The sequence below is a fragment of the Rousettus aegyptiacus genome, unplaced genomic scaffold (genome assembly GCF_014176215.1).
Source record: "Rousettus aegyptiacus isolate mRouAeg1 unplaced genomic scaffold, mRouAeg1.p scaffold_m13_p_10, whole genome shotgun sequence".
In the NCBI taxonomy this organism is placed as follows: domain Eukaryota; kingdom Metazoa; phylum Chordata; class Mammalia; order Chiroptera; family Pteropodidae; genus Rousettus; species Rousettus aegyptiacus.
In genome coordinates, this window is record NW_023416285.1 from 4,502,604 (window position 1) to 4,574,692 (window position 72,089).

The window sequence follows — 72,089 nt, forward strand, 5'->3', positions numbered from 1 at the left end:
GAATCGATAAACTTTCTTTGGGGAAGCAGTCCTTTTTAAAACCTTTTTTTTTTTTTTGATGAAAAGATACAACCTTTCAAAAACCTTAGAATTAGAGGGAATTATGAGTAAGAAATCTGAAAAATATTACGTTCATCAACCAACAGCGATCAATATTATGATTTTGTGTCTTAAAATCACGTAAGACCTCCCACTGCACTCTGGGTAAGATCTAAGTCAGTGGTCCCCAACCTTTGTGGCACCAGGGACCGGGGCTCCTATGAGAACCTCATGCCTGATGCCCCGAGGTGGAGCTGAGGCGGTGATGCTGGCGCTGGGGAGCGGCTGCAAATGCAGACGAAGCTTCACTTGCTCGCCCACCGCCCACCTCCTGCTGCGCGGCCCGGTTCCTCACACGTCACGGACTGGTATGGTCTGCAGCTTTGAGGCTGGGGACCTCTGATCTAAGTATCTGAAGGGACCCTGCAAGATCCATGAAGCTCTGGCTCAATCTACCTGGACAGCCTCTTTTCCGAGCCCTTAGGCACGTTGAGTTTCAGGAGCCCCGAGTAGCTTGAGCTTCCCCCCCTTGTAGGCCACTGCTCTCTTTCGCACTCAGCTAATGTTTTCCCCTGCATCTCTTCTTCCCCTCTCCTTCCTCCATCTCTTGCCTTACCTTTGCCCGCCTTTCAGATTCTTCTCTGAAGTGACCTGCTCGGAGATTTTCTAGACTCCCTCAGACCGGGTTAGCTGCCTTCTTCCTGGGCGCATGTCTATTATCACACTTAGCACATAGGGTGATAATTATCTGTTGATGATTTATGAAATTAGGGGAAAAATCATTCTGTTTTGTTTTTCTTGGTGACTTCAGTGTTTATCACATTTCTGGATGGCAAATAATTTGCTAACACAAGTGAACACATTTTCAAGAGGGGCTCTGCGCCTCTGGCCAGCCCACTGACCTGTCGCAACAATAATTATTGCTACCGTGACTCTGAGATGCTTCCTCTGAAGCCTACTGAAAGAACTGTGCGTCTGGAGTCTGTTTTCACGTATCTGAATGGCATTCGTTTTGGTCAGAGCGTATTTATTTTGGACTGGAAGTTGTCAAGAGCAAACCAAATCTAAATCAAACTGCTGATTACTGGCTAGACATAGTTGCTCTTTATGTGGAAGGTAAATTTTTGTTGCCAAAAAAAAAAAAAAAAAAAAGTATGGCTGCAGCCATTCTAGCTTCTCCATATTCCTGTGTCCTGGCTGTTAGGAGACCCTTGCCTATAGTCCTTCTTTCTATTCCTGCAGGATTTCTTGACTCTAAAATGAGTATGTAGGTGACATTTTCATTTGAGATAACTAATCAGGTTCCAAAGAATCTCAGTGACTCGTAGCTCTGCTCCCAAGGTTTGCCAAGAGGGAATCGTGAACGAGCTATTGAGAGCAGGGGGCAGCCAGGCACAGCATCCGAGTGCTTGTGAAATTTTGGGCGAATTAGGGCCACGATAAATACAACAAATTCCAGAAAACCTTGACGTTATGAACATACCACATGGGAAAAAGTGGGATAAAAGCCTGATAAGGAAGGGATGTCAAAGGGGCTTTTTTTTTTTTTTTCAATTGTGATATTTGTTCCAGAAAGTGGTCAGAGGCGTAGGCAGCTTTATTTCCTCTGCAGGGTTGGGGAAGGGGAGGGCCGGAGGGATTTCCGAGAAGGGCTGGCAGGAAGTAGAATCGGTGCTGTGGCCATAGGCGGAGGGTGGTGACGACATCTACGGAGCGTTCACTGTGTGGACACTCAGCGACGACACCGTCTGGAGGTTCTCTCATTTAACAGGCACACAGCCCCAGGAGGGGGAGAGCACACTAGTCTCTTCACTTCACGTAGGGGGAAACCGAGGCTCCAAGTATACTTCACTGGCTGGGTACTGGACGACACGTCGCAGAGCCCTGACCGGACACCAGTCCGTCTGATGCCAAGGCGTGTGCTCCAGACCACTAAGCACATGGACTTAGGTGCTTTTGGACATGCCGAGGGAGGGATAGCATGGTGTAAAAAGGTTTTGAAGAGGAAAAAAAAAGGGGCAGGAAAATTGTCCATAAAAATCTGCCTTGAACTGGACATATTACCGATGTGTCTGTTTAGCATTTCCTTTGAAAAATTCCAAAGAGAAACTTATTTCTGTTAAAATGACCCATGAAGTATCAGGAAAGAAAAGAACATGGATTTTTTTTTAAGCTATAAATCTATGTCAAGACAATGTACGTACGTGCGGTTATAGATTAGCATCTCTTAGATGCTAATTCACTTACTCTCTTGCAGGTCTTAAGAACAGGATTGTTCCATGTGACCCAGAAACGTGAGTAATTCTCTCCAAGGTGGTTTCCGGGCGCCCGGCAAGGCCGGCTCCGACCACGCAGGGTGAATGGGTGTCTCCCTGGTGAACAGCAGGGCGGGGAGTCATTCCCTCAGGGAGACGCCTTCTGCTCTCCTTTCATTTCTCCTTCTTCACTAGAATGGTAATGATGCAAAGAGGCCTGAAGTTTGGCCCTGGAGACGCGGAGACGGCCTGTAACTGTGTGCAAGACTGTGTGCCTTTTACCTGCTTGGAGCAGGCCTTCCCCAGTTTCTGCAGGAAGACTCACCAAGAGAAACACAAACCTCCATGGGAGAAGTTTGTAGAGCAACGTATGTCTTTACTAAAGTCCCGTGAAGACACAACTACCAGGTTATGGCAAATAAATTACAGCCAGACATCCTATAAAAGATCCCAGAGTGCTATGGCCCAAGTCTCTGAATCTCGATCAATCTCTCTCTCTCTCTCTCTCTCACACACACGCACACACACACGTCTCTCTTTCAAAACTCCTCCTGCAACCTCGATTTTTGCCTGGAGATTATCAACAGTGTAAAGAGTGCGGGGAGGATTTTAAATTCTAACCAGTTTTTAAAATTCATCTATGCTTTCACATGTATCAACAGACATTTTCCATTGCTATGGCTATAACACAATGTGTTTATTCTCTTTTTGATAGAAATTTGGATTGATCTTAGTTTTCAACTAACATAAATAAAGGTTTTACGAAAATTCTTGTATGTATATTTTGGTGGATGTTTCTGATTGGACTGTTTCAGGTTTGCTCAGAAGCAAATACTACAATAGTGATTAGCATACAGAAAGTTAGTTAGAAAAAGGAAAAAAAAACTGAAAAGATGGGGACTCTTGGTGTTATGTCTCCCGAAAGTGTCTGATGAAATCCACCAGCAAAATCATTCAGGCCTGGAATTCTTTTTGTGTGTGTGAGAAGGTTTTAACTAAAAACTCAATTTCTTAATAGATATAATGCTATTGATATTTTGTTTCTCCATTAATTTTTGGTGAATTATATTTTTCAATAAATTTGTTCTATTTCTCTAAATAGTCAAGTATATTACCAAATAATTCCTCATAATATCGTCATTATAATTTTAATATCCTGATATTGGTAATTTGTGTTTTCTCTTTTTTTCTTGATGAGTCTTGCTCAGCGTTTATCAATTTTATGCTTCTCTTCAAAGATGCATTTTGAAAGAATGTCTGAATTCTAATAAATAATATTTAAAGTTTAATTTACAAAAAAATCATATTATCGCATTATTTGGAAAAATGGGTGACTCATAAAAAAAATTGAGAAAATATTAAAAGGAATTGAGGTTGAAGGAGCAGGAGATTGCTTTTATTCTTAATATAATTTTATTCATAATGCTTTATCTTTTAAAAGCATATATTTGTATCAATTTGAAAAAAATTAAAATTCAATTGAAAAAATTATAACGGTACCATCCTTATAGGACGTTCTAAGAATTACATAAGATAAAGCATGTACAGTGCTGAGCATAATATAAGCATTTAATAAATGATAGACATTTTAAATGCTGTTTCTTACACAAACATCATTATAAAAGCATTAAGGCAAGTCTATATAATGAGAAAAATTCTGCCTTCCAAACATATCATATAGTGCTCATTTGTCTTTGTTCTCCTCCAATTTTTCTTTCTACACATGATTTTACATAGCAACAATAATAATGCACACACATGTTTGTATTTTAAACCATCATATTAAGTAAACTTTGCATGTTTCAATAGATATTTGATCACTGTTTTATATCCCATTTGGTCATTATGCTACAATGTACTTATAATTGGATTAACGTTGGATGCTTCCATATTTTTTTTTTCGTGGCTATTATGCTGCTGCAATAAACATCTTTAAATACACAGTACTTTTGGCTTGTGGATAATTTTCTTAACTTCTCAGATGTGGGATTTCTACTGCATATATTTCTCTGATAATGTACTTTTATATTATATTTTCTTTCCAAAATAGCTTTGACAATTTACATCATCAGCAATATCTGAGTATATTGATTTCAGCAGAACTTTAACACAATGCCTATCATCAGCATTTTAATTTTGTGCTAAATTTATAAATTTGATAACAAATAATATGCTACTTTTAATCCAGAAAATTTACCAATATTATAACCTTGCAAATCTTCACTTCTTTAAAGTGACTTTTTCTCTTCTCTTTCTCCTTGATTCAAACTGTCCACATGCTCATTTGCTTCTTTTCATTCCTTATCCTTCTACACACTGCAGGACCGGCCACTCCCTAAATCACTAAGCCCTCAGGCCAGCATCAAACAGCCTTAAGAACAAAGCATCAGGAGTGTTGACCACAGACACAGAGTTTGGGTGACACTAAAGATAACATCTTGCAGCTCCACACCCATGAAGAGCGAAGCATCCTGCCAGATCCCCTTGAAACGGGACAGAGGGACCCCATGACTGACAGCAGAGCTGATGCCTTGATCGACGCACCCGACCCCAGCCCTGACCCATCAGTAGAGGCCACGACCTCAACCCCCTCAGCTACTCATGAGTTTTCCCCTATATAACCCACTCCTTAGAGGCCCTCCCGGGGCCAGGTGTTTGAGGCTCGCTCACCTGTGTCTCTGGGCTTGGCGCCGTTTCCTTAAATAAACTTTTACTTTCTTTGCTGCAAACTCTCATCTGTGTATCTTTTGGTTTTAACGGGCGCAGGCGCAACCAACCCCTTGAGTTCAGTGACAATACTTTTTAATGAACATCACCATCATCACCATCATCACCATCATCATCATCACCATCACCATCATCATCATCATCATCATCACCATCATCATCACCATCATCATCATCATCATCATTATCATCATTCGTATCTGTCTTTCTCTTGGAATTTATTTTCTATAGAATACACGTACACATCCCATCTTGCTTAGGGGCTTCAGAAAAAAGACACAAATTCCCCTGCACCCCCAAAATTCTTGTCCTCCTCAATGGGAATCTTAGCTCAGACTGCTACGAAAGAAATACCATAAAAAGATGACTTAAACAACAAATAATTGTTTCTCACAGTTCTGAAGGCTGGAAACGCAAGGCTGGGGTGCAGGCACGGTGGGGTTCTTGGTGAGGGCCCTCCTTCTGACGTACTGATGGCCGGGCGTCTTGCTGCACCCCGTGTGTTGACATAACCGCAGAACTGGCCCAGAACGGCCCTGGCCTGTTTAACAGGACACCGAGCTGCTTTCCAGAGACGCAGGGACAACACGGCAAGTCACGCAGCCGAAGCATGCGCAGAGCGGAGGACCGCGACCTCCGGCCGCCCCGGAACCAAAGTCTCGCCCGGAGCCCGAGGACGGGGACGAAACCGGAACCTGCCGTCTGGACTCTTCCTGAAGAGGAGGGTCGTGTTTTCAGGAGGACGCGGTGCCGGCGCCCGTTTCCGTCGGTGGCCCAGCCCCGAGCGCCTCCGGCGACAGCCGGTCCTGCCAGCGCGTCCGCTTACCCGCTCCCTGTGCACCTCGAAAAGCCGCCCGAACCCCGGAGCTGGGGTTGGGGGGCTCCAGCACAGGCCGCGCATCCCCCGTCGGGTCGTGGACGGCGACCTACCGCGTTCAGCGATTTCGTTCACTGCGCCCGCCCCGGCGTCGGGGTGACGGGCTTTCCGCCGCTTCCCAACACGATCCTCCCACAGGAGCCCGGATACTGTCTCATCGGGGGGTGGGGTGGGGCCTCCACATATATATGTTGGGGGGACACAAACATTTGATCTTCGGCAGGGAGGTTCCAAGTTTCTCCAAAGAAAGATCACTCCATCTGCATTTTCCCCCTCTCCTTTCCCCCCGCCCCCAGCGGCTCTCCCCGGGGCGGACACAGGCCTTCTGCTCTATTTGGACATCTGCTAAGTCTTTGTCAATTTCCTGCTTCCGCCTGACCGTGTCGTTATTCCATGATTTCTTCTTTCTGTGATGCCCGTTCCCCGTCTCTCTACTCGTTTAATGTCATCCCCTCCATCACCTCTTCCCTTACTGGCATCCCCTAATCGGCTACAGCATGATCACTCTTCACTCCCGTGATATTTTTCCGGGGACTCTTTTTCTTCTCTACGTTGTGTTCTGATAGCTGTGTCCCTGTCTGTCTTGCTAGCGAGCCTCAGAGCTCCTTAAAGGCAGGAAACTGTGCCTTTTCAATCTCATCATACTATCCTAGTGGCTTACAATAAATACACATTGATTTATTGATTAAAAATAAATAACATCATTGTATTCATCTTGCTGATCTATTTTAAAAGAATGAATGTATATCGAGTGTATGCATGTGTGTGTGTGTGTGTCTTTTTCTTTTTTCTTTTTCTTTTTTTGTAAGTGAGGGAGCCAGAAAGAGAAGTTTCTAGGACATTTTATTTCAGTTCAGTCCATGGAGGATGACAAAAAGTCAATTTCAATCCAGCATGTTTCAGTGCTCTGCGGATCTAATTTTAGTCATTCCAGAGTATTACACCTTGCACCCGAAACCGCGAATTCCAGTTTTCTGACATTCGTGTTCTCTTAGCACCCTGCTCCCCCTGCTTCCATCAGCGCCCGCAAAGCTGGGTCTGATTCAGATTAGTTCGTGGCTCTGTTGCAGGAGGCGCTGTCTGTGCTCAGACCATTCTTTTTATCTTGGGCTGATTTTCCATGACTGGGAAGAATGAAGCCAATTCCTGAAGTGGGGACTTCAGCCTAACTTCATTGTCTGTCTTTTTCTGTTTCTAGTGTCTCAACAAATCCATTCTCCTCTCGCACCCACAGCATTTTCCCATTTCTGAGGGCGATCAATACTTCAGGCTTCCCCAAGAGAAGCAAGATGGGATAATGAGAAAAACCTGGACCAGGAACCAAGAAACCTGAGTGAGAGAGCTAGCCCCAAGGTAGTCTAAATTCAAATGCGAATAACCTTCATGGGAATCATCAGCCTCCTTGCATTCTAGGCTTTACATCTACAAACAGCGTGCTGTGCTGAGCACTCATCGGAACTTCCGAGGAAGCTCAGGTCCCTGATGAATAAAATAAGGGTGTTGTGCTCAGGCTCTTAGGTCTCTTTCAGGTTTGAAATCTTGCCACTTCAAGATTTGCATCTTAGATGCGTGTTTATATAACACGTTTAAATGCAAAGATTGGGGAGAAGGCAGCAAATGAGATAAAAAGAACACGGGATGGAGAACTCCAAAGATGTGGGTTGGACTTGTGACTCTGCCACCCGTAGGTTGTGGTACTCTCGTGTCCAAGCCAGATTACATCTTTCGTCCTATCATAAGGGGTGTACTTTGGACCAATGGGAGGAGAACGCACTTCTGCAAGCCACGCGGTGTTGCACACACCTACCATGAGGTGCTCGGACTCTCATCCTCCAAGCGCCAGGTCCTACCGATGGAGCCCTGAGCACGGGCTGCTCCTCTGTCTGGCTGTTTGCACGGCATCCGTGTACCAGCCAGGACAGCTGGGCCTTTAATAAACACTTGGGTTGCCTGTGCCAACAATCCAATCGGGCAACGCACGAGCTCAGCGCTTCCATAGTACTTGGCGCCGTTTGGAAAGCCTACCCCTTCCATGTTTGTAGCAGCTCCTGGCAGGATGGCAATGTTGAAAAAAAAAAAAAAAACAAAAATAGGCAGCATCTCACTTCGCAAAACGCCACTTTGCCATCACACCCTGCAGTTGGGCACCACGTGGGCTGGGCAGTCAGCTGTGATTCTCTGTTGCCGTGAAGCTGGAAGCTTATAGGGAGGCTTCCCGCCGTGGTCCTCTCTTCCCATTGCCCACCTGTGTGACGAGCAGATCAGGCTTAACACTGGCCAAGTCATATTTTTCGAATCACATAAATAAATAATTTCTAAGTAAGTTAAAGAGGTCTTGCCGCTGCCCGATGGAACTGGTCTCATTCTGAGATCTAGGCCGTCATCGCAGACTCCGGACTCAGCCCCCAGACCCCGCCACATAGCCAGTACTCCTGAGAACGTTGTGAGATGCAGAGAAACATTGACCCAGGTCATAAGGAAACATTCTGCTACGATTGCCCCGAATCTAACAGGGCTGAGCAATATTCATTTCATTCAGACTGTACAATAGTGGGAAAATACTTTGCACATTTTAAGATCAGCTGAGAGGTCAAATTCTGTTTACGGCACTCACTAACTGTGTCACTTTAGGTAAGGGATGACGTTAGAGAAATCTCTCTTCTAAAACTCCCAATGTCTAGAATATGTTCCATAATTATTGGTTTTCTTCTTTCCTTTGCGAAAAGAATTAACTTTGAACATGAGGCTGTTGAGTTCACGGTGGTGTAATGTGACAGCATCGAGGATGGGAAGTGGCTTAAGAAATGGAAAACAGCAAATAAATACCGCGTTAACAAAAGAAGAGTGTGTGTATGTGTGCAAGCACGCGTGCGTGTGTCGGGAACTGGGAATGAGCGGGAGAGAAAATAGACGAATTTCTGGAACTGCAGATGAACGTAGTGGAACTATAGGTTAAATAAATGAGAAATAACTCAATGAGACAGAAGATTTTGTAGGTCGAATAAATACAGAAATGGTCTGTGAACACATAGAGATGATCGTTTCCTGGGGATTCTTGAAAAATTAGTTATTTCTAATATAATTGTTCCTCTCTTTGGTGGAGCTGGTGGTGAGACAGATGAGGGATGTGTGCAGGGGAAAAGTATTTTTGAATTCAGCAAGGTGTTTGGAAAGTTTCACACGGAACGTACAAAAATTATATATAGTAAATAGAACAATAAATGGTCAATGATAGTAAAAGGGACAAAAAGCAAATTTCAGCATATATTTATTTAGTGCCAGACACTGTTTTAAGACCTTTACTTATATTATCTCTTTTAATCCTCACTATGGCTATGTAAGGTAGGTGGGTACTAATAAGATCCCACTTACATCAGAAGAAAATGAGACATGGAGAGGGTTAGTCGCTGGCCCAGACAGGCTGCCGGTAAGGGCTAGAGCCAGTATTTGTAATCAAGCCATCTGCCCGCACGATCTGTGTAGCTGCCCTCTGCGGCACCGCCTCTCCAACAGTCCCTGTGTGTGCTGCTCAATGGACCGCGTTCTACCAAGGAAGTTGCTATGGGTTTAATTGTGACCTCTGAAATGCAAATGTCGAAGCCTTCATCTCAAGGACCTCGGAATGTGACCTTATTTGGAGAGGCTGTCTTTACAGAGGTGATCGAGTCAAGACAAAATTATTAGGGTGAGCCCTACTCCAGTATGGCCGGCATGCTTACAGAAAAAGGAAACTTGGGGGGGGGGGTTCCACACGGAACAGGAGAATGCTGTGTTGGATGAAGGGAGAGTTTGAGTGACATTTTTTTTTTTAGCCCGAAGACTCCTAAGATTGTCAGCAACGATGCTATGAGAAGGCGCATGGAACAGACGCTCTGTCACGGCTTTGAAAGGAACCGGAGGAGGGCGAATGTATTTCCTTTGTATTCATTTACGACATAGGACTGTCCCTGTGAGGGTTCCTCCTGCAGGACGTTTTTATAAAAAGAGGCGAGAGGTGACAGGTGCAAACACACTAGCTTTCGAGCCGATGGGCGTGCATCTCACAGAACTAGTTCTTTGTTTTTGTCATTGCCGTTCATGAAATAATGTTGCCAGCGCTGTGATTTTATGCCAGAGTTAGAAGGAAAAGCAACACTACTCTCTGCAGGCTCCTGGTCACTGGAAACTGGCCTTCGAATAAACCCACGAGAACCTGAACCGAGAGCATTTACCTCTGTCACAGCGCTCATCGAAACACCTGCCAATCTCATCCGCTTATCTATAAATTGTACATATATTGTACCTGGGCGACATTGAATTTCTGCGGTTTAGCTCTCCTGGAAGCGCTTTTTTGACACTCGAACAAACTACTTTTGATCAGCTTGGAATATGTGGCTGGTAAGGAAAGAAACTGGGGGAAAAAAAAATGAAGAGATGCTTCTCTGATTATTCTAGACCCAGGGAAGAGAGGGGTCCTGTCTTCCCAAGCCTTAACAGAACAGGGCAGAGGGCTGATCACAAAAGAAGAGGAAGACAAGGTAGTGAATGTGGGCTTTTGGCAACTTCCGAAGGGAAAAAATTACTCAGCGCCTTTGTTGCAAACCAAGCTTTTCCCTCAGCAGAACGAAAAGTAAGAGAGAAGAAAGAGACAATTAACAGGGAGTGAAAAATGGTCTTCGGGGCATCGCAAAGCACCGTGCAATAATATGAACCACAACTGGTGAATTGCTATCGAAGTGGCAAAAATATTCCTGTGCCAAAAATATGCTTTTTGATTGATTTAGTGATATTTGGAAAGAGAGCACCTAGTGGGATGCGACCAGTTACTGTGTTGACTGTTCCACAGAAGAATAAGGAACATTTCGACAGCAATTCCGCGTCGAGCGATGGAGTGTGCCTCTCACGAAGATGCTAAACACAAAACTCTCAATTCAGGCGGTCCTGGATTCCAGTCCCAGCTCTGCTGGTAACTGCAGGCCGTTTGCCCGGCTTCTCATCCCTATAAACCTTGGTCGCTCGTTGGCGATGTGAGGATAATAATCTTCTTTTATGGATGTCAGTCCACGAGATAACATTTTAATGTGTAGGTATAATGTAGACGTTCGATAAATATTTATTCCTTCTTTTTCTTTCCTACTAGAAATTCTGTGAGTTGAGCATAATAATTATTAATAAGAGTTTATTGCAGATCATTTGGTGAACTCTACAAAGATGCCCATTTTTATCAACAGAATCTGTGACCCATAATTTTATCAGATGGCCTGGATTCGAATCTCAATTCTGACATTTGAGCAGATGATGCTGTGTGTCCTTGGGCAAAGCTACTTATCCTCTCTGTACCTCCATGTCCTCAACTGCCTGGCGGGGATGGTGAGTACCTACCTCATAGGAGTATTAGGGTTACTAAACGATCGTACATTTGTTAAATTCTTGGACCAGAGACTGGCACAGGGTAGGCTTCACATAGTGTTTGTTAAGTTATTGCCCTTTGCGGTTTAAGTAAGACGCATTTCTGTGTCACAGGCAAAGCAAATGTTTAAGCCCCAACTCGAATGTGATATTTCTTTGTTACCAGTGGGTTTTCTCCCTCTGGGAGCCGAGCACCGACCAGATGGGTGACCCCTTAGTTCTTCCGATGTGGTTTACGAATACACAGGATCTGTGCTCTAAACAGAAATGACACACCTGGTTCCCTCATAGAGAAGAAGATGCGATTTACGTATCATTATAATCCAACGCCCAACAGAGCGGCCTTTCCAGGGCTGTGTGAGAAGTTCCATGGACATCCCGAAGAAGAGAGAAAATGAAGGGTGTAGTCTCCCAGGAGAAGGGCAGGTGGGTAAAGAAATAGCCATTTTCAGAGCCAACCTACTTGGTGCAAACTGAAATTACTCTGGGTTGATAGGATGGTCATGGAAGGCTTCTCGGAGGAGGTGACACACACCTTGGATGATGAAAACTGAGGAGGATTCGGAGTGATAGAGATAAAGAAGGCTGTGACATTTGACATTTAAGAGATGCTCCTTATGTATCAGATGGCTCCCTTTGACATCCAGCCTCAGCCTTTTCAATGACCTTGGGCAAGTCACCTTTCACACTTGTGAACCTTCTTCTAACCTGTAAAGAGGGATAACACCACTCGCCCTCACCCGGTGGGTCTCAGTGAGATAAAAATACATGCAAACTCCGGGCGTGTCCAGCCTCTGCCTCCCGGCCCCCTTTCCCAGATCCTGGATGCGGCTCTCAGCCTCTGAGAAGGCATAGATCACAGCAAACTTTCTATGTGGCCAGTAAACAAGAAGAAATCGCTCACTCTCCTCCGTATCAGGAGAACAAAGAATGCTTTATTAGTTTACCTTGTCCTCTTCTCATTATGTTTTTCTTCTGCAGTAACCACTGAGCTGTGTAACTAACTACCGGGGGTTATTAGACAGACAATAAAGCTTTTTAGCATAATAATAGCAACAGGAGAAAAAGGTCCCCTCCTCAATGCTCTGACAGAATCCCTGGATTTTAACTTGAAAATTAGGCCATTGAAAGAGGGTGGTGGTGGGGTTTATTTTGTTTTGATTGGCACAGTCTTTTTAGCACTAAGCCAGGAGAAATTTGAGAAGAGAATGACTGATTTTAGTATGCGACAGGGTTGGATGAAGGATGCTTGGAGCTTAAGGGGGGGAAAAAACACCCCACCAAGGTGACATTCCTAAATGTCACTGTCCTGCGTGCGCCCAGGCTCGCCTGCTGGCGAAGCGGGAGGTGCACAGCTCGTGTGACATCCCGCCTGCCAGAAGTGAGACGCGGTGACTTCCAACGCGGCTGCTACGTGCCCGGAGTGCGCGTCGTCCCTGGGACTGAGGAGATAAAAACGGTTCCGACAGTTATGCATATCGCGATCGTGGTCCCAACAGCGGGAGCCGGAGGCGGGAAATACCTGCGCTGTGAGGTTTTAGCCCGCGGTTCTAGGCCGAAACTTCATCATCGGGAGGTCTACGGATGAGCTTCAAGTGCTGGACGTGTCAATAACGGGTGTGAGCATTTCTCCAAACTCGGGTTTGCAAAAATTGGCTATTACTGTTTTTTTGTTTTGTTTTGTTTTGTTTTAAGTCAAATAAAATATGATGCTAAGCTTCTTTCTTGCCAGGCTGATGGAAAAAATTCAATGGCAACGATTCTGGTCAACTTCTCACGGGGCAATGTGAAACGCTCTTCTAGTCTTACAGTAAGCTACACGCTGACAAAGTCTCTCTGCGCCCTTGGGTCTTTGGACTCTGCATGTCCCCATGGAGATGTGCGCTGCCCAAGGCTTGACCACTTCCTTACGATTCTCTCTCTGCAGCTTCTGTGCCAGGACTGGGCACTGGCGGTCATCCCGGGGCTGGGCACCCGCTGCTCTCCCGTGGGAGGCTGGGCACCCGGCGCCACAGAGGCACTTATCGTAGGCTTCGTTTTTGGCCTTCTGTTCTTATATGTAAATAAGAGTAATGGCTTGATAAATTCCATTAAAAACTCTGTTGTAATTGTATGGGATTCATAATTCATAATTAATGTGGAAGAATTGACATTTTTGTGATGTTGACTCTTATACCCAGGAACTTTTTATATCTCTCCACTTAGTAATGCATTTTTTAACGTTACTCGATAATGTGTTACAATTTTCTTTATAAAGGAATTGCATATTTTGGGGGACATTTGTTACTAAGGATCTTGTAATTTGTCATTAGAGTGAATGGGTTTGTTACAGTCTCTAATTACAGTCTCTAATTATTATGAGATATAGAAACGCCATTGATTTTCATATGCTAATCTTGCTTACAGGAACCTAGATACACCAACTTACTAGCTTTACTGGTTTATAGCTTGGCCTGCATTTTCTTTGTTTACAATCCTGTCGCTTCTGATTTTTTTTATTCATATTGCCTTTTTTTTTTCTTCTTTAGGTAAGAGGTCTGTTTCTAAATATAAACAATACTTTCCAAAATTCTTGTTCCATTAATTTAAATGCTTCTAAATGTATCATTATGTACAATCTTTGATAAAAGTTCTTAATAGATGCCAATTTAAAGAATCCCCTTATAGTCTTAATATTTAAAAAATTTTTATGTTTCAAAACTGAAAGTTAAAGTTTTAAAAAATATTTCTCCACATATATTCATATCATAGCTTTTCTCTTATAATCTATTGGTGTGCATTAACAACTGATTTTCTGACGCTGAACCATCTTTGAATTTCTGAGATAAACTCGACTTGGTCAGGATACATTCATCAGTATCTTGCTGGATTTGATGTGTAAACGATTTCAGATCATAATATATTAGGTAGATCAGTTGATACTTTTCCTATTTGAGATATCTTTGCGTGATTTAGAGATTAAAATTGCGCTCACCCAACAAAATGAGTTAGGAACTTCTGGTGAGACTCGTCTGTAACTCCTTGCCATCTTTTCTCTGGGCAGTGAGAGAGGTCGGGTGGGCAGGCTGGTTATAGGTTTGATTTATAGAATCTCAGTTGGATACCTCAGATTTTCTATTTCTCCTTCAATCTATTGCAGGGTCTCTGAACCTTGACACTGCTGACACTTGGGATCGGGTAATCCTTTGGTGCTTCAGAGTGTCCTATGCTTCCTAGAATATTTGTCAGCATCCCTGGGCTTTACACACTAGGCGCCAACACCTTCCGATCCCTACCCCCAGTCTGACAACTAAAAACATCTCCAGACGTTGTCAAATTTCCCCCATGGAGCAAAATTGTTCCTTTTGGAGGACCATGGTTATGACTTGTGCAATTATAATATTTATCTGATATAATTATTCAAAGAATTAAAACATGTAAATCACTTCAATTATTGTCTGACATAACCAAAATGTTCAATAAAATGTCGATATTGCCTATCGTCATTACTTTTTTCAAGACTGAGTTATCAAAGCTTGTTCTCTGGATGAGAAGAATGTTTGCCCCTCACCTCCCAACATGTTCTGAAAGTAACAAATTATTGACACTTTTTTGCCTGGCAGATGGTAGAAATGAGAACTCGGTCTGCGTTTTGTCAGTGTTTCTTCATATTTATATGCATGGAGTATATAAACGTCTTGATTCAAAATGATCAGGGCTATAAACACGTGGTATGTAGCTAATTAATCCTGGAAAAGATTCTTCTAGAGGGAGCCTCTTACCACGAGAAACCGTGAACCCTCTGAAATTTAGACTGTGCTGCGGAATCCCTAGAGTGTGACTTATTTTCCTGGAAGGACAAAGGCGAAAATTAAATGTCACATAAATCCTCAACTGCTAAGGCCATGCCAATTGCATCCTTACCCGTTTCCTCATTGCGCTCTCTTTCTGGAATTTCAGAGACCCCCCCATGATAAATAGTCTCTTTCTAAAATGAGGTTCGTCTGCAGATCCTGTGCCATGGACAGGACCTCACAGGAGGGGAACCTGCTGTTCTCGGGCAGACGTGTGATGGAGAAGGAGAAACCCGATCCGGGCTTCGATTTCCTGCCCCTCACTTGTCTCTGGGACTCCGGGGACGCGGTAAAACTTTGTAAGACTCCACGTGCTCAGAAATGGGGCCGGAACTAAAATGCATTTTTCTTCTGGAAAGTTTGCTCATCTCAACGGAGAAAGAACAACACGGCACGTCTGAGACGAGAGGATCAGGCTGCCGGGCGGGCGCTCCCCACCACTAGTCCTCCGGCATCATCTGGTGGCGATTAAGGACCTGGGTACCATCCGCCTTTGCTGCGTCCAGGCTGCGCGGCCTTGGCCAGCTTAACCCCTCTGTGCGCTAGCTTCAGCTCCGTCCAGTGGAGGCCGCCTCAGCGTCTAGCCTCCAGTTCTAGTGTGAAGATTCAGTAGTTTCCTGGGATCGGTTATATCTGGCCTTGGAACAGTGCCCAACAAACGTAACTGCCCAATAAATTAGCTTCTATCGTTACCGTCATCATTACTGTTATAAACAATGTTCCGTCTGCTTCCACCGCCACAACGCCGTGAGTCACACGGGGTGTCCGTGCTTAACAATTACAGATGGCTTTCACTCTTTGACAGCGTTTCACGCGTGTTAAGGGCCTTTACTGCCATTTCAGACCTGAGCGCCTTGCTTTCCCCAGGGCCAGTGGCCATTGTGTGGCCTCCCTCTAGAGAATGAAGAGCAGACATCTCCCGCCTCAGAGAGTCAAAGGGCAGAGGAGGACTTTGCATCCCGTTTCCATGAGATTCCACCGGCAAGACGGCCGTCGCCGGCTGTCTCCCATCCTGTCCTCTGTGTCCTTCCCCATCGGGGGTTGGGAAAGCTGCAGGACAAGGAGCCAGCAGAGCCGCGCCCTACCGCCCCAGAAAGACGGATGGGTTTCTTTTCATGTCCCCAAAGCTCAGGCTGTCTCCCTCCCAGATGGGCTAAGCCCCGCTGCCAGCTTCCAGGGGCAGAGAACAAAGCTCGCATATTGCCCCGCAGAGCCTCAGAGAGGGGCCGACGCGGAACCTGGAGAGGTAGAGCCCTCCATGAGGAATTCGGGGTAGGAGCCCCGCAGTGTCCTGGGGGAGGGGAACCAGCCCTGAGCTGAGCCCCTGCAGTGCGTGAGGAAGGCCGCCTCTCCCTCACCTCCACTGGTGGCCGGCAGAGCACACAGCTCAGGGCACGCAGCTGGGTCCTGGATGGGCTTCAGGTGAGGCGTCCACAGGGCACTGTGCTCTAGAGACTCTCTCTTGCTAAAGGACAGAGCATTAAATCAGAAGCATCGGTTTGCACAGTGGACATTTCTAAGCGGAAGCTGTCATGTAATGAAAATGGATCTGTATTCCCATAACAAGAAAACACGCAAAAAAAAAAAAAAAAAAAAAAAAAGCCTTTTTTCCTCCTTATCTTTATAGAGAATGATGACTAAATTCATCATAACAGTAATCATTAAATGCAAATTATTTAGCTATTTCCTAGGGATAATGAACACATTCATTATGCTGAAAACCAGTAAATAAACATAGGTATAGGGTGAACAGAGTATATAAACACTGAGTGGTGACGTAAGTCCGGGACATAACGTCGGAACACCTGGGTCCCATGCCTGTTCCACTGTATGTTTTCCTTACCCCACTGTCCCTTCTCTATAAAGCAGGATGATGTCTGTGAAATGTCTCTGCCGGTGGCCTTGAGCCCGGAGCCAGGGAATGGACGTGAGATTCTCAAAAGCATAGTAGCCCCTCACGCGTACGAATCACTGTGATCATTCCGGATGACTGCTGGTCGCTCCCTATTTACATTTGAAACTCGCAGTGAAGCAGGTAAGCCGCTTCCCACCTGCGGCCCTCTGTTTCGACATCCTTCCCCTGCCGTTTGCTTTTTGGTACTTAGCACTGTAAATGGCCACGTTGGCGTCATAGAATGGGTATATTTCCAGAAAGTATACAGCAGATTCAATACGTATGGGTTCACGTGGCTATCGCAGGGGGTTTATACACCCTGGGACTTTTCAACGGTTTTCTCCTTGGCAAATTCACCACACACCCCCTCCTCTCCTCACACCTTGGCTTGATTTCTCCACATTTATTTTTGTTGGTTCAGGTGATAGATGCAAATCTTTAATAGGCTTGGTAAACAACATTTTCCAGAATGAAAGTGCTTGCTCATCACGGGGAAAATGTCTGAAGAGACCTGAGGCAATTTACCCAACCAAATCCTCCCTAAGCCTAACACATTTCAGAACGTGGCTAAATCTAATTCGAGTCTTCCCATTTAGAGTATTGCCAAGCTCCTCATTTTGTGACTGGCCTCCTAAAATGCCCCTGAAGTGTCTGGCTCTTCTTTCTACATCGTTACCAGTGAAATATTTGGCACCAGGCTGTCATATGGTACCAGGAACTTCCTGTGCCCACATACCAATCAGGATGCCATCCTCTTAGCCAGACACACAGTGGAGTCTTCACCCAATAGTGCCCTCTGGAGGCACCCCACATTCCGCCAGTGTCCCCACTGTGCCCGGTCACTGGCCTCAGAGCCAACATGGCGACGGATCCAGGGGAGCACCGGCTGGGGAGGCCATTTCTATCTTAAACAACACCATTGACTTAAAATGTGGCGGGGAGACCCTCTCTCCAACACGGCATCGGAAGCCAGTGACGATGACGAGACGCTGAGCTGCCGTTGTCCTTTTACACTCGAGCTCTTGTCCGATTGATGCATCTCAAGATGGTTGTTGTCCCACAGGTTCCGGAGCGGCACCCTTCCTGAATAACCTGACCCTTTGTAGAGCCAGTAACTACGTAGGCAGATTGTGTTTGCCGTCTTCGCTCATGGAAAGATGGAGAAAAGGGAGGGAGGAGAGGCATGCACGCGGAGTAAAATGTTTGTGTAGATGTTGGAGCCAAGTTGGCCATGAAGTGTTGGTGGGAGTTCATTTCAAGACCTGTTAAGAAAGAAAGGCATTTTATCTCTTCTCTACCTACCGGGTAGGATGAAATGACTGAGAAGATTCGGGGAAGGAAAAAATAACATGACCCGAGCACCTGCTGCAGGCCAGGGATGAGGCCGGATGGTTTGGCAAGTGTTGATCGCTTTAGATCTCACGACGACACCTAGAGGTAGGTGCTGACGTCATTTAAAACAGGAGGAAGTTGAGACCCAAGCAGATGAGATGACCTGTCTGAACTCCCGTACCACTTAACTGGCAATACGCGGAGGAGTAAACCGCTTACATTTTCACTAGTGTCTATATATACATGGGATTTGTTTTTTTTAAAAAAATTATCATAATTTTAGTTAGTTACTTACAATCATTAACTGTTAGAACTTACAGAAACATCATCAAAGATCATTCTATAAATAGGGAGTTAGGACACTTTCTACAGAGGACCAGAGAGTAAGTATTTTTGGCTTTGTGAGGCAGACAGACTCTGTCACCGCTACTCAACCCTGTTGTTACAGGCGAGACACCCGCAGACAATGTGCTAATGGACGAACATGGCTGTGCTTCGACGAAACCATTTACAAAACGAGGCAGTCGGCTAGATTTGGCTGATGGGACGCAGTTTGCTGATCTGTGCTTGAGATAACAAAACAAAACAAAACAAAACGAAACAAAACGACGGAGAAACGCAGTGGCTATGTGAGTTACAGTGAGTTGCCCACAGTCATTTAGCAATTACCGGCAGAGTTGATACTGAAATAAAGCTTCCTTTCTCCCAGCGTGTGACAATTCCACCGCACCGACCTTCTCTCCTGCTTCTGTGGGAGGAGAACAAGGCACTTAGTGAAGGGGAGAAAGAGATGAGAACGAAAAGCAAGCTATCGAGGGCCTTGAATGCCACACTAAGCAGGTCCTGGGGAGAACGCAGGTTCGCAACAGCTTAGTGATGGTGGATCGGGAACGCGAGAGGCCAGGCACGGGAGGGCGCGTTCCGGGGTGACTGCCGTGGTTCTGACGGTGACCTTGAAGAGCTGGGGGTGGGTGAGAAGGGGCTCGCTCCTGTGGCGGGCACTGCCGCAGGACACGGGCAGCACCGCGGAGGAAGAAGCTGGGACATTTGCAGGCTCCCCGGGAGCAGGGAGACATGCCGGGGTGGGAGGGCGGCGGGCAGCAGGATGGGCGCAGTGAGGTCAGAGAGTTGGCCGCCCGTCTGAGTGACTGATACAACGGCAGCTCCGAAACAAAACAGGAAATTAAAAGCCGCTGAGCCAGAGGAAAGATAAACATGCAATCGGAGCATCGTACGGGATGACCGGAACCTTGCTTCCAATGCTCCGTGAACCGGAACTGACAGCCGCCCGTCCGGAAAGGGTGATGCCGGGCACATGGCAAGCGACACCGGCGGCTCGGATGCGATCTGAAAGGGAGAGGCGGATTGGATGACCCAAAGATAGGACCCCGGGCTAGCTGCCGAGGGGGAGGGGAAGCAAAGGACAGAGTGTCAGTCAAGGGGTGGGAGGAGAGCCGGGAGAGGCCAGCGGAGAGGAGAGCGGAGGGAGGCGCTTGCAGCTCTCAGCACCCTGCATCACGGGCGCCTCCTCCTCCAGCCCCCACGGGTCCTCGCCCCTCCCTCCCCACCGCAGGGAAGTGTCACCTCCTCACCTGCCACCTGCTGGTCCAGCTTTACTGAGCCTGGGGGAATGGGAGCCACATTTCCTTTAAACCAGAAGGTGGTTTAAGACACGCCACTTGGGCATGTTGGTTATTTTGAGCTTGGAAGGCAAGGAGAGGCTTTCTCCAAACCCCTCTGAGCTGCCTGAAGACAGATCCTCCCACAGGAGCTAAGTGGTCGTAAATCCTCTTTCTGGGAGTTTCATTAACCAAAAAAATGAACTCTGGTCACAGTAGAGGAGATCACGGGTGGACGCCACGCCCAGACACGCCGTCACGAACTGTCATGCTCCGCCTTTCCTTCTAAGGGCCCATTCGCCTTCCCTAAAAATCATTCACCTTCCCCGTGTGGCCTACCGCCCCTGCCCTTCCCCCGGGAAGATGTTTATAAACTCTCGAATATCACCGTGACTTTTCTGAGTACTCACTTTTTTCCTTGTGATGCCGCCATACAAGAACTGTTAAAAATTTAACGAATTCGTATATCTTTTCTTCTCAATCTGCCTGTTCTCAGTTTATTTCACAGACCCAAATAAGAACCAGGAGGGTACATGGGAAGGCTCCCCGGCCCTGCACCTCTCCAAGTCCCCCGCCACCTACACCCGCATGCCGTCCTTCTGCCCCCAGACCCGCACACTCAAGGAGGAGTCACAGACACCCGTGAACAGAGGACGGATCCAGGCCTTGATTTTCAACCACACTCTCCGGAGGCCCTGAGGCAGGACTGTCACCTGCGAGTCTTCAGATGGAATTCAATTTGGACGCTGCGCTCTGTGATCACAATACCAATGCAGGGTTCTTGGTCAAGTCCAGAGGGAGAAGCAGATGGTCGGCTCCACGAGGGAGATGCGAGAGCATCTTGTGCTCACGGTGTGTCTCGCACGTAGCGGTCCCAGGACGCGGGACGTGAGCGATGTAGAATATGTTTTTGTGAAACGAGCGTATGCGTGAGTTATTACCGAGCAGCATGATAAGTGTCGGGATGGAGATGGCAAATGCCCTCTCAGCATAGACGCGGCGGCGGCTCCTTCCCCTGAGACGAAGGGAATTTGGGGCTGGATCTTGAAAAACGAGTACGTGAGAGGGGGATGAGAATCGTGTTCTAGAAAGTCAGCATAACATTTCCTGTAAATGCGCACATCGTGCACACTAGAAAGCGAGGGGAAGTAAAGGTTCAGGGCGACCTACACGCACTCTGCGTAGCTCAGAGCAGACTTGACGTCCATGGCTGGTTGCCTCTGGCTGACTCTAAATGAAGAGGCCCAGAGTCCAACTGACTGTGCCCGGGGTGGGGTTGGGACATAAAGGGTGACAAATGGAGAAGGACCAATCATTGGAACCCTGTAAAAAAATCCCCAATACTATGTTCCTTGGGGGATTTCTTCTGATGAAGCCATAAGCTGGGGGATTCTGTCTAGAATCATCTCTGGGAAAACAAGAGTCCGACTCTTCGCAAAGCTCTTCTAAGAAAGAAGCCGTTTGCATCATTGCTCGGCCTGCTGGTCAGCCTTCCGGTACCTGGAAACTGGAATTTCCATAGCAACAACCAGCGGCTGGTTTAAGCAAAGTTATGGTGCTTTGGCTACAGTTTCCTCTTAAAGAAGGCAGATTAAAGAATGCTAAGCTAGTCCTCGGAAGAGAGCCAGCCCACCCGCCTCTCTGATAAGTAGGAACCAGACAGCAAGACCTTAATCTGCTTTATTTTTTGTTTTTGGCCTAAACAGGTCTGACTGACTGGCGGTTGCTGTCAGAGAAAGTTGGAAAGGAATGGCTGTGTGTGTTGGCTCTTCAGATGGCAGTGCTTGGGCAGGCTATGTATTTTGCGTCTATGCACATCACCAGGTCTTGGGGATACTGTGGGCAGTGATTGAAAAGCCACCTTAATCCTGGCTGGGCTTCTCTGTCACCACTCTCTGCATCCAGTCTGACCTGCCCTCATCCTGCGCTGTCGCCCGGCCACCATGCCTCCAGACTCTTCCATTCGTCTTTGCGGAGGGATGGGTGCTGACGGCATGTCTGCAAGAGGCAGGCGCCCGGTTGCTCTGGCTTTCATTCCCGCCTCTGCTGCAGGCACCCTGCGTGCCCGAGGACACAGCGCGAATCATCCCCCACTGCTGCATGAGGCAGAGCAAGGACCGTGGTGCTCAGGGAGGTTAGGGGCCACATCTCTCCTGGACAAGAAAAAAAAAAAAGGATGCTTTGTATCCCAGGAGAGAAGTGGATCAAGCCTTTTCTTGTTTATGATGTTGATTGGCGTAGCCGGGTCCAGCAATCTGACCTTGTTCTTTTATTTTCCGATACCTGATTTCCACCCAGCCTGGGTGTGAGCCGTGGTGCCTTGCCACACGCAGACGGTCTAACTGCAAAGCCTGAACCTCTGGTTGTTTACTCTCTTGTTATCACTTTCCCATGGGAGTCTGGGAGGAAGGGGGCCTGGCGTGGGCGTCTGCACCTTCAGAGCTTTGTGTAGTGTCTTGCACTTAGCGAGCGCCCGGGAAACTTTGAAGGAATGAATGAATATATGAATGACTGTTTCCATGTTTCCCCGGTACACAGGAAAAATGATCGTGACTGATAAACGTAATGATGTGGATCAAAAGATCGTCTCGCCTCCTAGGCGAATGGAGAAGTCGCCCATTTTTCCTTGAAGTTTAGTCCAGCCAACCACAGGGTGACCTTCGATTGTCTTATCTGGTTTTCTAGCAAGTGCAAATCTTTCTTAACCGGAACGTCTAGATTTTGTGTTTATAAACTTTTTCTTTTTATTTGAGGGTATGTTAGACACATTCCTATGCCCTCAGATCCATCTAAATTGGGTTATCTACTCCTTGTTCCACATTTTCCCAGCTCGTGCTTTCTACGCTAGGGACTTCAAAACTGTTAGGGATGTGAAAAAACAAAACAAAACAAAACAAAAAACAAAACAAAAAACAGAAAAACAAAAGCGAACAGAAACAACCCTTGACTGTCAGAGTCAGGCACACATGGACCTGAATCCCAGCTCAGTCATTTGCTACCTATGTGACCCTCGAAAAGTCCCTTGACTACATTCGGCTTTCTTTCTCCTCATATGGAAACGATCACACTCATCCTCATAAAATTATGCATGTTAAGCACTTACCGTAGTGTTCAGTACACAGTAGATGTTCGATATATAGGATATCCTCCCCTGTGCTTTTTTAAAAGAAAAAAACTGGGCAGGAATTCATCCACTGAAAGTATGTGAATGCCTGCCTGTATTCACTCAACAGGTGTTTTTAAGCGGCACCTGGTTAGACCCTGGGATGTAATGACGCACAAGTGGAGCCATTGCCCTACCCTCCTGGGGACCAAAGATGATGCTCAGTCACGCCTCAGGAAAATGAGGACCAAGCATCAGGACAGCGGGACCCCACTAACCTTTAGAGTCTGTTTCCACGTGAGTCTTTCCCTCAAACGAGTCCTAATGAGCAGAGAATTCCAGTCTCCATAAGTGGCACTCAGTGTGAATCAAAGTCCCTTTGAGAAAAACATTGCAGTGTGTTAGGATAAAGGGACCGGTCGAACGCAGCCTTCCTGCCCGCGGCCAGCGATGGACCAGCTTCTTCGGAGGAAGAGGATGGACAGACAGATGCCAGGCGATCGGTCCCTTGATCGCCAACCGAAATAAATATTATCCTGCTCCTGCCACAAAGATGAAGTTTGCCTCATCGACTTCTTCTCGATAACAAACCACTTAGTTTGTTGCGTACGCGGGTCCACAACAACTCAGAGGTGTGGTCAGCATCAGTGGAGAGGCTGGCAAGGATTTATCTCTGCCGGGAAATAACCTCCGTGCATTTCTCAGGAAAGTTCTGGTTTCTGAGTGCACGATCTTGGGAAGAGCTCTGAGGATTTCAAGCTCAGTTACTCATCCTACAGGAAACCTTTTGAGACACCCACGACCTGCTAAAGAGAAGCAAAGATGGACGAGACCGGGCAAACCTGGGAGGCTCGCCCGCACCCTTGTTCGCTGTCCTTTTCTAAATTGCTTTCTGTCCTCTAACCGGAACCCCCGCCCCCATCTCAGGTTTGCTTCTTGATCTCTCACATTTTGGGGTCTTAATTCCCAGACAGTGCTTTCTGAACGCAACAGTAATTCCTGAGGCCACGCCTGGGACTCGAAGCTGACTGGCGACCCTGAGTTAAATGATAGCTAATGTTTGAAAAGAGGTGATGGGGACCAAGCCGGCCTCGGCCACGTCTCCGTGGGAGACAGCACGTGTTGTAAAGCAAATACAGTCGGCCCTTCTTATCCCTGGTTTTTGCTTTTCGTGGTTTCAGTTACCCACGGTCAACTGTGGGCCAAAAACATTATAAGAGAAACTCCAGAAATGAGCAATTCATAGATTTAAAATGATGCGTTGTTCTGAGTAGTGTGATAAGATCTCTCTCAGTCTCCTCTCCAGCCTACCCGGGTCATGAAGCATCTCTTCGTCTGCATGACCATGCCGTGCGTATAGTACAATGAGATATTTTGAGAGAGACAGACATAAAACACATTCATATAACTTTTATTAAAGTACGTTGTTAAAATCATTCATTTTATGATTAGTTATTGTTATTCATCTCCCACCGTGCCTAGTTCATCAATGAAACTTCATCGCAGGTATGTACGTGCAGGAAAACACATCGTCTGTGTGGGGTTTGGTACCACCCATGGTGTCGGGCATCCGCTGGGGGTCTTGGAGCCACAGATGATGGGAGACAAGTGTATCAGCTTTGGAGCCCCATAAGCCGGGGTCGATTCTTGTCTTTCTATTCTGTTGACTTGGTTAATCACTTAAATTCTCTAAATCTCAGGTTCTTGTTTGGAAGAGGAGAATGGCATGCTCGACTCGAGAGGTCACTGGACGATTTCAGTGAGACAGCGTGAGCACGTGAACCACAGAAGCTGGCGTCTCTCCTCCCTTCCCTGTCTGTATTCGTTTTCTTGACTCTGCTCTGAGTGTGTGTGCATACGTAAGTTTTTCCATTTTCTTGTAAAATCAATGAATTGAAATATAGGGTGCTCCCTCAGGCACTGGCCGCTGTACTTTGTGGGCAAAAGTCTCCAGGAGGCAGCCTCCTGCAGAGCAAATCGTGCCTCTGAGTTTGAGAACTGCTTTCGGCGACAGGTGTGGACGGGGTGGCTGTTAGAAATCTGGCGGCTGCAAGGTGGAAAACGGCCAGCTTTTCTGCTCCCGTGCGCTCTGTCTCCCTTTGAGGCTTCCCTGATTGGATGCTCCCACACCTGTAATTAGTGACCGGTGGCCTTGAAAAGCTCCTCACTCCACTGAGCTTTTCACCTGCCTCTCATAGGAGATCTGAATGTGCCTCGACTCCAATACGCCTGGAATTATTCCATTTTATCAAGTCGTAGGCTGACAGTGAGGGTGAGAAATCATGAAAACCCAACTGCCATGTTCTCCATCATCTTGGGGACCAGATCCAAGTGTCTGACAGACTCCCCAGCTGTACCGTACATTCTAAACGTGAACACCAAACGGACTTCAGTTCGTGTGCGTGTGCGTGTGTGTGTGTGTGTGTGTGTTTCTCGTTTCACTTTACTATTCAGTTAATTAAAGTACGCCCTCCTTGATAGGCATATTAGTCTCATCACGATATTTTATTATGTTTCTTCACTAAGTCAACTTCAGCTGTGCTGGATACCAGTACCTGAAATTAACATGTACACTAGGGACATTTTGTACTTTTCAGTGCGCCCCTCAACGCTCGACAGTGTGATAGTATGTGAACAATCCTTAATCTGTGCCCACTATGGTGACCCATATGTATGCGCACAGCCTCAGCCGGCAAACTGCATCTTTCCACGAGCTGCTTTCTCTTAATTAGCATCCGCACCTCGCTGACGCCAGGTTAGAAAGCTGATCTTCTGGGACTGCGACTGCACGTTTCAGAGTCATGACTGGCAATACTAGCCTTAGTTCTGGATTACTTAGGTTTATCTAGACTGCCACTAGCTATGGTGGAAATGGGCAAGTTACGAAATGTGTGTGTGTGTGTGTGTGTGTTTTATGCCTCCATTTCATCATTTATAATAGGAAGGAAAACTTGAATCTAATTCGAAAGATTGTCGTGAGGCTTTAGCAAGATTACGCTTCCAACTTAACAGTGCCTGGCTCCAAGACTCGCTCAGGACGCGTTAAGAATTATCCACGACTTTGCACATGAGAAAACTGAGGTCCTGCCAGGAAGAGATGTTTTCCCCGAGGCCACACCACACATTAGAGGATGAACTTCAGCTAAGAAGTCGGATTCCAAATAACTGCTCTTTAAACCACTCTCCACCACACACAGACCGAAATATCTTTTGCCCTTAGGAGCTTCACAAAAGAATCCTTCATCCCGAAAATAAACATGGCTCTGCCTGAGCGAGATCTGGGCATGTGGCCTCTGATCTTGAAAGGAACAAAGGCCAGTGGTGGACAAAGGCAAAGGAGTACGCGGTTTCTGCACAATGCGGATGGTGTGATTACAAAATGCGGAGATGCAACTTGCACCTGGGGCTGCAGCGGTTCGTGTGGGGCGGGTGCTGAGAGAGCCACAGGGGGGACCGCATCTAAGTGGTCAAGGAGGGCGTGTTGGCTGAAACGGATGTGATCAGGGCTGGCGCTGTGAGTCCACTCATAACGTGCATCACGTGTGCAGGAGTGAACACGGGCGGCAAATATCTGCTGAGCGTTGCAATGACCTCCCTAGTCCACGCTACTGCCGCCTTTTATCTGGGTTACTGCAATTGCTCCCAAACTGGTGTACAAAGCTTACTCCTGGCTTAGAACCGCAGGCATCTGTTGCAAAGAAAAATTTTATCATGACCTCACTATTGGATACCTGCGAACCAACCCCCATAGGACCAAAAGGCTTTATACTAGTTGGTGGTCGCTCTTCTTACAGGCTTCTCTCCCTCCACCTGCCCTCTGCTCTCTGAGATCCAGCCAGATTTTCTCTAGCTTTCACTGGAAACTCTACTTCTTCACAATGCTTCTCCTCAGAGCCCAGGTCAGGGACCGTTATGATAAGCTTGGGTGGTACCACAAGCCAGACACCTTCTCGGCAGATCTCCCGGTTCTGGTTACATTTTCATCCGTGCGATTGCTTTCGCCTGGCTTTCCTAGCAACCTCTGCCGCGTCCATTTGTCATCGCTCCCGAAATGCCTAACGCCTGGCATGGGGCATAATAGGTGCTTCATGAAGTTTTGATGATGGGATAAGCCCTGTGCCAGGTGAGGAAAGTGGCCATAATATCAGGTCCACACAGGGAGACTGATCAAGCGAATACATATAGGAAGGATAATGGAAGACAGATTTCTCTCTAGCTGAGAAGGTCACTTACAAACAAGGAAACTGAACCCTGTGGCATTGTATTGGGATTGGAGTTTTTGTATCAAACCCATGCTTTTAAACATAAGCAGAAAACATTGATGCCAATGTGTGTGTGAGTGTACACATACAGATGCCCTAGCTCCATCCTCTAAAAGAGCCTGGATCCTTAGCTTTATCCTGGGAGGGTCTCCCATTAGAGCACACTTAGCACCCCGACCTTGGCTTCCAAATACAATTTCCAAAGAAAGGAACCAATGCTCGTTGGAAAATATCTGGTTCCATGGTTGGACCGAGGAAAGTACAAGAGGAATCTGAAGCATCTCGTTAGATGAGAAAGTGAGAAATTGCTCAGTGAATGATAGGGGTGTGTCAAAAGACATTCATGAAGATCTGGAAAAATTTGTCCAGGTTAATTGGACAAATCTGGAAAAATAACTGAGCATTCAAAATAATAATGATAGTAAAGAATTCTAACTCATCGAATAAATTAGGAAAGTATTAGGAAATATCGATAAAAATATGTACATGATACATAAATTTAAAAAGTTTAATGAAAAGTGGAATAATCTCAAAATAACTCCCCAAGATATTGTGTATTAATTTCAAGAAGAATATAGCATTGATTCTTGATAGTCTTGTCAAAAATTATATAATCCAAATCATGAATAAATATCAAGCAAAGTCAAATGGAAGGATATTCTCCCAAATAGACTTATTGGGGTACTTCATTCCTCTTGTGGGCTTAACCATCATCAGTCTTGTGATTTCTTTTTTTTTTTTTGGCAGCAATAAAAGCTGAATATCCTGAATTTACCACACAATCGTTCATTGGCTTAAAGTTTTATCATAATTGTTTGAGCTCAGGGCCACGATTAAAATGTTGCTAAAATTGAAAATCTACCCTCAGCCACTATTATGTAATTGAATGGATCTAGAAATTAAATTTTGCAGTAGCCTTGATAACATCGTGTAATGAATTCAGCACAAAATTAGTAGGTGAAACAGTGACATGCAAACCTTTTGACTGTGCTAAAGTCATTTCAGTGTTGTTTAAATCACAAGTAATGTTAACGAACCCGTTTTATAACTTCTGCTGTTATCAGAAATTAAAGCAAGAAGCAAGATTTTCGTTCTCACGCAAAGTTGCAACAGACACATTTTTCTGTGCTCTAACTAATGTTCTGGCACTGTTTTTCAGAGCATGATGCAAGCGTAAAGAAAATTTCTGTTATTTAAAACCAATCTGAATGTTCAGTTGAGGAAGTTCCACCTAACCTTCAATTGAAAGTGAGTAATTTGTAATGTAATGACATGTTAAAAGATAGATGTAGAGAAGGACTTAATACAATTCTCTGCTTTCCGAATGATGAATGTGCTTGATTGCATGCTCATAAATTGATATCAATATTTGTCAGTACCGATCTGTAAAAAACATTTTAAAAGAGAGAAATAAGTCAGACAGAGAAAGACAAATACCATATGATTTCACTTATATGCAGAATCTAAGAAACAAAAAGAACAAATTAGTTAAAAATGAACTCACAAATATAGTGGACGATTTAGTGATGGGCAGAGGGGAGGGTGTTTGGGGCCTGGGAGGATGGGGTGAAGGGTTAAAAAAGTACAAATTAGTAGTTGATAGATTGTCATGGGGATGGGGAGCACGGTATAGGGAATGCGATTAGCATTAATGTAATGGCTAGGTGGAGGGCCGGGGAGGGAGGGAGCAATTGGGGGGATTATTTTATGAACTATATAGATGTCTAACCAATGTCCTGTATACTTGAAACTAATTTAAATAAATAAATTAAAAAAAGAAAATAAGTTGAAATATGTAAAACCTTATTACAGAGCAGCATTAAGAGATGATTATTTACAATAGATTTGATGACAGAGAACTCAAAGTTTGAATCCTGATTAAGTGCGGTGTTAGCCACACCCAACCCCCAAATTCCATTATTCTCATCAGTAGACCTATAGTACAAAAATAAATTGTACTCATTATTACTATATTTTGAATTTCACCTAGATAACATTTTTGGTAATTTGTCTTTTCTTTTGTTATATAAGAACCTAATAATATCCCCAACTGAAAAATCTTGACCCACAAAGCCATTTAAGGTGGATGCTTACATGCACTTGGGATTTTTAATGTGTGAACCTATCATTTCTCCTACAATTATCCTCCTGTCCTTCGTGTGATAACTGATACTTCACAGTTCTGTGCCTTTAGAAATGGTGCCTGGTCGTGGGTCGACTCTGCCCCGTTCCCACCCCGGAAATGCTGAGCATGTCCCCTTTCAACTCCTGGGCCAGTCGCAGGAGCAATGGTCATGCTTTCTGGTGTTATTTCATCCCCAAATCCTGTGAGGTAGATATTATGTCCATCTGGTAAGTGAGAAAATTGAAATGCATAAAGATGCCACACCTTCTCTGAAATTACAAGTTAGTGGTGGAGGCAAGATTAAAGCCCAAGTCCGCTTGAAGCGAAGCTTCGGAGTGTGCTTTCTCCTCTACGGTATTTGCTGTACTTCTTCCATTCCGGCTCCTGTAGTAAGCAGTTGGCAACAAATATTCGTCCTGTACTGTGTCAATATCCCGAAGAATGGTGACTGGCTCTCACGGGGATTGGTACCACGTCCTACCGGGAAACTATGTCTGACTCATAACTGAAGACCCTGCCCTCCATTAAGGGCTTGCTGAAAAAATATGACTCAATAGCTTAAATTTTAAACATAGCACTTCCGTAAAATGTCATTATTGATTTGCACTGGCACGGTAATTAATAAATTAATCTCTGAGCAGCCCGAAGGGCAGATGGACAAAGTACATACAGTCCACCTGAAAAGCCGGAAGCCCTGCCAAGAAGCTGCTCATCGCCCACTCTCCTGGGCCCCTACTTTATTAGTGCACGAATTGTTTTCGGTGGCGCCGTGGTGCAGTAATGACCAGGACAGATGTGGGAGCCCCGCCACCTACTTCCAGATCCAGGATCCCCATTGACCAGCTACAGGACCTTGAACTGATTCTGAGTCCTCGTCTGGGAAGCAGGATCATTGGGAGCATTTGATAAGGCCTTCCGCAGACATGACTGAGAACACTGTCTGGCTCATCGGCATTTGCTGTTACTGTTATTTGTCTGTGTGTTCATCATTCAAAGTCTTTGTGTGATCCATAGGACCTCACATTACCCGGTTCCAAATGCTTCCCAGCCGTCCCTGGGCCCCGCCAGCACACGGGGACCCCCTCGGAGTCTCCGTCTGCAGAGCTTCCTCGTCGCTCCACGTAGGTCCTGGCTCAGACTTTACTCCTCTACGTGCCTACCCCCTGCATCTTCTGTGAACACACCCCATCTACCCTAAGGAACCCCCATCCACGTCCCTACTCTCATTTTTATACCCACTCCCTACTTCATGTTTTTCTTCATAGTGCTTATTTGCTGTTATTATTGTTTATTGCTTCTTATCTGGTCATCGACGGAAGGTAACTGAGGCAGGAACTCTGTTTCGTCCACCATTATGCCTCAGCATCTAATGCCAGGCACACAGTAGTTGCTCAAGAAAGAGGAAATTGATTTACGTTTTGATGGATGTTAAGGCGATTGATAGATGCATTCCTCATCACTGTAATCTTCCACAAGGGTGTGTATCGTACAGTGTTTCTCAGGCTCCTCTAAGCCATGCACTGTTGTGATGGACTTGACCATCGCGGGGACCTTGAGATTCTGCCTTAAAACTGAGGTGCCCTCTGCCCCCCTCAGTGGCCTGAGCTGAGGAACGCAGGCTCTGCCTTCTGCCAGCTTTGGAGGCAGAGAAGCCCAGCTTGGCTTTCTCCTGTTGGTGTCGAAGCAACTTATTCCTTTTATCATTTACAAAACATCGTGTCATGTCGTAACCGTAAGTATGTTCCCCAGAAAATATAAAATATCTCTTTCAGGCCTGAGCTTCTAGGAAACTTCTTGAGGTTTGGTGGTTCGAGTTCATCATGGGGATAATCGACACACTGGAAGGATTCTCGTGAGAATCAGCAACGCTATTCATAAGGTGCCCGGCACAGAACTAGCTTCAACACTTGACTCCTGGCTGCCTCTTTGACCGAATGATTAGTGTTGCCTTGAAACTGAATTCCTTGTGCTAACCTAGGCTGGAAATAGCAGCGTTTCTCTCCTAAGCAAGTGTTTCTACAGCAAATCAAAGAGAGCTCTGACGAAAAGTGTCCCTTGATTATTTCCAGCGTTGGCTGGCCAGGCGCCTTCGCTAGTGACTCTGCGGGACCTCGGTCAGTGTGCGTTATTTCGCCCTCCGCTGAGTCCCCGTTTCTGCGGGCGGCAAAGGGAACAAGACAGCCTTGATTTGTTTGATTTCGCATTGTATCCAGGTACGCCTTCAATACCGAGACTGCTCATAATTGAATGTTGTGCTACCCAGGCTCGAATTATCAAACGGTGAAAGGAGCGCAGGGCCCGGGCGAGATTGTGGCAAATTATAGGAGGCATCTTTCTGGGTTGATTGCTTTTTTTAAATTTAATTGTATGCTGATTGTAAGTTCTGCAAGACAGTTACCAAAAGAAATAGCAAAGGAACAGCACAAAGGAAAGACCGCGAATGAGTAACATGTGTCAGTCTCACAGGGCAATTTACCAAATTAAAAGACGTAAAAACAAACTGCGTGAATACCTTCAGGGGACAGAGCTGCCACAACTGCCTAGGAATGAAAGCATTCAGAAATACAGGATTTTTTAAAAATCAGAACTAGGCACCTACTACGGGTTCCTAGTTGATAGAGGACAGAGAGGATGCTCGCCTCGTGCTGGTGGCGGCAGGGCTGACGATTACTTCCCTTGTCACTGATATTGTCGATCATGTCCTTAAGAGGAAGAACTGGTGCTAACACTCCCGTTATTAAGACTCATTCCTTGTTGTAGCCTCAGGATTAAAGTTTCGACCCATGAGCCTGGGCAGATTTACATCTTTGTGGGTTGTTGTGGGCTGGCTTATTCTCTTGAACAGCCAGGCTCTTGCCGAGTCTTGGGCCGTTTGCCATATTACAGATGCCTTCTGTACTGTCCAACCCTTTTACTCGGCATCTGAAATGCTCACTGGAGGTTCAGCATCCATGCCACCCCCAAGGGGAAGACAGATGCTTCTTCAGGGCCTCTGAACCCTAAAGCTCTGGGGCCTTAGGGCTGATGGGTCTCTTATAATCCGTCCTGGTGCTCGCTAACCTTCCACCAGTGTGCGAGCTCCTGGGAACATGGATCATGCCATCCATTCTGGGTACAGACCTGGACAAATGAAACGAGCGCATGAATAAGAAATGAAAAGCATAGTGAGACGGAAAAACACTTAGAGACAACATTCAGACAAGCAGCCTGGCCCGGGGGTAAAACTAAGAATTCAAGGACCAGGCGAACTAATTTACATTATAGTTGCACCCCTCACAAGCTGTGTGCCCTAAGGTTATTTACCTAACTTCTCTGTGTGAGAGTTTCCTCTTCTGTAACTTAGGGGTAATACAAGCACATACTATCTAAGGATAAGAGGCTTTAAAATGTGCAAAAATTTAGAACATAACGTTTTCTGTCAGTAGTAAGTACTGTGTGAATATCACTATTATTTTATTTACATCGTTCGAAGTTAAGTGATCATCATCAATGTCCTTTGTAAAAGGCACGGCATCGGCATCATCGAATATCTGTCCTTTACGGCTGACAGATTGTCTGCGTATTTCATTTGGTTCTCATAAACAGCTTTCCAGCCACACCTACTGTCAACCAATAAAGAAGCTAAGAAACGAGGGCAGGACTCAAACTCGGGCCCCTGAGCTCCTTCCCGCCCCACCTCTGACATTGCCCTTCGGCGAATGACAGAAACTGGAGCCTCCGTCCACTGGACGTGCCTTGGATGTGCGGATTTGGGGAGCGCTCATGGAGAAGGCGACTCCATCCGTGCGGCGAACTGCCTCACGCCCGGAATCTCGGCAGTTTCACTTCTGCTATCAAAGGCAAATGCACTGGCTGACGATTCGTTATGCATGAATCGCACTTGGGGCTTTTCATCTCTGAGAGGTAGGGTGGCTTCCTCTCTCTCTACCGGTCTGCCTCGCTCTTCGAGGGTCTACGAATCCTGCACGAGTCTTCAGAAGAATAGCCGTGCCCATGCGCAGAAACTGGATTGAATCCAGGTGTCCCGTCCTGTCTGTAGAATGGCTTCTTTCATTCCTCCAGTCGGGACTGGACATTAAGTGTCAAGTTCAGATTGTGTACAACAGGTCTGGGGAAAGAGCCAAGAGAGCAGTTATAAAGTGGGCTGATTACGGAATATCTCCTGGGGGCAGGTTGAATGCTAAGACCGGACCCTGGCACGCCGGAGTTCCAGTCTGTTGAAACATAAGCCCTCCCTTCCTTTCCCCAATCTTCTCTGCACTGTCTGCTTCTGCCAAAAGAAACTACGTATTGGTTGGATTCAAAAGGGCATTTTCACATGTGGCTGTTTTGTATCTTATTATACAATTTGAGGCCCATAATAATGTCACATTTGTATATTTTTACTTTAAATTATATGAAATCTCGATTCTAAGCCTCCAGTCACTCACGGGACTAGTGGAAATATATATATATATATATATATATATATATATATATATATATATATAGCACTCATTCTCTTGTTTAAATTTTTTTTTCAGTTACAGTTGACATTCAATATTATTTCATATTAGTTTCAGGCATAGAGCATATGGGCTAGACATTTATATAATTTACAAAGTGATGTTCATCGCAGCATTATTTACGATAGCCAAATACAGAAGTAACCTAAGTGCCCATCAATATACGACTGATAAAGAAGATGTACTCGATCCTTTTTTAAAGTTTCAAAAGAATTCTGGAGTATTACTCGGTGCCCAGAAAATGCTCTAATTATGATCGCTGCTGATACCCTGGGTGTCTCAGCCTCCAAAACCCTTATGGCAAGGAGGCCACGTGGTACCGGGCCAGCGGGGCACAGACATCCTTGCTGGTTTCAGGTCCAGACTCCCTCGGTGCATCTCGGTCACTTTGCCATTCCCTTAGTCCCCGCCCCCCCCCACATCACAGATTTGACACATCCACTATCTGCCTGCAACGTTCACCTTCTCAGACTTAAAGGAAATCTCAGTCAAATTTTTTCCCTCTCTCCCTCTGTCTGCTCAAGAACTTAACCAGCCTTCTGGAAAAATATGAACCAAGGCAAAGGATTGTTTGAAACAACGTCTGTCTGTCTTGCTAAACACTCTTTTCTAGGTCGGAGGGGAAGAAGACTTGGCAGTCTGCCCAGAGCGCCGGAGTAGGCAAACGCGGAGAGAAGTCCTCATTTGTTTGCGCTGTGGTAATGAAGGTATCATAGAATGGGTGGCTTCAACAGCAAACATTTATTTCTTAGAGTTCTGGAGGCTGGGAAGTCCAAGATCAAGGCAAGGGTGATTTGGTGTCTGGTGACAGCCCGCTTCCCGGTTCATAGATGACCATCTTGTCACTGTGCCCTCATGTGGCAGAAGGAGTTGGGAGCTCTCTGAGGTCTCTTACAAGGCCACTAATCCCCTTCATGAGGGCTCTACTCCCATACCCTAATCACCTCCAAAGACCCCACCCACTCATCCCATCCCATTGGGGGTTAGGGCTTCAACATGACAAGTTTGAGGGGACCCACACATTTAGTCCATAACAGGACAGCAAAACACAAATTAGTTATGAAGGATGTATTATCCCGTTATTCACTTTAATATTTCTCTGTATGAGTCTACAGCCACGCCACCCTTAACAAGCTTAATCCCGCCTGATCTCAGAAGCTAAGCAGAGTCAGGCCTGGTAAGTATTTGGATGGGAGACCACCTAGGAAGACCAGGTGCTGTAGGCGTAAAAAATAAAAAATAAGGGACCGTAAGCTGATGAGGTCCTTGTAATTTGTGAGGTCAACCAAGGGTTGACTCGCCTAAATATATATATATATATATATATATATATATATATATATATACACACACACACACATACATACACATATATATTGCTCTCAGATTTTCCCCTACCCTAACTAGGATGCTCTTCTCATTGTTTTTATAACCTTGTGATACCTGGACACTCATGTTTTAGGTCAAAGTTCTGCTGAAACTCGTCCGAGACCAAGATCTGAGCTGAGCAGCTCATCTCGGAGGTGATCCGGGAGGGCCAGACAGGGGAGCTGGGGCGTGAGATGGAGAAAGGAAGGCGTCTGTCCCGGGGTCCAGGGGCATCCGCGAGCAGGATGCCGTGTGCGACTGGGCTCCGTGCCACCAGGGGCCTCTCAGCAACGGCATGGAGCATTCCTCAGCGTCGTCCTTCTGGAAGGACGAGGCAGCCGGGGGGCTTGTCCAGGAACCACGGCTCGTCATCGCAGAAGGCTACTTCCGGCGGCACTAACTCCTGCACTGTCACCCTCCCCATGCCTGGGCCAGGGGCTCTCCGAAGGCCAGACCAGAGGAGTCGCTGGCCTTCGCAGCGGGAAGCCGTCGTGCGTAGGAAGAGTGAGTGCCCGGGATACGAGTGAGGCTCCGAGCATGGGCTGCCTGCCCTCCACCGTGCAGACGGCCCTTCACGCGGGACCGCCCAGCCGGGGCCTCTGACTCACCGAGCACTCAGCACACACCGGGAACCACGCTAAACGCGTCAGCTACGCCATCTCACCTAATTCTCACAAGAATCGTACGTGGTTAATACCATTATTATCTGAATTTTAGACAGGGGAAAAGCAAGGGCCATGGGAGTTTACGCAACTTGCCGGCACGGACGGTAATATCCGCCCCAGGCCGTCTGGCCGCGCGCAGTCACCGGGCGAGCTGTACGCACTCACTTTTCTCCACGGCGCTTTCTGTGGCCGGCGTTTGGAGACTTCCGGCTGCGGGGACCACACGCCTTCTAGATGCCCTGACCCCCCAGCGGCCGGCGTGAAGGCACAGCAGAAGCTTAGCTGGGGTGCACAGCGATGCACACATTCACGGCGAAGTGACTCCTGCCAGCCACGTTCATGCGCACGTCCCCACACGGCTGTCACCCGTGTGTCCGTGCAGCGAGAGTCCCTGAAATCTTAGCGAATTCCCAGGCTGGGTAACTTCGGACTTGGTACTTAACTTCCCCAAGAGCCCTTTCTTCACCCATAAAGTGAAACTTTGCCTCGCTTGCTGTTTATGGAGATTAAAAGAGGTAATCAAAAGAAGCCACCTAAGAAAAAAAAATCACTGTTATGTTTTTAATAAATGCTAGTCCCCTACCTTGATCTTCCCCCAATTAATGCTAGTGCCTGGCCAACTGGCCTAATGCTGGTTTATCCTGGAGCTATGAACAGTAATTTTATTACTTTTTAACACATTTTTCTGTCGGGGGGAGAAAGGGCAATGGTCGGCTTTACAACTATAAATGAAGGCGCTCGGTGTTCGCTGTTACCTTTTGTTTCTCATCTCCCTCAGGTAACTGTGCCTAGGTCGGTTAGATGAATCTCTTCACGTTGCTAACTAACCTGACATTTGTGGTCTACGGCAAAGTTAATTTGGGTTGCAAATAATGAGCCTGTTTGAGCAGAGTTTTGGGTAACTCGAGCTCATGCTGTTTCTTTCATTATTTAGTTCTCTGCATTATTCGAAAAACAGTAAATAATTGGGATACGATGTCAACAGTCTCCGCTTTACAGCTGTTTCACCGCACGGGGCCGGTGAGGAATGAGGTGACCGCGGGTAGGAACAGCGGACGAACGATGTCCACGCAATCGAGGTGCCGAGGGGCCCCCCCCAGAGAGCCTGTGAAAACCGTACCCCCAGAAGGAGATTCTGGACTGACGGTCCTTCAGCCGAAGGATCAGAAGCACACCCTCGGATGCTAATCCAATACCAGGAGCCAACTTAGACATCTTTACAGGTCATGAGACACTCGCGTCCGCCAAGGCGAGCAGACGGCCCCCTCAGAGGACACAGCACTATTGGCGCTAAAACCAGGCCCTCAGATCGTGTGAAAAGAAGATGGTTCTCCAGCCTTGGCCCCGAGGGAAACAGGATGGGCCACATCCGAGGTGAGGGGGGGGAGGGGAAATGCGAGAACGAGAGATGGCTGCCGGACGGGGTAGCCGGGGAGGCAGCTGTCTCCGGTCTGGGATTTCCGAGAAGGGGTGCCATTGTGTATTCATCGCTGAAACGCAAAGCACCGTCACACGGGGCGGAAACGTGGGGATCTGGGGAGCTAGAGACAGAAGATCAGGATAATCTGTGTTTGTTTCACTTCTAACATATGAGGTAGCCAAACTCTTTCCGGATATTGACACACAAAACGATATATATATATATATTTTTTCCCCCATCAAATGACTAAAAATATAATTGAATCTACGTTTTACTTGAATCTTCCTCAGAGCTGGGCTTCATCCCAACAGAATTTTGTGCACATAATGTGTGACGTTTTCAGAAAGTGGTATTGAACAGGTAATTCATCTGGCCTTGGAGAAAACAGCACTAAAAGGGACTGAGATTCCCGTTCGGCAGGATACCAGACTCTGGGTTCCTCGTGCCGTGAGCTTCCTCTCCGGAGGCAGACTGACCGCCTCCGACTGACAAGGCGAATGTGTCCATTGTCTTCACTCCTGCAAACACAGAGGGATGAAAGGATCTGGCCCAGCCTCATATATTTTTCGATAATTGCTAGACTGTGGGAAGCTGGCCCTCCCCAGAGTCCCCGGAGAGAATTTTTTTTCTTCAAGCAAATACCACGCATCCTCCATCCAGCCTTTGCTCTCCCAGGCCTCCCAGGCTGGGCCGAATTAATGACCTGGTGAACTGGGGAGAACCAGCTGGTTGTATCTGGCTCCATGTTATGCTTTTCTCTCAGGAACCAGAGGCCCATAGAGCACGTGACCCCTTCCGCTCCTCATGCTGTGGGTCTCGCCTGGCCCAGCTGTCCCCTGCGTACGGGGACTAGGTGGACCAACCCACCACTGCATCCTGCCTCATTGCTACCTCCTTTGGTTCGGCTTCCATAGTTAATAAAGATGATCATTTAGTTTCTGTTTTGTTTTGTTTTTTAAACATACATTATTTCTCAAACCGTTCTGAATTCAGGCAAAGAAGAGAGATGCTTCCTGGAGACCTCTGCAGAAAGGCCCCAAGATTAACCTTCAATCAAATAAACGAGTGTCGCCTGAAGGAGTACTCGCGGGAGGAGCCTGCGTCTGCGGACTCCCCGCCACCCAGGAGACGCCCGGCACCCACCGTGATCTCCACGCACCCTGACGGCGGCCTCCGAGGCAGGCTAGGAAAAGCCGGGCCTTCGCCTGCTGGCCGGGACGACTGGTCCGAATTAGCGGGAAGAAGTGGTGGGGAAACAGGGCTCCGTCTGCAGCCGGGAGGGATTCCCAGCGGCTGGCTCGCTCTCTCTCTCTCTCTCTCCTCACCCCTCCCCTCCCCCCGCCCCCGCCACTCCGTCTCCACAGTTTTTAATTCCTTATCATTTTTTTTAGTCCCTGGTTTACTTTCTTAGGCAATCACCTATGTGTTCGAAAGCTGCTTGTTATGATGCAGGCAGCATTTCGGAGTGGCGGGTGTTAAGAGAAGGTAACTTTATTTAATCCGTTATGTTGCTAGATATTTCTTCACTAATGGTTTCACTGTTGCTTAACTAATCTGTTAAGTTACTTCACATACACGTAATCCGTTATACTGCGTAGACATATAATTTTGCTTAAGTCTTTTATCGGAGATTATTAATGTGCTAGAAGTTTGTCAATGTTGTTTCAATGTTGCGTATCTTAGGCTTATTGATGAAAGAGACTGCGCCTGCCCACACACTTCCCTTCCCTCAAGAGTTGCTCTCCGAAGTCAATGCTTTCATCGGTTTTAGCTATTGCTTCTGGCATTTGTCTCTATAGCTCTAAACATAGCCGTTTCTGCTATAATGTCAAATGTATTACCACAAAAGCCTAAAAATAACAGATTTATGAGAAAACTGGCATTAAGGGCAGACCACTGAAAGTCTGTGGATGTCAAAATATAGAGCATCAACGAAAACAATACCAAGCTTAATAAAGAGAGTCACAGGGATAAATCTCTGGTGGCATTTGTGCTGGGCCTGACATCCGGGACCCTCGGCATCCTCACAGCCTGAGGCCCAAACTCTCTCCTCCAAAAGGTCGAGGCTCAAGAGCCTCTGCTTCTGATAGAGACCAGTTTCACCAAAATTAAAATATTTCCTCCCAGATGTAGACCTTGTTGTCAATCTTTCCTTAACGCAGAGAGATGTCTTCTTCGTCGGTGCCGCCCGTGACCCCGTATTCCTTAAGTTAACGATGATTATTATTTTTAAGTTGGCATATGCTGTATTAGTTTCAGGTGTGCAACATGGTGATTCATATGACAATTATATAACTTACAGAGTGATGTCCCCGATAAGTCTAGTACCCATGTGACACTCTACATAGTTATTATACGTCATGATCCTTAACGCCACTAAAATGTCACTTACTTGCTCCAAGGGAAGGCATTTCTGTAAAACTTTCCAGCTCTATTTTTCTTAAAGTCTTCATATGACCCCAATGCTCCTCTCTTAAATTTTGAGATAGCTTTCCTTTGATAGCTTCAAAATAGCTACGGAAAGCAACCACCGAGGAGCCAATGAGATCTCCAGGTGCACGTGCGGCAAACACGTGTAACCCGGTTCCTGTGCGACTTAGGTTGTGGCAGAATGACCATCCCAGGTTTGATTTTCGGCTTTTGGCATTTTCTGTCGCTGCCCTACCACGAGAGATGTAAGCGGATGGCCCTCCCAATTTTAAACGTAAATTTCCACCATTTCCATCGCCCGCATCCACCCAATATAGTTTTAGCAGCTGTTTTGAAAACACTAGTATTTTGGCGTTTGTAGGAGTTTGACTATGCAAATTTGACTTACGATGGTTCTCTCTAGTGCTTAGGTTACGTTTCCTCTCGAATACAGCTGACTTTCCCAGGACTTAAAAACACCGCTTCGTCTCTTTCTTTGCTTTGCTGCCGTTGTTTAATTCTGAACTGTGAATTAAACACTCGCTATCACGTGGAAGGGAACCCGCTCTCTGCGTTTCTCCTCTGCTTCTAATCTGCTACGCACGGCACTCTGCTTCCGACCCCAGACGGGCGGCAAGCAGTTCTCCCACTCTCCAGCACTGTGCGGATCCCCCAAGATTTAACTCAGTTCCGAGTCAGTCGGGGGAGTTAACATCAGGTCGCCAGAGACCACAGGTTCCGGGCTCAGTCCTGCAAGACAGACCTGTCCCCAACTTCAGACGCTGATTTCCAGCCCAGGTGCTTGTGACTGACCGGCTGTAACGCAGAGGCTCCCAGGGCCCCTCCTCAGGCTCGGTTATTTGCTAGAGGGGCTCACAGCACCCAGAGATATGTGGGTTTATTGTAAAAAGATACAGTTCGGGAAACACCAGATAAAAGAGACGCACACAGGGCAAGAACTGTGGGAAGGAGCACGAGCTTCTGGGCCGTCCCCAGGCACGCCACCCCGCAAGGACCCCAGCGTTTTGACCGATGCCCCGTCATGTGGAATTTTGATGGAAATGTCACTACACAGACACGATTGATTAAATCATTGGCCATTGACCACTGACTCAACCTCCGGACCCTCTCCCCCGACCGTAGGAAGTCGTTCTGAAACTTCTGACCCTCTGATCTCTGGCAACCAACCCCATTCAGTGGTTTGAGTTTGCTTTAAAGGAATTCATTTGTGCAACTGATAGCCAGATCCTTTGCAGAAACCTCCCGCTAGTTTTGTATTCATTTCTGTCTTGCGATCTATTTCATGATTAGTCTGGTAGTCAATGACACCGCCTGAGAGGAATGGTATGGGACATGATTTTTTTTTTTTTTTTGTAACACCTCATCTGGTGTCGAGAGTAGTCAACAGGGAAGAAATTAATCATCTCTGCAGCCCACGCCTGAGGGGTCTTGAGCTCCAATTAGTGCCAAGGCATATGGCTGAGTTCTGTGAAGGGGACGAACACTCCGTGTTTCAGCTTCTTAGGGCTACACAACAAAATATTACACATTGAGCAGCTTACACAAGAGATGTGTGTTCTCACAGTTCTGGAGGCATCGAAGTCTGAGATCAAGGTGTGGGCGGGGGTAGTTTCCTCTGAAGCTTCTCTCTCCTTGGTCTGTAGTTGGTTGTCTTTCTCCTGTGTCCTCAACTAGTCTGTCCTCGACTTGTGCCTGCGACCCAATCTGCTCTTCTTACCCGAACGCCAGTCAGATGGGATTAGGTCTCGTCCATATGACCTTGTTGAACTTAATCACTCCTTTAAAGGTCCTGTCTGCAAATAAAGCCGCACGTGGAGGAATTGGAGAGTAGGACTTCAACATATAGATGTGTTGGGGGGTGGGTGGGGGAGCAAAATTTATCCTGGACACTCTGGTAAATACACTGACCTTGAGGGCTCCTAGTGTGCGGTGACATATCGGAGGCTCTGATCAATCTGGTAGCAAAGAGATTGTTTCTCTCTCTTTTCGCTATATGTATTTGACGTTTTCCCTATAACATGCAGTAACATTCTCTGGGGAAGATGTTGCAAGGATCCGATCGGGAGCAACGCAGCCATCCTGTCCAGACGCGCTGCGCTACCTCACTTGGAGTCACGTTATATTCCTTTTGACTCTCAGCTGGAGAGCCGCTTTCACGACAATGTTACGGGGGGGCCCAGATCAAGTGATGACACCTTCGGAAGGAAAAGCGACATGGCCGCGTCGCCCGGTGAGATCCCCGGAAGACGGCGACAAAGCCAAGTGTGCGTTTCCACCCCGGCACCTTCCTGGACTTTCCTCTTTCTCACCCCATCGGCCAGCAAGTTCCGAACGTGGCCGCTTTTGACCACGGCCCCGTTGTCGTCATGGCCCATGTCTCCCTAACCGGCGTCTCTGCTCCCACTCTTTACCCCTTGAGTGGGTTTTCATCAGGATAACACGAGCGCTCCTGCTAACGGCGGGTTGGACTCCGGCACCGCGCTCGCCACCCGCTCCATGGATCCCTTCCTTGCCCTCCACAGGAGCCAAAGTCCTACAGTCTCCGCTCTAAAGGGCCTCTCCGCCCTCCTCCCCCACCACTCTTTTCCTTGCTCCTCCACCCCAGTTAGCAGGCTCCTGCCTGCACTCGGACCTCGCACCTTTATGTATGCTTTTTCTTGTGGATCCTGAGAAAGACGACACCTACCAAAAAAGACACCTGCCAAGATGCGGACAAGACACACACGATAGGTTTGGAAAGTTGATTTGTAGGACCTGCCGAGGGACTTGCAGCTTGGGGCTGCGGGGAGGGAGCGGAATCAGAGCAGCGGCCAGGTCTGAGGGGCGGGCTCCCTGGGTGACAGGCGATGTCTTTTTTAAGATGAGCAAGACTGGAACAGGCGGAGGTTTGGGGCGGGGGAAGGGAAACCTTGAGTTCTTTTGAGGGATTAATAGGTTTGAAATACCCACCAGCCGGCTGCGTGCGTCGTATCCCATTGGAAACTCCCAGCGACTCCCTGATTTTTCATCAGGCTCTGTCTTCTGGCCTCCCTGGGTCTTCTCGTCCTCTCTCTTCCAGTTGCTTCTGTCCAACAGAGAGCTGCAGAGCATCAGACGGCGGAAAGCGAGCGAAGACAAGGCTGCATTGCCCCGGCTCCTCGGCTGTGCGGCCTGCAAGGGCCGACCGCATCCTGCTTCCAAAGGCCGCAGCTCCTGGCTCGCGGTCCTCTCCTCCGTGAGCCTCTCCAGGTACTTGCTGTGGCCTCTCTTCCTCTCCTCTTGCCTTTTCGGGCCTAGGGTGTGGGCCCTCCCCTTATTGCCAGCTCCAGGATACTGCTTCATCCCTTGTTGGTTTTCCTGAACCCAACCTACACCTTTGTAAGTAGTCCTTTGATTAAAAATATGTTTAATTTACCTGGATTTTAGTTTGATGGGCGTATTCCATCTCTTCGCTGCCAGATTCTCGAAATACGACAGTAGCCTAGGAAAGCCAGCACACACTCAGAGGACTGGGGCGTTACAGCGAGGGGTGAGGCTGGAGTTCAAGGTCTGAGGGTCGTTAGTTTATAAGTGGCGCTGCAGGACATGGCACAGGGCTAGCTCATCCAGGGGAAATTTCCCTGAATCCCGAAAAGCCACTTTTCACGGAGCTCAGCGCTTTTTGTCCAGCCAGGCAGTGAGCTCACAGCTTGTTCTCTCTTCTCTCTTCTGCTCAGCAATTCTAACAAAGGCAGTGACAAGCTATTAGCGGCATTCCCCTTCCAAACTGCCATTTCATGTTGAGTTTCACCAAAGTCATTATCGCTCTAATTTGCTCCCCAGGATGCGAGCTCACATATGACTATCACCCGGAGTGGGATAGAGCCCTGTTTTTGTCTGCTTTCTGTTTTAAAACGTATTTTTCTTCTGGAGGGCGATGGTTGTACTGACAAACATTCCGTAGGGGAGGGAAAGTCTGCATCGGACTCATCCAGGATGCCTTAAAGCTCCACCCGTGAGGTCAGTTACCCAGCAAAGCGTGATGATGAATTTGGTTTCAACAGACCAAGAATTCAGATTTAGGTGTGGGCTGGCAGGCAGGCAATTAATGTTTTACACAGAGGTATCTGAGTATTAATAACACACTGAACATAAAAGGCAACTAGAAATCCTCAGTGTTCCATCGAAAAGCCAACAGCTGAGAGCTGACTGCCAAAGGGTAAGAGGAGCTTCTGGGGTCTCCGGATTAATTACCTGAGATCTATCTCCCTAATTACCACAGGAAGTGATAGCTGCTATTATTTAATTGGAACTCTTGTTATTTAATTTCTTTCATATTCTGAAAAGCAATTAATGGTGTAAGGAGAAGCTTAAACTTTTAAAAGCTTCCCATTGGCTTCTCAGAACCCAGTCCAGCGTAGTTTTAAAGGTGTAATTTAATCCCTGCCTCCTCCAGGATGGATGCCTGGATTCTTGATGGCTTCTTCCTCTTCTTTGAGTTTCTGGAAAACTTCTCCTTAGAGCCATAGTGTCTAGTCCAGGATTTTTAGCCTTGGAATTCCAGGGTTCTGTGGACCCTAATTTAAAACTATCAGTCTAGTTAGTTTGCTTGGATTCTAAATTGGAAAATCTAAATTTTGTGTTCCAAAGATAACCTCTGAATCCGTCTTTCTTCTTTGACAGTTATAAAAAAATAATATGATTATGGTTTTTGTAATTCCCAAATTGCCTTCCCTTTTGAGATTTGAAAGGTCAGAAACAGGCCGAAATCTCGGAGGTTCACTTCCCCAAGGCGTTCACTTTCCTGACAGAGAATGTAAACACAGGACGCAAAGCAGAAAGAACTCGGGGTTCCCGGGGTTAGTGGCAGAGCCCAGATTCCCAAATCGAGTTGTTCCTCATCCCAAGCCGAGCTTCCTTCTTCCACCGAGGACTCCTCGTTCCCTGATAAAATGATGCTCGACACAGTTCAGATCGCTGCTCCTCAGCCTTCGATGTGCACACAGCTGTCAGAGGGATCTCGTTGGAATGCGGGCCAGTCTCTTCCTCCACCACGCACTGTCAGTCCAGGGGCATGAGGTCTGTCCGGTCCTCTCCCACGTCCCAGCTCCAGGCGTGGGCCTGTGGTCCAGGTGTGGGCGAGCTTCAAGCCCAGACAATCGCTATGTCCTATGCCCCCAGCCCTCTGCTACATTGGTTATATTACCAATGGATGCATGACAGAAGCCATGCAAATCAGAGACATTCCAAAGCTTGTTAGTATTATTGAGGAACACACGTTCACATCTCGGGGTGCTCACTGCACAGGCAAAGGCAAACCTGGAGATACAGAAGCCATGGTGCTCTTAAGAATGGTCTGTCTGAGTGAATCTGGTCTAGAACGAGGGTCTAGTGAGGGAGAAAACGTTTGTATCCAGATGACAACACCGAACACCTGAGTCCAGTTGTCCGTGAAGCTAGGACACCCTGCACCCCCAGGCGTTTCTATTCCATGAGCCAATAAAATCCCCAGAGATGAGCCTCCGTCACTTGCAACCAGAAGTGTCTTGGTTAATGCCCTTCCCATCAGGGAGGATGAGGAAAGGGTCGCCGACAGGAAGCTGAAGGGTTGAGAGCAATGGATGAGCTGCCCAGAAGTATGTGACGCCTGGAAGTTGAAGGTCCCCGCACCTCCCAGAAGACCTCGCTACACCTCAGCTACGGACACAGGCCGGGGACACCGGGCCTTGAGCTCCCTTGCCTCTGAGCCCCCCGCCTCCCTATCGTGAAAACAAGGGTTCGGGGAAAGGCACCCCACGCAGGGGTCCTGCCCAGAAGGCCCATTACTGGACATTCCTGGACGTCCTTTTCCCATCGTAGCCCCTTCCTAGGACAGGACCGTGTTGCGGGAACACTTGGGCTTGAAGCCTGACATTCTCTGTTGTGGTCTGTGTGACATGGGGGGGTAACCTCGCATCTCGGAGCCTCCCTTGCCGCACCCACAGGACCAGGCGGGACACCTGTCCCCGCGAGCTGCTGCGTGGACTCAGACGCCACCAGCGGCCCCCCTCTTCCTCTTTTCACGTCCTCGTCTAGATTTTTGACTTACACCCCATTTTTTTCCCTTTCTGCTATGTCATTCTGACTGGCAACTTTCTTTTCCTTCTTTGGAAACTCTTCCTGGCTCTGGGATCTCTGGAGCAAACAAAGGGGGGACCATACATTTCCCCAGCCCTCTTTACAGAGCATTTTCTTGGCCCCGAATGTCAGGACCCTGCCCTCACTGTGCTCAGTGGCAATTAAGTCAACTCAAAATTAATATCGCGCGTGAAGCAAAACTATGCAGATCAGGAGGCTGTAAAAGTATGCTTCTCAAAGGGAATGATGGTGACATTGGCTGCAACTCCCTCTCCGAAGCCAGCGCTAGCCTCCGCCTGGAGTGTGGGTGTCTGCTGGGAGCAGGGGCTGTCGCCTGACGCATCTGCACTTGCTCACCCTCAACGCGAAAAATGCCCAGAGACTGGGAGACAGTAACGAACACTCGTCTGGAAAGCGGAGGGAGCATGTCAATGACCTTCAGCTGAAATGCTTGGGGCCACTGTGGCCACCGTCTGTTCTTCAACCTCCTTCGCGGTCTGGCCAGCGTCTACGGACTGCGACGACGCGGCCCTGAGAGGCAGAGGCTGGAGGAACAGTCCCGAGGGAACTGGACTGGCCCTGCCATGCCCGCTTTCTGAAATTAAATGCATTGGGGCAACAATGGTTAATAACATATGCATTTCAGGTGTAAACTTCAAAATACAGCATCCGGGTACTCCTTTGTTTGCTCACGACCCGGAGTCTAGACTCCGTCACCTCGTATTTGCCCCCCTTTACTCTCTTCATCTCCCCCCCGAATTCGCCTCCCCTCTGGTAACCACCATTCTGTTGTCCGTATCTATGAGTTTGGGTTTTTTTTTGTTTGTTTGTTTTTTTTTTTTTGTGGTGGCTTTTTGTTTTATCCCATGTAGGAGCGAAACTCATAGAAACAGAGACTAGGTGATTTAGCAGCAGCCGGGTGGCTGGGGAAAATGGGGAGTTATTGTCTAACTGGTAGAGTTTCAATTAGGCAAGATGCATGAGTTTTAGAGACCTACTGTCCAACAGAGCACCCGTATCTAACGTACGATATTGTTCACTTAAATTTTAATTGGATAGATCTCGTGCTAAGTTTTCTTAATACACACACACACACACACACACACACACACACACACACACACACACACCCGAACAGGGAATGCAACGTAACCTTTGGGGGTGATGGATATGGTAATTATTTTGGTCATGTGGTGATGATTTCATGGGTGTATGTCCAAATTAATCAAATTATATACATTAAATATTTACAGTTTTTGTACCTCAATTATGCCTCAATAAGGTTGCTAAAAGGGTAATAAGATGCCTTCTCAGCTGGTCCCCACTGCGTCTTTGCTTCTCTCCACCTCGTGTTTCACGTGGCGGCCAGAGGGCTGTTACAGACTTCGGTAAGTTAGATCCTGTGGCTCTCCCGCCGAAAACCCTCCCACGCCTTCCCCTGACGTCGCTGTCAGAGTCTAACTTCCCTGCACCCCAGGCGCTGTGTCTCCCTTCTCTGCCCTGAGCATGGCAGCCGTATTCGCATTGCGGACCTTGCATTTGCTCCGTGAAATGCTTCCCTCCGCAGGATTCCACATAACCATGTTTCTCCTCATTCACATTTTCCTGTTACCGTTACTTCTTTTAGTTGGGCGCCTCTGACCACCCCACGCAACGCAGAGACACCCGCCATTCTCTGTCTCAGCTCTTTCTTTTGCTTTTTATCTCAGACGGTGTCACTCCCAGAAATTATCTTGTTTATTCGCTCGTTTGTTTTTGCTCTGCCTGTTTCCCTCCCATGGTGCTAGGCGTATAATAAATACTCAATAACGTCTATGAATGAATGAGCTCTTTGTGTGGACTTGCTTAAATCACTCACTCTCTGGGTCTGAGCATTCACATTTATTAACTGAAGACATCAGACAAGGAAAATCTTGGGTTTACGAAATCTCTCCCCTACGGCCTGAATACGTAATGTGGGATTCGGGACAGAGGAAAGTATGATTCGAAGATATGACACGGGATTGGTCCTTGGGGCACTAAAGATCTTCTTGATAATATAAAACTAAGAAAAAATAAGTTACAGTATAGAAGATAACTATAATTAAGTCTGTAATTACAGACTGTCAGTGAATTCGGATTATAGAGAAGGCAAATGACATTCTAAACAGATAGTTGTGTTGAAGATATCGTGAAAGGGTATTTGAGCCACACTGTGACGGATGAGCTAGCTATGAACAGATGCCCCCACACTGTTGATTTATTTCAAGCCAATTCTTATTCATCTTTGGACTTGGGATGCTGGCTTAGGATGTCACGATAAAGCATGTAGGCTGGCCAGGTTGCATTTGGTACCTAGCTCTACTACATGCCAGCTTTGTGACCTTGTGTGAGCAGTTGATCGCTTGGAACCTGTGTCCTCACCTGCAAAATGGGATTAATAGTATCGATTACACAGAATTGGGAGAACTTGATTAAGCTTTATTACACAAGGCGTGTGGGTGTGTAGAACAGTGACTCACTCCCCTTAGGCCCTCATGAAATAGTAAAGAAAATACAAAAGTAGTAACATACACGACTACATGTTTCAAATTTTATTAGACCATCATAAAATATTAAAGAAAAAGGCAGAGTGGGTGAACACGGGACTAAGTTTTTTAATCCGCCGTACTTCGACTGTCTACCCACACCAGGTTTGGTGTTGGTCATGGGGTGATCCTCGGATGCTCATAGTCGTGGGGGAAAATGATATACACCCCTTCCTTGTCGCCCAGATTAAATATATGGCGGGGTGTGTGTGCAAAAGTAGACATACTGTTAATGTTTGAAATCCTCATCGATAAGCTCTAAGACCTTCAGAAATGTCCCAAGCTTGTAATATCACTATAGAAATATCATTTATCTTATAAACTATTTTTTTTTAAAAAAAACCATTTGTGCCTCAGAAGTTTTCTCTCAAAAGGACTAAATTTAGTGCTGGGCTATCTTCTAACAAAGAACCATCACTTTTTCAGAATTCGTTTTCACTTAATCTCTATCACTAGCGATGGAAAATGGCTTTCTTTTCTAGATGATTTGTTTTCAAGCTGAAAACTGTCAATCGCTTCATTAAAGTGACAGGTCAGAAAGACCAGGAATAGGGGTTAGCCAAATGAGGCTGAGTCCTGCAGGTGTAGCATCTGACCCTGCTTGCCTTAAAAAAGAAATATATATATATATATGTATGTGTATATATGTATATATATATGTGTGTGTATGTGTGTATGTATATATGTGTGTGTGTATTTCAACATGAATTTTCGCATTAATTTTTATTGTTAATATTTCATTAAATATATTTAATAGCATATCAAGTTGTTGTTGTTGTTTTTTAATCTTATTACTCTGTATTTTGGTGCTGCTTAAATTTTGTTCCTAAAGTGAGTGTTTTGCTTGCCTCGCCCCAGTCCTGGGGTCTATGGATGTGGACCTGAGATCAGCAGAGCTAGGAAGTGGCCAGTTGAACTCACGGACTGGTCAGGAAAATAGCCAGCATCTACTGACCAAGCGCTGCGCCAGGCACTCTGCAGCTAACGCCTTGTGTAATCCCTGCAGTAATTCCTCAAGAGAATGCTCTGCCTCCATTTGGGAGCAGTGGAAACATGCGCTGAGTAGGTGATAATGTTAGTTGTACTCGATTTTTCTTGAATGCCTACTATGTGTTGGGGCTATACTGAGAGTTTTATATCAATCGGCTCATGGCAACTTCAAGATCACAGATGAGGGAACTGGCGTACCTGTTCAAGATAATATAATGAAGAAATTAAAAAAAAAACTGAGATGTGAACTCAGGTAGAGTTGCCAGATAAAATATGGAATGTCCAATTAAATTTGGATTTCAAATAAACATTGATTTATTTTTAATGCAAGTATACATGCTTCTACTATAACAATTATTTATTGTTTACCTGAAATTCAAATTTAGCTGAGCACACTACAGAAATCTGTTGTGTTCTTATACACTAATAACAGTCAGAAGGAGAAACGAAGAAAACAATCCCAATTACAACTGCATTGAAAAGAATAAAATACCTAGGAATAAATTTAATCAAGGAGGTGAAAGACCTATACTCTGAAAACTATAAAACACTGAAGAAAGAAACTGAGGAAGACAGAAATAAGTGGGAGGTCAAACCATACTCACGGATTAAAAGAATTAATATTGTTAAAATGACACTACCAAAGCAATTTACAGAATGAAGGCAATTCCTATCAAAATGCCGAAGTCCTTCTTCTCAGAACTAGAGCAAATAATCCTAAAATTTATATGGAATCCCAAAAGACCTTGAATGACCAAAGCAATCTTGAGAAAGAACAAAGAGGGCGAATATCACACTCCCTGATCTCAAAATATACTACAAGGCTATAATAATCAAAACAGTATGGATTGTTTCTTTTTGAGTTTCTGTCTTTTTTTTTTTTTCCTTCCTGTTTCAGGTTCACAGCAAAATTGAAGGGAAGGTACAGAGATTTCCAATACACCCACCGCCCTCATACCTGCATGCCTCCACCATTACCAATATCCTTCATTAGATGGTGCGTTTGTTACGACGAATGAGCCTATACTGACCCGTCAAAATCGCCCAAAGTCCATGGCTTACTTTACGGTTCACTCTTGGTTGTACATTGTACGGGTTTGGACGAATGTATAATGACACAGATCTGTAATTCTAGTGTCATACAGAGTATTTTCTGACCCAAAAGTCCTCTGTTCTCCATTTATTCATTCGTCTCTCCCGTAACCCCTGACAACCACTGATCATTTCACTATCTCCACACTTTCATATTTTCCAGAATGTCGTTGAATTTATATGATAGATTGGCTTTTTTTACTTAGTAATACTTTTACTTAGTATTCATCATTGGATAGCTCATTTCTTTTTAGTGCTGAATAATATCCCAATGTCTAGATCTATAGCAATTTATCCATTTACCTACTGAAGGATAGCTTACTTAACTCAAAGTCTGGGCAATCATGGATAAAATTGCCATAAACACCCACATAAAAGTGCGTAGACAGACGTTTTCAAGTCCTTTGGGCAAATGCCAAAGAGCGTGATTGTTGGGTCATGCGGTAGGAGCACGTTTAGTTTTGTACGAAACCGCCAAACTGTCTTCCAAGACAGTCGGACCTTGTCGCATTCGCACCAGCACTGAATGGGAGTTTCTGCTGCTCCACGTCACGAGCATTCGGTGTTGCCGGTGTTCTGGCTTTCGGTCCTTTTCGCAGGTGTCCAGGGGGGTATCTCATCATCGTTTTAATAAATGCCGTTTTCCCAGTGACATGTGATGTGAAACATCTGTTGGCGTGCTCATTTGCCATTTGATTTTCCTCTCTGGTGAGGTGTCTGTTAAGCTCTTTGACCCATTTTTCCATCAGGTTTGTGTTCTCATGGTTGAGTTTTAAGAGTTCTTGTATGTTTTTTAGTTCCCTGTATTTTTCTTTACCAAACCCGGTAACCAGAAACCTGGTTACGTCTGATGTGAACAATGCATGTCTTTTACGCATTCCACGTCCCTGAGATTTACGGAGTCCAACCCTCTAAGGTCACACACAGAATAGGTGGGATCGTGTTTTTGAACTGCGGAGACTCCACCGTTCCCCGTTACACAGATGGCCACACATCTCTGCCCAGATAGGCCTTGCTTATCACCTGTTGTCAACTCGTAGTTACCTAGTTATTATTACCTTTTCCACTCTCAAAAGTGCCTTATTTCTGCTTAATAGCCACTCACCATGCAGGAATCAGATTTACGGCATAGCAAAACAACACATTTCTAAGCGTCACTGACATTCAAGGTCACTCGCAAGTAGTTAAAATTGTGACTTTTAAACAGCTCAGAAGCCAAGAGCCTTCTACATCTTTCGATGTAGAAGGAGAAATCACATTATCTTTTGATGTACAACAATGCATGATCCCCGCCTCTGGCTTCCTTCGAGGTCCCCATCTGTTTAATGGGACAGCCGAGGTGGGTAATGTCCAAGCCTTCTGCCGTGACGCCATGGCGCCTTGTGTCTTGAGTAGGTAGTGGCACCTCGTCCCATCTCACTCCGCCCTCTCCGGGAAGCCATTCGCGGCCGACTCCATGCACCAGATCCCCGCTCCCCACGGCCCTTCTGCAGTTATAACCGCCCTTTCCACACTGCTCTGAAATTGTCTCTCCTGTAGGTGGTTTAAGTTCCCAGAGAGTGGAAGCTCTCGCCTGCTCACTCCGTGGCAGCCAAGTGCCTGGCATGTAGCAGTTACCAACAGCGTCTGCTGAGTGAATCAGAGCGTGACTGCACAGATACACAGAGGAGGCTCTCAAGAAGAGGAAGGATGCCTGGGAAGGTTGATGGGCACTTAGGACCCCTGGTGCCTGCGCGTCTGGCCCTGATGCAGGCATCCGACAGAGCGACTTGGAGAAAGCAGCTCAAAGGCGCTGTTCACTGTTCCCCCTATTCCTCCCCAGCCCGCGTCTCCTACTCCACATGGCTCCTCTCCCAAGATCCACATGGGCTCTGTGAACATCTCCCCTCACACCGAGTGAGCCACAGACACGGCTGTGACAATCACAGACGAAGCAGCAAACCACCTCCCCACCGCCGGCCACGCACCGCGACTCCTTCAGGGCCCATAAACAGAGTGTCAGGTGGAATAATACTGTGATTTCTCCTGACAGAGGCCAATCTCCGAGGCGGCCATGCCACGCCATGACAAGTCCCATGCTCGGCAATCAAAGAGCCCGAATGGCCAGACCTGTGACTAAGATCGTCCAGAAGTCCCTCCTTTTCCTCGGGGCAGCCAATGTCTGCTGAGTGATCTGAGGTGGCAGGACATTCTTTTGTTCCCTGAGACAGAGAAGGAGAGAGAAAAAGAGCATAATTTTAATAATTAGAGCTTCCATTCTCATAGCAATCATTTAAAGTAGACATGATTATTATACTCCCCATCTTACAGATGAGAAATCTGAGGCTCAGAGAGGTTCGCTAACTTGTTCAAGGTCATCCAGTGACTTAGTGAGGGGCTGAGCGGGGATTGGAGCCTAACCACACCAACAATTGAACCAAGCCCGCCCTGTGCTGCCAGATTCAAGGATTTTGCAAGCATTCTCTTAATTGTTGTTTTCAATATGTAATACACACCAATATCCTGGTGAGTTACTTATTATGAGCTCGCTTTTTGAAATGAGATTGAGCTTCAACGAAGTTAAAGAAATTATACAAGGCAATAAAATGAATTAGTGAGAGTAAGAGTAAGAATTCAAACCCAGAAATGTGTCACAGCAGAACCCGTAATACAGTTGGCATTTCTCCCTCCCTCTCTCCTCTTTCCCTCTCTCCTCTCCTCCCTTCTCCTCTCCTCAACTCTCCACCCCTCCTCTACCTCTCCGCCGCCCCGGCCCCAAGCTTTATAAACAAATTAATCAGTTCACTCAGTTCAACAAACTTATGTCTCAGGTCCCTCATCTGCGAACAGTAGCATATCTGTATCCAGTGACGTGAAAAAGTCTTCCAAATCTAGTATTCTCGAATTCAATTATGACTTTTATTCATTGAGCATCAGTTTGTGACATCATGAGAAGAGACAGACAGGATGAATTGGGTTTCTGGCCTCCAGGAAAGTAACACATGTAAGCATGATGTAAATGGTATCGTCGTCACATGACTCAAGTCATGTTTGGCCTAAGAATCCAGGGACAAGGTCAAGGAGGGAAAGCCACAGTGGATTCGTCCATTCGGCTGTTTAGGAAATGTCTGTTAGGTTCAAGCTCTTTGCTAGCCACTTGGGGTAATATGACAAACAAAATAGACAGAAGCCATGCCCTCATGAAGCTCACTACCTAGTGGGAGGCAGACAAGGAAATGGACGAGAATCCATTGTCAAGAGCACATCTTTAGGGTAGAATTTCATGCATGGGCACCATATGAAGGCTTCCCAGGAAACGTCAAACTAAGCTACTAAGGTTCCTAAGAGATGAACAAGCAGGCCAACGGTGAACGCAGAAGGAGAGGGGTCAGCCAGGGCTCCCAGACACGGGAACATCGTGGCCCGAGCACTGGCAGGAAATAGCGAGAGCCAAGGTCAGGCAGGCAAGCACCAGCTAGGTCATGCCGGACCTCGCGTGCACCCAGCTGTAGTGAGGAGCCGGGATTCCATGTTTAGTCTAAGAGCAAGAAGAGCGATTGCCTGAGAAATGGAAGCAGAGATGGTTGCCAATACACACGGAGCACTTCCGTGACCTCGGGAAGTTTACTTAACTTCTACTGCCTCAGTTTCTCCAAACGTACATGGGTATTTTAATAAGGCTGATCTCCCGAGACTCAAGGAGAGCTTCTCTATAGAGTTCAGCAGAGTGCCTGGGCACGCGCTCGCGGTAGCTCTCATTTTTGTTACAGTTTCGTCACCACCATCGCCCTCCGAGAATGCTGTGATCATCCATATTTTGCATCCGAGAAATCTGAGAACATCTGGGGATTGGAGGGAAACTACACCACAGAACGAAGCAAGTTCCTAGCATTTCTGGAAAGGAGCCACTTAAATTCTCAACTTCGGATGTCTAAATAGGAAGACACGGCTCCAAGGACCACTTCTCCGGTGCTCAGAAATTAAGTGGAAATAGGTCCTGAGGTCACTGAATGTTTCTCCATCTCGTTCTGTGGCAGCCACTCGACCTTCAGCAGCAGGCTTCTGGTAAGCTGTGTGCCAGGCACCAGGCAGGAAACACAGATGAGTCACATTTAGTGATGATGATGGCAGTGAGACTAACTTTATCAACCACTTCCCATGTGCCAACCGCCTTCCTAAGTGCTTCACAGTTATTAATCCTCACAGGCACTGCCCTTCGAGAGCTCACCAATATCAGGACTGGACAAGGAACTACGAAGAGCAGCAGACTCGGTTCAGAGGGTCTTAAGTTACCGTCCCGGATTGGCCGCCATCTTGGCCTGTCTGCATCACACCCTGCTCCCACCTCTCCCTTAGCAGGAAGACCTAAGAGTTTCCTGACACTCACCCTGCCGTATCTGCGGTTACAAGGATCTTTGCATATCCCTACCCGTCTCGGTACCTGTTCCATCAAAATTGCTTTAAAATGAGCTGGAGCTAATTTCAAGGCACCCCATCAAATGGAATCTTTTCGAACCCCCTTAAATTCTAAGTGGAACCAACGCCTTAGCAAATGGATCTCAACTCTGGCATATTTGAACTTCATCGTTCGTGAGAAGCCAATACCTTCCAAGACTGAAAAGGTGCAAGGTGGCCTCTGAGACGGGAACTCGCACTCTGGGTGACCTTTTGTGTTTCAGGCACCCAGGCTGGGTGCACCTTTGCTAGCCTCTGGTTTACTGCCGGGTCCTCCAGGTGCTGCCCACTTCCTTCCCTGCTCTGAAGCCAGATGGCGAGCAGCCTGTCTCTCCCTACAGGAGCCTTCAGGAACTCTGTAGGTGGGTCTCCTTCCCCGGCAGCTCCACCTAGGACAGCATCCCTTACTCCTTCCTCGGGTGCTCTTGGACATCCTCATCTTTGTGGATTGCCGCCTGCCTGGCCTGCCTGGCCTAGGCTTGAGAGTGAGTCCTCAGAGGGCAGATTGGGTGGGTGACTCGTCTCAGTGCCCTGGTGACTAGCACGGTGCTTGGTGGCCAGGAAGTATCATATAATATTTGGTGAGAAAAGAATGAATACACAAAAGAATAAATTCCTAGTAAACAGAGTTACAGTAGACACTCAGGGACAGATGTTGAATGTGGCATTTTTTTCTAAGATATCATTTTAACACCTAAAATTCTCCCCTCTCAGCCTTGCAAAAGCAGCCAGCTTCTTCAGGGACTGCAAACAGAGAACAGAGGTGCCATAGCCTCTTACGAAATAAAATCTCTCCAAATCCCCACCTGTAACTTCTGACCATGCCACTCATCAAGTTATAAACTTGTCACTTGAACAAACAAACAAACAAACAAACGGAAATCCTTTCCCAGGAACGAGTGCCTGAGAATGGAGCCTTCTCTCCAGAAAGAGTGGGCTTCGGGTCAGCCAACTCTGCATTAAAATGCTTTGTCAACTTCGGAAAAGTTACTTGACCTCTCTGAGCCTCCAATTTTCCTTCTATAAAATGAAGATAAGAGTAGTTACCATCCAGTGTTTTGTGAAGATTTAAATCTCCCCGAGCAGTACCTAGGACGAGGTAGATACTCAGTGAGTTATCGGTTTGGCTTTCATTGTTTAGGCTGTCACCTGCCTGTTTTTGCACATTGGGGTCCCTCTTCCTGTAGTTCTCAGCCTTCCTTGCCCCCCATCTTACAAAGTTCTTGCTTTTCAAGATCCAGATCAAAGCCACCCACTTAAGCATTCACTGTGTCCACTTTGTATGTTTAAATACAATCCTCAAATTGCAGTCAGGAAACAACACGACCCTCTCCTGCAGCTCACTCATCGATCTGCGGAGAATCTGATCCACTCCTTGCCTTGTCAACGGCACATCATTGTAGGTAATTTTCTGTAAGAGATTATCCTTCATTGGTGCAGTGGGAGGCCAGAGGCCCTGACTGTTAAACAGTAAGCATTGGGATGTTGGAGCGGGAAAAGTCAGGACGTTTCCTATTTACCGTCCACTGGAGGATCTAACAGTCAGGATGCTCGGGGCAGCGTTGATACGGTGTAGTTTCAGCTTCGTTTGGGGGCTGCCGAAGAGGCCCCCTGCTCACTGGGTGAGGAGCCTGTGTGATTGCAGTCAGTGTGTCCACTGATGTCTGGTATGGAGGCCACAAGCATTCCAGGTGGTCAGCCCGGGGCCTGGCCCTCACCTACCTGAGAAACCAAGGAGGATCAGGGTGGGTCTACCCGGCATCTTTGATGTGTTTATTTACTCATCCATTCAAATATTAATTTACTTTGTGCGTACAGCAGTCATAACGCTGGTTAGAAATGGTGATCATACACAAGCACTATGAAATATAGTTTCTGACCTCAAGAGGTTTATGGGTTTGTTAGAAAACAATTACTAAGAAGTCTAATAAGAAATACAATGGCGGCAAGAATCCAGGCTTCGGCATAAGAACCATCATGGGCAAATCCTTCCTGTCTGGTAATTTCTATGAGCTTACTGAGTCACCGAACCTCGCTGAGCTTCCACTGTTTGATCTTTAACATGAGGGGTGGGGATTGACACAAATCTTGGGCCGTCTCACGGGAATCGAAGATAGTATATGCAATGGGCCTGGCAGGTAAAAGCTATACAATATGAGGCAAGTATTATTATCGAGGCTTTTTGTAGACCTTTCTTGGCCATTTCCACACCTCTGTCCTGTACCCGTTATCTCGTGGAAGGGAAAGGGAGCGACATGTGAGTCTCCCGTATGTAAGTTCTAGAAAGTTCTTTACACAGATACTATTACCTCTTGTAATCCACCTTATGTTCAGTGAGGTAGGGATTATCATCTCAGCCTTACAGATGAGAACACTGAAGATCAGAGAGTTTCTGTGTCTTGTCTCAGGTCACACAGCTGGTGACTGTCCAGGCAAAAATTAATTGGTTCCCAAAAGGACTCCATTCTAAAAAGTAGGCTCTTTCTACTATCCTATATTTGGCGTAATAAGGGGAGCCATATTTATGTCTTCAAAAGAGCATGGCATTGTGCTTAAATACATAGACTTTAAACCCAAGATCCTGCACTTACTATGTAACTTTGGGCTGCTGCATTAGTCTACCAAGTCTGCTATAACTAAATACCTCAGAAATTTATTTTCTCACAGTTCTGGAAGCTGGAATCCAAGGTCAAGGTGTTGGCAGGATTGGTTTCCTCTGAGGCTACTCTCCTTGGCTTTCAGATGTCTGCTTTCTCCCTGTGTGCTCACATAGTCCTTTTACTGCATGTACACATCCCTGGCATGTCTTTGAGTCTCCAAACATCCTGTTCTTATAAGGACATCACCAGTTCGAAGGCCCTGTCTCTAAGTTCAGTCACATTCTTAGGGCCTGGGGGTTAGGGCCCCAACATAGGAATGGGGTGGGGGGGAATGATTCAGCCCACAGCATTGATTATGGGACTCGAACTTTCTTGTGCCTCATCTGTAAAATGGAGAGTATAAATTCATGTTCACAAAGTGCCTAGAACAGTGCCTGGAACCTGGTAGATGTAATAGAGATGTTTGCTAAGTGAAGAAATTGGAAACGCGGAGAAATGGATTGACAGGCCTGACTTAGCTAGTTAGTGGAAGAACTACACCTGGGCCTCGTCTAAATAGGTTCCCCAGTAATATCGGTTGCACGGCTTCGATTAATGGCTTCATTGAATCTGAGAAGAACGTGACTCAGTACAGAAGGAGGAGTCAGGCTCACACACCTGGAAGTAAGATCTCAGATTATCTCTCCTCTGAAAAGAAAATGGACAGTCAGGGGGTAAGCGACATGCCCAGAGTGTCACAGCTGGAAAAAGGCAGGACTGCAGAGAGATGTCATGAGCCCTGCCTCTCAGGCCACTGTTCTTGCCTTGGACCAAACAGGCTTCTAGGAAACCGAGACCCTTAAAATTCCCGAGCTCTCCCTCTGCTCTGCGTCGCCGTGAGTACCGGATGCATCCAAGCCTGTGCGAGTTACTTTCAGCAATAACGTCATTTTTATAAGCATTGCATTTGCATCTTTTGCTTGGGAGGCCCTGATTAAGTTTTGTGTGTGTGTGTGTGTGTGTGTGTGTGTGTGTGTGTGTGTTTTAAACCTGATAAAATTCTGGTTCCTAGAGACAGGATGTGTGCTGCATAATTAGAACAGGTGAATCGCAGCAGATGGGGCATAGTGCAAGTCTGTGCAAAAAAAAGATGAGCCGCAAAGAGCAAAGAAAAAGTGGCAAAAGGGACCTCAGCAGCGCTGGCTGGAAAGAAGAGGAGCTCCAGAGGAACGGCCGGCTCTGCGATCGTCTCAATGTCAGCTCTACTGCTCCTGCTGCAAATATCCTGAAATGGATCCACCTTGCTTGTATTAATCAGGAGGCTAATGAATTATGCATTGATATTGTTATTTAGAGATATTTATTGGCTTTGCTCTTAAAGCAAAAGAACCCTGCTCCAAAGATTGAGGGATGCAAAATCCACGTGCGGTCTTTCTATTATGTCTGCTCGATTAAAAGTGCTAAGAAAGTATAATTTTCTTTTGAAAATACTTGCCTATTGTATCAAATTTAAAAAACTGCGTTCAGAGTAAATTCTTTCATTTTTTTTCCTGTTTATTTTATAATCTTTGAACACAATATTTTTATTTGCTGCTTAATACTTTATGATAGTAGCATAGCATAATTATTTAATTTTCCCTATTATAAATTTTGGTAATTTCCAATCGTGAAAGGTAAGTATAAGTGAGCTTAGTTTCCTGCTTCGAATTAATTGGTTGCCTTTTTCTAATATTGTGAAAATTGGATATTTATGTAAGTTGCACATACTATGAGTCCATTAAATGAGTCATATCATTGCAGTATATTGTTATCTAAATTTTCTGAAACAAACAAAATACTTAAAAAATAGAATTATTAATTATTTAATAATTATCATTTAATAATTATTAACATTAATAATTAAACATTTCCAGAAGCTAGCATTTGAATCCAGCTATCACTACACCTTGAAATCATTAAAACTAACCCAAATGATAGGAAAATAAAGTGAGGGGGGAAAGGAAGAAGCCTAAACGTAAGAGTCAGAGCAAGCCAGGTGTGACACGGGCTGGTCAGGCGGCGTGTGCGTGGATTTCAACACGTGACTCCACTTCCTGGGTCTTGATTTCCCATCTGGGACCTGGGGACAGCGTGCCCTCCCCAGGAACTGGGACCCGGGGGCAGCGTGCCCTCCCCGGGACCTGGGACCTGGGGGCAGTGTGTCCTCCCCGGCGCGATGGGCAGAGGAGTCACTTACCGCGTGGATGAGAACAATGCAGCCCGGCAGCCGACGCACAGCGGACTCTTTCTGTTACTCCGTTAATGCAAACTCCAAATGCCCCTTCCCCAGGAATGTACAGAGAATCACAGCTCCAACTGGTATGTATTAACCTCTGTTTTCTACATAATTATATAAAAACTCCTTTCTAATTTGCATATATGAACACAATGTGAAATAGGTAATTATATATATTTTTTGACTAATTGCCTTTTTTGATTCAATGCCACGAAGCTTCTGGCTGAACCAACGCAGCAGAAGTGCAATTACAGAGCAGTTATCACCTCCAACGTGTCGAGACCCAGGAGACCAAAGAGCTCCAGCCATCCGCGACCCCTCACGGTGCCCGCAACGTGCAGGAGGCGGCCTTGTCTCCAGGCCTCCAGGCTCGTGCAGCAGCTCAAGTCTCCTCCCTCTCACAGCTCAGCTCGAACGTCGCCACCTCAGTGAAGAGCCTCAGCCCCCTGGCTAGAGACAGTCACATTTTTCCATTTGCAGATATGGTTCCCCACACACAGTCTCTGCTCCTCACATCAAACTCACTGTCCTGAATTTTTTCATTCCCATCCTTAGTCTCCACTCATCTGTGTGCTCCTTCCAAGCACAGGCAGGTGGCTGATCCATTGTTCTTCCACCAGCATCAGGTGCACTGCCCTGGGTGGAATGAATGCATAGGGATGCTTTCTGAATGAAGGAAACTAACGAATGATCACTTGAAATAGAGTGGTGGTTCCAGAATTTCCCTATAGATCAACTTGGGGTGGAGAAACCCTGGGACTTGTTTAGGAGCCGTATTGGGCATTCTTGTCCTGCATATTGGTTCGTAACAGGTCAAAACCACTGCAAAGTCTTCTAAGAGCACATTTATTTATACTTCCTATAAGATAAGGGGAAATCACAGCGCTCACATTATTGATAGCATCAGTAGTAATCTTTGGAGGCATCTGCAGAGGAGAGTGCTCATGGAGTTTTCAAAGGATCCCCAGCTGCCCACCCACGGCACTGCCGCTAGGCATTTTTCAAAACTCAGTATTGCCCCAGAGTGTCAGAAAGAGCCCCCTTAAAACAAAATCCCAAAGCTAAAATACTATATGCTCCCCCGACCCAAAAGGCTGGATTGGGTATTGCATTGTAACTTAATTTTTTTTTAAATACAAATGTGTTTTATAAAATTCTCATTAGATTTATCAGCTCTGCCTTAATCACCAAGTCCTCCCCCACAATTTCCTAATTAGTTCTATATGAGACCCTGCTTTGATCAATTTACAGACTTCATTGTATTTAGTTAATTAAGAAATTGAAGGCATGGATTTTGTCGTTACTACAGGCAGCTCCAATTGACCCCGGGTGATGTTTGACGTGTAGCTGTGAAACTGGAAAAATAGGGTCCTGACCACTGGTCCCTTAGAAAACGGTGGATAACTGAGAGATGGAGTCACATCTGACTGGAAAAAAACAAGCGTTTGATGTTACCTTTGACATTACTCTGAAAACTGAAAAGTTTTGTTATTATTAAGCAAGAGAGAGGAATCAATGTCGGCTGTGTGTTTTTAACTGTGTGTGATCCGTAATCCACTATGATGAAGAGTAGATACTTTGTAATGAATTTTCATTTTGTCACTACAGGAGATGCGTGACCTCAAACAAGTCATGAAATGTCTCCAGAAGAGTTTCTTGGATGGCAGAACATCTATAATTGTATCGTAAAATTTGGGGGAATATAAAATTATTTAGCTTAGTGTTCGGTGCATAGCTAGGAATAAAAAAATGGCAATTATCATCGTCACCATCATCACTAACAACATCATTGGATGCTTTCTCAATAATTGTCTCTTTAATCCTCAAAAAATTCTTAAAAGATAGAGATAAATGTTTTCTGGTGCAGATGAAGAAACTAAGTCTCAAAGCATAAGGGCACATTCCTACTCTCACATACTAACAAGAAGCGAACATGCGTTTTAACGAGGGCCTCCCTGACCCACCTCTGTTCTTTCAATTACCGAGTTTTCCTCAAGGTATGTGGCGAATGAGATCGTTTAACCTTCTATAGATGGAAATTGATGTCACTCTCTTACACTTGAAATATACAGTTTCCCATTGAGATAAACATATTTATGGAAATACATACGTTGACTTGAAGATAGATGTTCTACGCGAGTCATTGCGTAACACATGTGTATTCGTTATCCCTTGCTGTGTAACAAACGATACCACAAGTTAGCAGCTTCACACAGGAAGTGTGTGGGATCTCGCAGTTTCTGGGCCTCGGGAGTCCGGATGTGGCTTAGCTGGTGGCTCTAGTTCAGAGTCTCTCACAGGGCTGGAACCCAGGTGCTTCCTGGAAGGTCCTGCTGCTCTCTCAAGGCTCTGCTGGCACAGGCCCCGCTTCCTGGCCCTGTCGCAAGGCCGCTTGCAGGCCTCAGGGTTCCACGGTTGGCTGGCTGGAGACCTGGGTGACACCTGGGGCTCTCCACAGGGCAGCTCACAGCCTGGGCACACGTTCTCTTCCCTGGGAGTTAGTCATCAGAGCCAGCCCTTGCTCAAGAAAAAGGGGGTCACCAGGAAGTGGGGATCATTAGGGGGCAACGTAGTGGCTGCCTACCACATACACGTTTATGAGAAAAGTCGTGAAATGTTCATGCAAATGACTAAAGTTCGGGAAAGCATTGACTAAGCATCCTCTCTCCTAAAAGGGACGTCAGCTCGGGAAACGAGCGTGGCCTGGGACCCCGCCTGCGGTGTCTGGGGACTTGACAGGCTATAGGTTCTTCAGGCTGCATTTCTAGCCATGCCCTCCCATTCCCCCTTCGGCCCCTGGCTTGGCACATTCTAGAACAGGTCAAACACTCACACACCCTCCGGCCAAAGGAGAACTCCACTTCCCTAAGCAAGCCTCGCATCCTTTTACCTCTGAGTCTCTTCGTGCCAGACTCTCTGTTGAGAATGAAGTCCCCCCTCCACCCTATCCACCCTTCCCTGATTGTAAAAACCCTACTGTAGCCTCAAATCCTGTCTTCTCCATGAAGCTGTCCCCGGCCAGAAGGGAACTCCATCTCCGCGTCCCCAGAAGAGTCCCTTTGGCTCTCTGCAATACTGTATTTAATTTGGCTTTGAAAGTGAGAACATGAGAGGGACAGGAAATGCTCACATTTGCCACACGTGCGGGAAGAACTAAGCGCCATCCGCACGGCGCCGTGAGGCAGTGCGGCGTGCGGGGCGCGGTGGCCGGTCTCCGGGATGACCGCTGCTGCCGATGTTTCTCTGCTGATACGCGCGCCCTCGTGTAGGCCCCGCCCACCCTGAGGGGACGCTGACGTGTGTGACCGATGGGACACAGCAGAGGTCACAGTATGTGACTTCTGGGGCTAGGTCTGGAAAGAGGTGGCCACTTCCGCGTGGGTCTTTGGAACTGCTCGTTCTGAGGGGAGCCAGCCACTACGGCCTGAGGGTGTATTCAAATGGCCCTGTGGAGAGGCCCCTGAGAAAAAATAGAAGCCTCTTTCCAGCAGCCAGCACCATCCTGTCGGCCTTGTGACCAAGTCACCGAGGAAGTGAACTCCAGCCCCAGCCAAGCCTTTCTACAGCCCTGGCCAACATCTAACAGCTTAGGAGGGATCTGAGCCAGAACCACCCGGCCAAGCTTGTCCTGAATTCCTGACCTACGGATAAGATGAGAGAAAATGCCTTGTTCTTGCTCTAAGCCATGGCGTTCTGTGGGACGATCTGGTATGCAGTGGTAGGCGCAGAGTTGAAGAAACTCGCCTGCGGTCACGCCGTGAGCCACGCCAGAGCTACGGTCCACCCTCCGCATCCGCAAGGGGGAAACAAATCTCCTGCCTCCTCTGCCTTCTCCGGGCACTAGCGAGGCCCAGCTAGGTTCAGCCTTGACCAGGGACATCTTTAGCCTCTGTCTGAAATCCTGCTTTCCCCCTTTGAACAGGTCTGGGGGCAAGAAGAGAAAGGGGACACTGGAAGTTGCCATATGGCACTGAGGCACGAAGTTGCTATCACTCCACAGGAGCATCGCGAGGACTTCAGAATCTCTTAAAGAAGCATGGAGACCTTCCAGTTAAGCCTCACCATGTAGGTGACTCAATGGTCCTGAGAATGCAATGACTTCCCTAAATTCACACAGTTACTTAATGGGAAAATGCAGTGGAAGTATCCAGGCCTCTTCTTTCCGGTACATTTTTTTTTTTCTTGGTCAAATACAAATATTTACAGACTTACAACCCACCAAAGACCTCTTTGATTTTCATTTCTCTCTTTCCTTTTCCCTCAGGTTTTGAAATATTTGTGTTAGCAAAAGCTCGTGTGTATTTGGTAACAAGAGCCTACACTGTCGTATCATAGGTCATTTTAAGGTTTTCACCAGGTGGATGCATATAATGAAAAAAGCTGATGGAGTCCAAACTGTTGTCTTTGGGGACCTCAATGTACTCAGGCCCGAGACGAAGACTATTAACCTTAAACCAGTGATGCTGGCGTCCTGTTGGATTTTCTGCAGTAGTATTTGATGCTCTGACCCTGTTTTTCTGTCTTGAAATTTTCTTCTTCCTCATTTACCTGGAAGTTCTTGTCCCTACTTCTCCTCCCAACTTTCTGGATATCCCTTCTTAGCCCCCTGGCCTGGATTCACTTCCTCTGTCAGCCACTGAACTTGGTAGTATAACCCAGGGACTGTCCTCGACCTCTTTCCCTTCCCACTTGTGCATACAAAAGATTTCCTTTCTTACCTTCACTGGGGACACTTTTTGATCAAAACAAAGAACAGGTGTCACTTTCTCCGGAGAGTATTTTCTGTAACGATGCTCCCCCCACCCCCACCCCACACGCGCACCTGAGTAACTCTTCCCCATCTCTGTGCTCGCTCTTCATCAGGTACTTTCTTCTACCCAGGTGTTTCTCGCATTCAAAAATTATGTGCCGATACATCTGACTCTCCTACCGAAATTGGAGCTGCTCCAGGTTGGGGTCCAGTCTTATTTGCTTTGGTGTCCAGCCTGGGGCCTGAAGTCGAGCAACAGCTCAATAAGCCCATGATACATGAACCTCGACCACTATTAACATGGAAACACCATGCGCTGTGCCCCAGTAAACGACTCTCCCTTTTGCTTTCCCAGCTCATTTCTATTTGCTGAAACAACTTCCCGAGGAGAACTAATGCTCACATCCTAAGCGGAATCTTTTAAAACCACAGCAGACATTTAATTAGGCCCAACGCCGAATGGAGAAGAAGAAATCCCATCTGAGGGATGGTCACAGGGGAAATCACGAGTCCCACCTGCTGGGAGGAGGGAAATGAGGAAGCGGGGTGCGAAGGCCCTCAAAGACTCCTAAATACAGCCCAGGAAGAGCCGTTACCGAGCACTGGTGGAGTGTAACATGCGGGTGGCTGACTCTTCCCACTAACAGGGTGAGATCACCAGTCCCGGGTGACCCTAGTGCTCCTCAAGCATATCCTACAGAACCTTAATGCGAAAGATGTCTTTTGGGGTGGGGGAAAAGGTGTTTCTCTGGACAAATAAGTTCAGGGAATGCAACAAATAATATCTTCTTTTATTATTCCGCAGATCATATTTGCATGTTAAAGTCACAGAGGAGTCTTGCAGTAAAGAAACCTGTTTAACTGAGCCATTTTTAAAATGATTAGATTGGAGCGTTCTGTTTTTCTCTTATCTACTGTTGTTTCCTCAGTAGGTTGGGAGAGGTCTGGTGGACCTCACAGGGAGATCTCTATGGAATAATTCTATTCAAAGAGGGCCAGTGTCCTGGCTTGGGAAGGGTACGTCCCTGGAAAATCTCGGACAAGACGCTGACCTGCTGGTTACCATGGCTTCAACCTTGGACTAGGTAAGGAATCTCCCAGCCTTGGCCAGTCTGTACATGAGACTCAATAAGCCTGCCAGGGCTCCTCCAAGTTGCTTATGAAAATTCAAGTAGCATGGGGTTCGCGAAAGAGATTTTTATTCTACAAATATCGATAATTTTTATTAAAAAAGAACCTGTCAAGGCTCACACATTCTGTGATAGAATCAGAACACCGAGATGAAAATTTTATTAACAAAACAAGCAAACATCCACATTACATATTACATTAACATCACAGCAAAATGATCAATGCCCAGCCATATGGTGAGGCAATTCTAACACGGCGTAATTATAGGAAAATTGCTGCGGAGCTAGCTCTGAGTTGATAAAACGGGTCTAATAACTGTTTTCTCATTTTGTCGGGAGTGCGTCTGCATTCTCACTGTGACGTGCCACCCCGTTTTCTCTGTTGCACTTGATAAGGGCAAATTGGCACTGTGGGATGGAACGGGGCTTTGTTCAGTCTTGCGGTTCAGCCTCCAATCGACTGGAAGAGTCGTACAAATTGTTCTCCCTTCGTTTGACGACACTTATCAAGGCCCGACAAGGAAGGTAATTCGGGCCCCTCGCCAGGCAGACCAATCTCTCTCTCAAAAGAGACAGCACCAAGCCCCTCGGCATAATGAAATTGTGAGACTTTGCAGCCCTGGGAAGAAGAAAAAAAGAAAAAAAGAAAAAAGAACTTTCTGACACAGATTGCTTAATAAAGGGTACCCAACAGAGTAATCTAGTGAAGTATTTCAAAGAGCTATTCAGTTGTGGCATCGTGACCTCCTGGTGCTTGTGTGGAGATTTGCTCACTGCAAAACATCCTACCTGATGCGCGGCTGCTTGTCCTCCCTCACACACTCAGTATCTCTCGCGTGACCGTCATCGGAATTAGGACTTCATTAATCGTTTCCAGATTTCCAAACCTCAGAATTGGAATTAACGTTAAAAAGAAATAAGTCAATAAATTCTAAATCCCACCAACAATTGGGTAATGAAAATTCCACTGGTAGGCAGGCTGTGTTTTATCATTTCACTGATGGCCAGCAAAGGCTCTCACCTCTTGGGAAGCACTGCTCCACTCACGTGACTACTCCTTGACCTCTTGCCCCTGAGGTTTTTTTTTTTTCATCTCTGTCCCCCAGAACCCTGGGCATTTATGTCCCTGGCACACCATGCCCATGTTTTCCGGCAGAGAAAGCCGAGGCACAGAGGCATAAGTAACCCTTACAATCTCATCGCTAGGAGGCAGAAGATGTGGATGATATAAACAACAGGAACAAACAGTGATGGTGGGTTTCGATCTATTTTTGTCCTACAATCTATCTGTCTGTATCCCATTTTCCGTATAAAACGATACATTAGAAATCATGCTAGAGAATGAGTCGGCAGAACAGGAATCATTTCCATTCTCTTCAAGGGACTCGAGATGCAACTTAATCTTTCTGCTTTGCTTTCTGCTGTCTCACACTGGGAATGAAGGCATGCACACAGTATTTATATAGACACCTACTGTGAACCAGGTACAGAAATCTCATTATTAGACCTAAAATGGAAGTACTATTGGCTCCATTTTACAGGTGAAATCACTGAAGAATGAGAATTTTGGTGGATTCACTCAAAGCTCTTTAGTCAAAAGTGGGTAGAGCAGGGACAAAAATCCAAGTCCGCCTGAAGCCAGAGTTTGCTGAGTCACCACAGAGAAGGCCTGGCCAACATGGAGACTAAGCTTATGTATTTGGGGGCAAGTTTCTCGGTGCTTTGCTTTTACAGGCAGCCAAATAAAATCAAGCGATGGTAAAGCACATCTGAAAAGAAGCCTTTGTTAAATAACCTTCAGAGCCAAAATTGGTCTTGAAAGACCTCGTATCTTCAGCTGTCGGCTTCTGCTCGAATCTCCCCAGAAATGGGGGTCACTGCGGACAAAGCTTAGCAGGCGCTGTCACTGCTCCACTCACATTCACTCAGATCCCTTCGCCATTTTCGTGTGTGCCAGGTCGACAGCGGCAGTTGGAGGGAGGCCCTCAGTCACCAGACCCCTCGCCGCCTGTAGGCGCAGAAGCACAAAGGACCAGAGGTACCTGGGGATATGTGTCGTGCCCAGGGCTTAACCGGTGATGACTGCAGGGGTATAGATACTCCGGCCCCCTCGCCCTGGGTCCAGGAGCTCTGGCACGTGACCTTCACGTTTCCAAGGCGCCCCTTTGAGTTTGAACCAAAGCCACCTTCTGAGGTTGACATCCATGCTGGGCATTCTACGCTTCAGCCTCCTTTCCTCCCGCACCTTAGCGTTCACTCCTCTGTGCTTTATTTTCACGTACTTTATCATATAAGGGGCGGCTTCTGGGAAACCGACTTAAGACCCAAGAGCAGCCTGTCCACTGCTTGACACCCTGATTGTCTTTCCTTCCGTCTAGTAAATTGTTTTTCTTTCATGTACTGAAGCTTGGGCTTCCTGTAACTTCCACCTAACAGAGCTAGTCTGCCCTCCAAAGTGGCAGCGCGCACCTAACCCCCTCCACTTGGCTGGCTGTAAGATGGTCGAACGCACTAAGGATGGCTTTTAGCCTTCTTTTCTCCAAATTACAGAGGACTTAAATGAGAATCATGATGTTGGCTCAGCACTTGTATCATGAGAGCCTAAAAATAAAGAGTTTCCACTGCTACTTCTTCATCCGTTATCTTGGAACGAGAAGGAGAAAAAAGAAAAACTTAACAAAGGACTTAGAACCCATGTGTGTCTCCTTCCCATGTAAGAGAAGGAGCGTGGCCGACCTGTAATTAAGTCATCAAGTGCTATCTATAAGCTTTCGCTATATTCCGAAGAACGCGGGATCGCTTCATGCATGTTACCTCGTGGCATCTTCCCAAAACCCCGTTAGGAGTTACTACTGTTATTCCTGGTTTAAAGATGAGGAAACGGAAGTACAGAGAGGTTACGGCGTATGCCCCGTGTTCAGTATGAAGTGACGGGGCTGGGGTTTGAACTCGGGCAGTTTGACACCAGAGCCCACAGTCCGAACCGTCGCAAATTCCTGTGAACGTTCCGTGACGAGACGAACTCGTAAATGCACAGGTTGCGATGCGCGGAATTGCCGCTAGTGTTTATTAACAGGGTTTGAGAGAACACAAACCAAATTTCACACAGGACGTTCTTTTATATCGCCCGAACGGCTCCATTTTCAGCTCTTCTCCTCAGGAGACAAGTACTGTGGCCAACGAGACACCGGTAAAAAGACCCAAGGAACGGTTCAAAAGTGCTTGTGTGTTGGAACCTGTTCTCTCTCGCCGCTCATTGGAACCCTGAGAGCGTCAAGTAAAGAAGTCTTCGCCGCCTTCCTGGAAGATGGCTGGTTGCGCAGAAGGGAGCTAAGCCCTCTCAGCGGAGGCCCCCTGAGACCCGACAGCCTACACCATCTGAGCGAGGTCATCCTAGACCAAGGTTTCTCAACCTCACCGCTACTGACATTTTGGGCCAGATAATTCTTTTTTTTTTTTTTTTTAATTAATGCCTACAACACCTGATCTTCCTAGGTGGTCTCCCATCCAAGTACCACCAGGCCCAACCCTGCTTGGCTTCCGAGATCAGAGGAGATCGGCTATGTTCAGGGTGGCATGGCCATAGATCAGATAATTCTTTACCAAAGAGCTTGTTCCATGCGTTGTAGGATGTTGAGCAGCATCCCTGGCCTTCACCCAATAAAAGACCACAGTCACGACAACCAAAAGTGTATCAAAACATTGCCGAATGTCCTCTGGTGGTGGGGGTGCGTGTAAGTCATCCCAGTTGAGAACCACTGTTCGGGACCATCAGATCCCAGCTGATGCATCCCAGACCTGCGGGATTACTCAGCTCGCTCAAATAACTATAAGACAAAAATCAATAATTGGTTTAAGCCATTAGGTTTCGAGGTTGTTTGTTACTTGTCGAAAGCTAACTGAGACAGTCTTTGTAACAGAGATGGTATGCATTCACCAGACCCTTTCCTTTTCCTGGATGACGTAGAAAGACTACATTTTCCAGTCCTCTCTGTATTTAGGAGAAGACCTTGTAACATGTCTGACAATTGAAACGTGAGCAAAAGCGATGTGTAACTCTGCGTCAAGCAATTAAAAGTGGTATGTTTCTCTACAGCCCCTTTCTCCAATCTGCTTGCCTAGAAGGAAAACAACAAAACAAAACAAAACAAAACTTTACCATTGGCAGAATTGTAAGACAGCAGCCTGAATACCTGAGTCATCGCTGGAGGAGACCTGCTCAGGAGAGCTGTCCAGTTTGCACTGGACCGAGACATGAGTGAAGAGTTGAGCTCTGCCATCTTTAACCACTCAGATTTAGGGTTTACGTGCTATCACGGTGAAGCACAGCCTGGATTTTCATCCCTGACATAACTCACATGTTGGAAGTGAGCCCGACTTATTTATCTTTTCCTCCGGAGTGAGGAATAGGAAGGTTTGAATTAGCTGTGTCAGTAACGAGCAGATCCCTTTCAACATCTTTAGTTTAACCTGCCAATCACTGGAGTGCAAATCTCAGCTCTTGGATTTAATACATTTTTATTAAGTGGCTACTAATTGTCAGCAACCATACCAAGAACGGAACCGTGGAGATGAATGAGGCCTGGCTTCTGCCTCTTGGGAAATGGCAACCCTCTGGGGATGAGCGGTAGCCACATTAAAAGAAAATTCAGAAAATAAAGTAATCGTACTATGATGAACTTATAAATCACGTGCTGGGAGAACTTCAGAATCAGTGAATAAGTGCCTGGACCAGTCAGGCAAGGCTTCACAGGAGAAGTGATAGTGTATGTGGATCTGTAAACGTGAAGTGAGAATTTTAAGAGGTCAAACGAATACGAAGAAATAATGATAGATGTGCATCTGAGTAGGGGGCAGAGCAGCTGCAAAATAAACTGGAACATGAAAAGTCTCATGGCTTGGAAAAGGGTCGAGGAAAACAGGGTGACGGATCCAGAAACCTATGTTCTGCTCGCTTATTGCTGTGTTACAAACTAGCCCCGAACTTAATGGCTTAAAAAAACAGCCATTTTGTTTAATCTCATGATTTTGTGGGTGAGGAATTTGGCCAGGGCTCTGTCGGACCATCGTCCTGCTCCACGTGGTGCTGATGGAGGTCATTCAGAGGTACTTGGCTGGTGGATGGGCTAGTGTGGGGAGCCTGAGATCACTTTACTCACATATCTGGTTTTCATCTGGTCTTGGTAGGCATGGCTGGGTTCGGCGAATACTGTTGACTTGAGTGCCAACATCTGGCATCTCTGATCGGCAGATGGTCTCAGAATAGTCAAATTCTTTATATGGCTGATTAGGGCTCCCAGAGAGAGTGTTCCAAGAGGCAGAAAGTAGAAGAGGCCAGCCTTTTGAGGCTGACACAGACTCACTTTGCCATATTCTACAGTCATAGCAATCACAGAGTCTGTCCAGATTCAAGAGAAACTAACTGTCCAAGACCCTGCTTCCCAATGGGAAGAATGTCGAAGAATTTTTAGGCAAGAGCAGGCATCTCAGCGTCTCTCTCGGTCAAGGCAACAAACATTCCTTTCCAGCTGAGTCTACCAGTGGGAACATTAATGACATACTTTTTGACCCTCTGGGATAAACTCTCACTAAAGACCCCTGGGAGATGGTGTCAGAGGTGGCCCTGGAAAATCAGCAAGATTTTAATAAGCCAATTTTGGAGAAGGGGCACCCAAATTAGATGGGAAATTGAAGATTTTCTCTATTCAGAAAATAGGGAATATTTCGTGGGACAGGAAGACAGAGATCTACAGGGAAAAGAGGGCATCGGAGAAAACGTGGTTAAAGCAGTAGGTGACAAGAGAGGCTAAGCGTGTTTGATTTTAGGCTCAAGACATTACTGCAGAAGACGTGCAGGACAGTTGTAGGGTCACGCTAAGAGTTTGGCTTTAGAACGAGTGCTCTTGGGACACAGACACTCACTCATGTATATACCATCTGTGGCTGCCTTTGCACTAGATGCCAACTCAGATCCTGCGACACACAAGATGGAAGATATTCACCCCATGACCTCTTACAGAGAAAATTTGCCAACTTCTGCCTTAAAGATTAATTCGACAGCAATGGTCTTCAAACCACTGGCCTGTCCCAGGAGTGGGAGGGGCTGGAAGGAGATGGGTAGGGATACTGCAGCCACCTAGTTCAGTGACATCATTAAGCAGGGGTCGTAGCAGGAAGCAGATGAGAGACGTCACAGAAATGGCATCGATACAACCATGTCTAGGCTTTCTTGTTTGTGCGTTTGTGTGTGTGTGCGCACGCACACATGCACACTCTCCTGTGGGAGAGGAGGCTGAGAGGAGGGGAGGCCACGGAGAAGGAGCTGCCACACAGACTGAGTTTCACTGCTGGGTGA

General features: G+C 46.5%; 2 pseudogenes; one reads left to right on the top strand and one right to left on the bottom strand.

Annotated features, from left to right (window-relative positions):
* The first annotated feature begins 35,066 nt into the window (after nt 1–35,066).
* On the top strand, nt 35,067–35,185 carry LOC118609206 (annotated as a pseudogene).
* A 34,019-nt stretch (nt 35,186–69,204) lies between these two features.
* On the bottom strand, nt 69,205–69,322 carry LOC118608920 (annotated as a pseudogene).
* Between the last annotated feature and the right edge of the window lie 2,767 nt (nt 69,323–72,089).